Source organism: Balaenoptera acutorostrata, unplaced genomic scaffold (assembly GCF_949987535.1).
Source record: "Balaenoptera acutorostrata unplaced genomic scaffold, mBalAcu1.1 scaffold_132, whole genome shotgun sequence".
In the NCBI taxonomy this organism is placed as follows: Eukaryota; Metazoa; Chordata; class Mammalia; order Artiodactyla; family Balaenopteridae; genus Balaenoptera; species Balaenoptera acutorostrata.
The window spans coordinates 357,519-428,073 of NW_026646529.1; positions in this window are offsets into that span (position 1 = coordinate 357,519).

A 70,555-nucleotide genomic window follows, 5' to 3' on the forward strand; every position below is an offset into this window, starting at 1 on the left:
CTTTCATAGCCTGGGTGGGCGCTCCTCCTGAGACGCTCTAGAGCTAAAAGGAAACTTGACGTGCGTCCTTTCCTCAAGGTAAAGCCTTGAATAGCCTGCCGAAGCGGAAGCTTGGAGCAGAGTCCTTGAGGCCTTCCTTTAGGTCTGCTTTCTTTTAACGTTAGTAAGCTTTTCAGGTCACCAGGACCTCTTGTGGGCACCCTATTCCCTGCAAGAACATCGAGTACCGGCAGGCTGCCCTGGGCTGCTAAGAAACATCCAGGCCCGGAAACCTTTCCCAGTCACTCTGTGTATGCTGAGGGTAGGGCAACACGCTGCACTCTTCCTTGGGAGACCTAGGTTTCCTCAGCACTCCAACAGCTCCAGGAAATCTGTTCTCTTACATCCTACATGTTTTGCAAATCTGCCTCATTGCCCTAGGCGGAGCGGCACTGAGAAACCAAAACTGCTTCGCATTCCTTCTACAGAGTCATACCTTAAGACCCCATACTTACAGGAGAAAGGCGGCTTGCGTTCCTGCTTGTACCAAAGCACAGTTCTTCCTCTTACACTGAAGGGTTTTACAAGAGGCTAAGCCCCGATAGCGTACCTCGAGCGCTCCTTGGGGGAGGCCGTTGGCTACACGCAGAACTCCGTGCCAACAACTTTAATCAAGGAAGGGACCCGTGTGTAGCTAGAGTGTATATTTACCTGGTAGAAATCACAAGGAGGTAGGCTGCGTGTTCGCTGGAAACGGGGCCTGATGGCACAGGCCTTGCTTTCCCATTTTGAAAGCTCCATTCCTGCTGCCTTGAAACTCCCTAAATAACAGTTTTAGGACGGGTCTCTAGTCACTGTAGGCAGGGCTGTGGGAAGGGAACGAGTGTTCTCTACATCAACAGGGTGCTTTCATAGCCTGGGTGGGAGCTCCTCCTGAGACGCTCTAGAGCTAAAAGGAAACTTGACGTGAGTCCTTTCCTCAAGGTAACGCTTTGAATAGCCTACCGAAGCGGAAACTTGGAGCAGAGTCCCTGAGGCCTACCTTTAGGTCTGCTTTCTTTTAACGTTAGTAAGCTTTTAGGTCACCAGGACCTCGCGTGGGCACCCTATTCCCTGCAAGAACACCGAGTACCGGCAGGCTGCCCTGGGCTGCTAAGAAACATCCAGTCCCGGAAACCTTTCCCAGTCACTCTGTGTATGCTGAGGGTAGGGCAACACGCTGCACTCTTCCTTGGGAGACCTAGGTTTCCTCAGCACTCCAACAGCTCCAGGAAATCTGTTCTCTTACATCCTACATGTTTTGCAAATCTGCCTCATTGCCCTAGGCTGAGCGGCACTGAGAAACCAAAGCTGCTTCCCATTCCTTCTACAGAGTCATACCTTAAGACCCCATACTTACAGGAGAAAGGCGGCTTGCGTTCCTGCTTGTACCAAAGCACAGTTCTTCCTCTTACACTGAAGGGTTTTACAAGAGGCTAAGCCCCGATAGCGTACCTCGAGCGCTCTTTGGGGGAGGCCGTTGGCTACACGCAGAACTCCGTGCGAAACAACTTTATTCAAGGAAGGGACCCGTGTGTAGCTAGAGTGTATATTTACCTGGTAGAAATCACAAGGAGGTAGGCTGCGTGTTCGCAGGAAACGGGGCCTAATGGCACAGGCCTTGCTTTCCCATTTGAAAGCTCCATTCCTGTTGCCTTGAAACTCCCTAAATAACAGTTTTAGGACGGGTCTCTAGTCACTGTAGGCAGGGCTGTGGGAAGGGAACGAGTGTTCTCTACATCAACAGGGTGCTTTCATAGCCTGGGTGGGAGCTCCTCCTGAGACGCTCTAGAGCTAAAAGGAAACTTGACGTGAGTCCTTTCCTCAAGGTAAAGCCTTGAATAGCCTACCGAAGCGGAAACTTGGAGCAGAGTCCCTGAGGCCTACCTTTAGGTCTGCTTTCTTTTAACGTTAGTAAGCTTTTAGGTCACCAGGACCTCGCGTGGGCACCCTATTCCCTGCAAGAACACCGAGTACCGGCAGGCTGCCCTGGGCTGCTAAGAAACATCCAGGCCCGGAAACCTTTGCCAGTCACTCTGTGTATGCTGAGGGTAGGGCAACACGCTGCACTATTCCTTGGGAGACCTAGGTTTCCTCAGCACTCCAACAGCTCCAGGAAATCTGTTCTCTTACATCCTACATGTTTTGCAAATCTGCCTCATTGCCCTAGGCGGAGCGGCACTGAACAACCAAATTCCTTCACATTCCTTCTACAGAGTCATAGCTTAAGACCCCATACTTACAGGAGAAAGGCGGCTTGCGTTCCTGCTGGTACCAAAGCACAGTTCTTCCCCTTACACTGAATGGTTTTACAAGAGGCTAAGCCCCGATAGCGTACCTCGAGCGCTCCTTGGGGGAGGCCGTTGGCTACACGCAGAACTCCGTGCCAAACAACTTTATTCAAGGAAGGGACCCGTGTGTAGCTAGAGTGTATATTTACCTGGTAGAAATCACAAGGAGGTAGGCTGCGTGTTCGCAGGAAACGGGGCCTAATGGCAGAGGCCTTGCTTTCCCATTTTGAAAGCTCCATTCTGCTGCCTTGAAACTCCCTAAATAGTTTTAGGACGGGTCTCTAGTCACTGTAGGCAGGGCTGTGGGAAGGGAACGAGTGTTCTCTACATCAACAGGGTGCTTTCATAGCCTTGGTGGGAGCTCCTCCTGAGACGCTCTAGAGCTAAAAGGAAACTTGACGTGAGTCCTTTCCTCAAGGTAAAGCCTTGAATAGCCTACCGAAGCGGAAACTTGGAGCAGAGTCCCTGAGGCCTACCTTTAGGTCTGCTTTCTTTTAACGTTAGTAAGCTTTTAGGTCACCAGGACCTCGCGTGGGCACCCTATTCCCTGCAAGAACACCGAGTACCGGCAGGCTGCCCTGGGCTGCTAAGAAACATCCAGACCCGGAAACCTTTGCCAGTCACTCTGTGTATGCTGAGGGTAGGGCAACACGCTGCACTCTTCCTTGGGAGACCTAGGTTTCCTCAGCACTCCAACAGCTCCAGGAAAACTGTTCTCTTACATCCTACATGTTTTGCAAATCTGCCTCATTGCCCTAGGCGGAGCCTACCGAAGCGGAAGCTTGGAGCAGAGTCCTTGAGGCCTTCCTTTAGGTCTGCTTTCTTTTAACGTTAGTAAGCTTTTCAGGTCACCAGGACCTCGCGTGGGCACCCTATTCCCTGCAAGAACACCGAGTACCGGCAGGCTGCCCTGGGCTGCTAAGAAACATCCAGGCCCGGAAACCTTTGCCAGTCACTCTGTGTATGCTGAGGGTAGGGCAACACGCTGCACTCTTCCTTGGGAGACCTAGGTTTCCTCAGCACTCCAACAGCTCCAGGAAATCTGTTCTCTTATATCCTACATGTTTTGCAAATCTGCCTCATTGCCCTAGGCGGAGCGGCACTGAACAACCAAATTCCTTCACATTCCTTCTACAGAGTCATAGCTTAAGACCCCATACTTACAGGAGAAAGGCGGCTTGCGTTCCTGCTGGTACCAAAGCACAGTTCTTCCCCTTACACTGAATGGTTTTACAAGAGGCTAAGCCCCGATAGCGTACCTCGAGCGCTCCTTGGGGGAGGCCGTTGGCTACACGCAGAACTCCGTGCCAAACAACTTTATTCAAGGAAGGGACCAGTGTGTAGCTAGAGTGTATATTTACCTGGTAGAAATCACAAGGAGGTAGGCTGCGTGTTCGCAGGAAACGGGGCCTAATGGCAGAGGCCTTGCTTTCCCATTTTGAAAGCTCCATTCCTGCTGCCTTGAAACTCCCTAAATAGTTTTAGGACGGGTCTCTAGTCACTGTAGGCAGGGCTGTGGGAAGGGAACGAGTGTTCTCTACATCAACAGGGTGCTTTCATAGCCTTGGTGGGAGCTCCTCCTGAGACGCTCTAGAGCTAAAAGGAAACTTGACGTGAGTCCTTTCCTCAAGGTAAAGCCTTGAATAGCCTACCGAAGCGGAAACTTGGAGCAGAGTCCCTGAGGCCTACCTTTAGGTCTGCTTTCTTTTAACGTTAGTAAGCTTTTAGGTCACCAGGACCTCGCGTGGGCACCCTATTCCCTGCAAGAACACCGAGTACCGGCAGGCTGCCCTGGGCTGCTAAGAAACATCCAGGCCCGGAAACCTTTGCCAGTCACTCTGTGTATGCTGAGGGTAGGGCAACACGCTGCACTCTTCCTTGGGAGACCTAGGTTTCCTCAGCACTCCAACAGCTCCAGGAAATCTGTTCTCTTACATCCTACATGTTTTGCAAATCTGCCTCATTGCCCTAGGCGGAGCGGCACTGAGAAACCAAAACTGCTTCGCATTCCTTCTACAGAGTCATACCTTAAGACCCCATACTTACAGGAGAAAGGCGGCTTGCGTTCCTGCTTGTACCAAAGCACAGTTCTTCCTCTTACACTGAAGGGTTTTACAAGAGGCTAAGCCCCGATAGCGTACCTCGAGCGCTCCTTGGGGGAGGCCGTTGGCTACACGCAGAACTCCGTGCGAAACAACTTTATTCAAGGAAGGGACCCGTGTGTAGCTAGAGTGTATATTTACCTGGTAGAAATCACAAGGAGGTAGGCTGCGTGTTCGCTGGAAACGGGGCCTGATGGCACAGGCCTTGCTTTCCCATTTTGAAAGCTCCATTCCTGCTGCCTTGAAACTCCCTAAATAACAGTTTTAGGACGGGTCTCTAGTCACTGTAGGCAGGACTCTGGGAAGGGAACGAGTGTTCTCTACATCAACAGGGTCCTTTCATAGCCTGGGTGGGCGCTCCTCCTGAGACGCTCTAGAGCTAAAAGGAAACTTGACGTGCGTCCTTTCCTCAAGGTAAAGCCTTGAATAGCCTGCCGAAGCGGAAGCTTGGAGCAGAGTCCTTGAGGCCTTCCTTTAGGTCTGCTTTCTTTTAACGTTAGTAAGCTTTTCAGGTCACCAGGACCTCTTGTGGGCACCCTATTCCCTGCAAGAACATCGAGTACCGGCAGGCTGCCCTGGGCTGCTAAGAAACATCCAGGCCCGGAAACCTTTCCCAGTCACTCTGTGTATGCTGAGGGTAGGGCAACACGCTGCACTCTTCCTTGGGAGACCTAGGTTTCCTCAGCACTCCAACAGCTCCAGGAAATCTGTTCTCTTACATCCTACATGTTTTGCAAATCTGCCTCATTGCCCTAGGCGGAGCGGCACTGAGAAACCAAAACTGCTTCGCATTCCTTCTACAGAGTCATACCTTAAGACCCCATACTTACAGGAGAAAGGCGGCTTGCGTTCCTGCTTGTACCAAAGCACAGTTCTTCCTCTTACACTGAAGGGTTTTACAAGAGGCTAAGCCCCGATAGCGTACCTCGAGCGCTCCTTGGGGGAGGCCGTTGGCTACACGCAGAACTCCGTGCCAACAACTTTAATCAAGGAAGGGACCCGTGTGTAGCTAGAGTGTATATTTACCTGGTAGAAATCACAAGGAGGTAGGCTGCGTGTTCGCTGGAAACGGGGCCTGATGGCACAGGCCTTGCTTTCCCATTTTGAAAGCTCCATTCCTGCTGCCTTGAAACTCCCTAAATAACAGTTTTAGGACGGGTCTCTAGTCACTGTAGGCAGGGCTGTGGGAAGGGAACGAGTGTTCTCTACATCAACAGGGTGCTTTCATAGCCTGGGTGGGAGCTCCTCCTGAGACGCTCTAGAGCTAAAAGGAAACTTGACGTGAGTCCTTTCCTCAAGGTAACGCTTTGAATAGCCTACCGAAGCGGAAACTTGGAGCAGAGTCCCTGAGGCCTACCTTTAGGTCTGCTTTCTTTTAACGTTAGTAAGCTTTTAGGTCACCAGGACCTCGCGTGGGCACCCTATTCCCTGCAAGAACACCGAGTACCGGCAGGCTGCCCTGGGCTGCTAAGAAACATCCAGTCCCGGAAACCTTTCCCAGTCACTCTGTGTATGCTGAGGGTAGGGCAACACGCTGCACTCTTCCTTGGGAGACCTAGGTTTCCTCAGCACTCCAACAGCTCCAGGAAATCTGTTCTCTTACATCCTACATGTTTTGCAAATCTGCCTCATTGCCCTAGGCTGAGCGGCACTGAGAAACCAAAGCTGCTTCCCATTCCTTCTACAGAGTCATACCTTAAGACCCCATACTTACAGGAGAAAGGCGGCTTGCGTTCCTGCTTGTACCAAAGCACAGTTCTTCCTCTTACACTGAAGGGTTTTACAAGAGGCTAAGCCCCGATAGCGTACCTCGAGCGCTCTTTGGGGGAGGCCGTTGGCTACACGCAGAACTCCGTGCGAAACAACTTTATTCAAGGAAGGGACCCGTGTGTAGCTAGAGTGTATATTTACCTGGTAGAAATCACAAGGAGGTAGGCTGCGTGTTCGCAGGAAACGGGGCCTAATGGCACAGGCCTTGCTTTCCCATTTGAAAGCTCCATTCCTGTTGCCTTGAAACTCCCTAAATAACAGTTTTAGGACGGGTCTCTAGTCACTGTAGGCAGGGCTGTGGGAAGGGAACGAGTGTTCTCTACATCAACAGGGTGCTTTCATAGCCTGGGTGGGAGCTCCTCCTGAGACGCTCTAGAGCTAAAAGGAAACTTGACGTGAGTCCTTTCCTCAAGGTAAAGCCTTGAATAGCCTACCGAAGCGGAAACTTGGAGCAGAGTCCCTGAGGCCTACCTTTAGGTCTGCTTTCTTTTAACGTTAGTAAGCTTTTAGGTCACCAGGACCTCGCGTGGGCACCCTATTCCCTGCAAGAACACCGAGTACCGGCAGGCTGCCCTGGGCTGCTAAGAAACATCCAGGCCCGGAAACCTTTGCCAGTCACTCTGTGTATGCTGAGGGTAGGGCAACACGCTGCACTATTCCTTGGGAGACCTAGGTTTCCTCAGCACTCCAACAGCTCCAGGAAATCTGTTCTCTTACATCCTACATGTTTTGCAAATCTGCCTCATTGCCCTAGGCGGAGCGGCACTGAACAACCAAATTCCTTCACATTCCTTCTACAGAGTCATAGCTTAAGACCCCATACTTACAGGAGAAAGGCGGCTTGCGTTCCTGCTGGTACCAAAGCACAGTTCTTCCCCTTACACTGAATGGTTTTACAAGAGGCTAAGCCCCGATAGCGTACCTCGAGCGCTCCTTGGGGGAGGCCGTTGGCTACACGCAGAACTCCGTGCCAAACAACTTTATTCAAGGAAGGGACCCGTGTGTAGCTAGAGTGTATATTTACCTGGTAGAAATCACAAGGAGGTAGGCTGCGTGTTCGCAGGAAACGGGGCCTAATGGCAGAGGCCTTGCTTTCCCATTTTGAAAGCTCCATTCTGCTGCCTTGAAACTCCCTAAATAGTTTTAGGACGGGTCTCTAGTCACTGTAGGCAGGGCTGTGGGAAGGGAACGAGTGTTCTCTACATCAACAGGGTGCTTTCATAGCCTTGGTGGGAGCTCCTCCTGAGACGCTCTAGAGCTTAAAGGAAACTTGACGTGAGTCCTTTCCTCAAGGTAAAGCCTTGAATAGCCTACCGAAGCGGAAACTTGGAGCAGAGTCCCTGAGGCCTACCTTTAGGTCTGCTTTCTTTTAACGTTAGTAACCTTTCAGGTCACCAGGACCTCGCGTGGGCACCCTATTCCCTGCAAGAACACCGAGTACCGGCAGGCTGCCCTGGGCTGCTAAGAAACATCCAGGCCCGGAAACCTTTGCCAGTCACTCTGTGTATGCTGAGGGTAGGGCAACACGCTGCACTCTTCCTTGGGAGACCTAGGTTTCCTCAGCACTCCAACAGCTCCAGGAAATCTGTTCTCTTACATCCTACATGTTTTGCAAATCTGCCTCATTGCCCTAGGCGGAGCGGCACTGAGAAACCAAAACTGCTTCGCATTCCTTCTACAGAGTCATACCTTAAGACCCCATACTTACAGGAGAAAGGCGGCTTGCGTTCCTGCTTGTACCAAAGCACAGTTCTTCCTCTTACACTGAAGGGTTTTACAAGAGGCTAAGCCCCGATAGCGTACCTCGAGCGCTCCTTGGGGGAGGCCGTTGGCTACACGCAGAACTCCGTGCGAAACAACTTTATTCAAGGAAGGGACCCGTGTGTAGCTAGAGTGTATATTTACCTGGTAGAAATCACAAGGAGGTAGGCTGCGTGTTCGCTGGAAACGGGGCCTGATGGCACAGGCCTTGCTTTCCCATTTTGAAAGCTCCATTCCTGCTGCCTTGAAACTCCCTAAATAACAGTTTTAGGACGGGTCTCTAGTCACTGTAGGCAGGACTCTGGGAAGGGAACGAGTGTTCTCTACATCAACAGGGTCCTTTCATAGCCTGGGTGGGCGCTCCTCCTGAGACGCTCTAGAGCTAAAAGGAAACTTGACGTGCGTCCTTTCCTCAAGGTAAAGCCTTGAATAGCCTGCCGAAGCGGAAGCTTGGAGCAGAGTCCTTGAGGCCTTCCTTTAGGTCTGCTTTCTTTTAACGTTAGTAAGCTTTTCAGGTCACCAGGACCTCTTGTGGGCACCCTATTCCCTGCAAGAACATCGAGTACCGGCAGGCTGCCCTGGGCTGCTATGAAACATCCAGGCCCGGAAACCTTTGCCAGTCACTCTGTGTATGCTGAGGGTAGGGCAACACGCTGCACTCTTCCTTGGGAGACCTAGGTTTCCTCAGCACTCCAACAGCTCCAGGAAAACTGTTCTCTTACATCCTACATGTTTTGCAAGTCTGCCTCATTGCCCTAGGCGGAGCCTGCCGCAGCGGAAGCTTGGAGCAGAGTCCTTGAGGCCTTCCTTTAGGTCTGCTTTCTTTTAACGTTAGTAAGCTTTTCAGGTCACCAGGACCTCGCGTGGGCACCCTATTCCCTGCAAGAACACCGAGTACCGGCAGGCTGCCCTGGGCTGCTAAGAAACATCCAGGCCCGGAAACCTTTGCCAGTCACTCTGTGTATGCTGAGGGTAGGGCAACACGCTGCACTCTTCCTTGGGAGACCTAGGTTTCCTCAGCACTCCAACAGCTCCAGGAAATCTGTTCTCTTACATCCTACATGTTTTGCAAATCTGCCTCATTGCCCTAGGCTGAGCGGCACTGAGAAACCAAAGCTGCTTCCCATTCCTTCTACAGAGTCATACCTTAAGACCCCATACTTACAGGAGAATGGCGGCTTGCGTTCCTGCTTGTACCAAAGCACAGTTCTTCCTCTTACACTGAAGGGTTTTACAAGAGGCTAAGCCCCGATAGCGTACCTCGAGCGCTCCTTGGGGGAGGCCGTTGGCTACACGCAGAACTCCGTGCGAAACAACTTTATTCAAGGAAGGGACCCGTGTGTAGCTAGAGTGTATATTTACCTGGTAGAAATCACAAGGAGGTAGGCTGCGTGTTCGCAGGAAACGTGGCCTAATGGCACAGGCCTTGCTTTCCCATTTTGAAAGCTCCATTCCTGCTGCCTTGAAACTCCCTAAATAACAGTTTTAGGACGGGTCTCTAGTCACTGTAGGCAGGACTCTGGGAAGGGAACGAGTGTTCTCTACATCAACAGGGTCCTTTCATAGCCTGGTTGGGCGCTCCTCCTGAGACGCTCTAGAGCTAAAAGGAAACTTGACGTGCGTCCTTTCCTCAAGGTAAAGCCTTGAATAGCCTGCCGAAGCGGAAGCTTGGAGCAGAGTCCTTGAGGCCTTCTTTTAGGTCTGCTTTCTTTTAACGTTAGTAAGCTTTTCAGGTCACCAGGACCTCTTGTGGGCACCCTATTCCCTGCAAGAACATCGAGTACCGGCAGGCTGCCCTGGGCTGCTAAGAAACATCCAGGCCCGGAAACCTTTCCCAGTCTCTCTGTGTATGCTGAGGGTAGGGCAACACGCTGCACTGTTCCTTGGGAGACCTAGGTTTCCTCAGCACTCCAACAGCTCCAGGAAATCTGTTCTCTTACATCCTACATGTTTTGCAAATCTGCCTCATTGCCCTAGGCGGAGCGGCACTGAGAAACGAAAGCTGCTTCCCATTCCTTCGACAGAGTCATACCTTAAGACCCCATACTTACAGGAGAAAGGCGGCTTGCGTTCCTGCTTGTACCAAAGCACAGTTCTTCCTCTTACACTGAAGGGTTTTACAAGAGGCTAAGCCCCGATAGCGTACCTCGAGCGCTCCTTGGGGGAGGCCGTTGGCTACACGCAGAACTCCGTGCCAACAACTTTAATCAAGGAAGGGACCCGTGTGTAGCTAGAGTGTATATTTACCTGGTAGAAATCACAAGGAGGTAGGCTGCGTGTTCGCTGGAAACGGGGCCTGATGGCACAGGCCTTGCTTTCCCATTTTGAAAGCTCCATTCCTGCTGCCTTGAAACTCCCTAAATAACAGTTTTAGGACGGGTCTCTAGTCACTGTAGGCAGGGCTGTGGGAAGGGAACGAGTGTTCTCTACATCAACAGGGTGCTTTCATAGCCTGGGTGGGAGCTCCTCCTGAGACGCTCTAGAGCTAAAAGGAAACTTGACGTGAGTCCTTTCCTCAAGGTAACGCTTTGAATAGCCTACCGAAGCGGAAACTTGGAGCAGAGTCCCTGAGGCCTACCTTTAGGTCTGCTTTCTTTTAACGTTAGTAAGCTTTTAGGTCACCAGGACCTCGCGTGGGCACCCTATTCCCTGCAAGAACACCGAGTACCGGCAGGCTGCCCTGGGCTGCTAAGAAACATCCAGGCCCGGAAACCTTTGCCAGTCACTCTGTGTATGCTGAGGGTAGGGCAACACGCTGCACTCTTCCTTGGGAGACCTAGGTTTCCTCAGCACTCCAACAGCTCCAGGAAATCTGTTCTCTTATATCCTACATGTTTTGCAAATCTGCCTCATTGCCCTAGGCGGAGCGGCACTGAGAAAACAAAGCTGCTTCCCATTCCTTCTACAGAGTCATACCTTAAGACCCCATACTTACAGGAGAATGGCGGCTTGCGTTCCTGCTTGTACCAAAGCACAGTTCTTCCTCTTACACTGAAGGGTTTTACAAGAGGCTAAGCCCCGATAGCGTACCTCGAGCGCTCTTTGGGGGAGGCCGTTGGCTACACGCAGAACTCCGTGCGAAACAACTTTATTCAAGGAAGGGACCCGTGTGTAGCTAGAGTGTATATTTACCTGGTAGAAATCACAAGGAGGTAGGCTGCGTGTTCGCAGGAAACGGGGCCTAATGGCACAGGCCTTGCTTTCCCATTTGAAAGCTCCATTCCTGTTGCCTTGAAACTCCCTAAATAACAGTTTTAGGACGGGTCTCTAGTCACTGTAGGCAGGGCTGTGGGAAGGGAACGAGTGTTCTCTACATCAACAGGGTGCTTTCATAGCCTGGGTGGGAGCTCCTCCTGAGACGCTCTAGAGCTAAAAGGAAACTTGACGTGAGTCCTTTCCTCAAGGTAAAGCCTTGAATAGCCTACCGAAGCGGAAACTTGGAGCAGAGTCCCTGAGGCCTACCTTTAGGTCTGCTTTCTTTTAACGTTAGTAAGCTTTTAGGTCACCAGGACCTCGCGTGGGCACCCTATTCCCTGCAAGAACACCGAGTACCGGCAGGCTGCCCTGGGCTGCTAAGAAACATCCAGGCCCGGAAACCTTTGCCAGTCACTCTGTGTATGCTGAGGGTAGGGCAACACGCTGCACTCTTCCTTGGGAGACCTAGGTTTCCTCAGCACTCCAACAGCTCCAGGAAATCTGTTCTCTTACATCCTACATGTTTTGCAAATCTGCCTCATTGCCCTAGGCGGAGCGGCACTGAACAACCAAATTCCTTCACATTCCTTCTACAGAGTCATAGCTTAAGACCCCATACTTACAGGAGAAAGGCGGCTTGCGTTCCTGCTGGTACCAAAGCACAGTTCTTCCCCTTACACTGAATGGTTTTACAAGAGGCTAAGCCCCGATAGCGTACCTCGAGCGCTCCTTGGGGGAGGCCGTTGGCTACACGCAGAACTCCGTGCCAAACAACTTTATTCAAGGAAGGGACCCGTGTGTAGCTAGAGTGTATATTTACCTGGTAGAAATCACAAGGAGGTAGGCTGCGTGTTCGCAGGAAACGGGGCCTAATGGCAGAGGCCTTGCTTTCCCATTTTGAAAGCTCCATTCTGCTGCCTTGAAACTCCCTAAATAGTTTTAGGACGGGTCTCTAGTCACTGTAGGCAGGGCTGTGGGAAGGGAACGAGTGTTCTCTACATCAACAGGGTGCTTTCATAGCCTTGGTGGGAGCTCCTCCTGAGACGCTCTAGAGCTAAAAGGAAACTTGACGTGAGTCCTTTCCTCAAGGTAAAGCCTTGAATAGCCTACCGAAGCGGAAACTTGGAGCAGAGTCCCTGAGGCCTACCTTTAGGTCTGCTTTCTTTTAACGTTAGTAAGCTTTTAGGTCACCAGGACCTCGCGTGGGCACCCTATTCCCTGCAAGAACACCGAGTACCGGCAGGCTGCCCTGGGCTGCTAAGAAACATCCAGGCCCGGAAACCTTTGCCAGTCACTCTGTGTATGCTGAGGGTAGGGCAACACGCTGCACTCTTCCTTGGGAGACCTAGGTTTCCTCAGCACTCCAACAGCTCCAGGAAATCTGTTCTCTTACATCCTACATGTTTTGCAAATCTGCCTCATTGCCCTAGGCGGAGCGGCACTGAGAAACCAAAACTGCTTCGCATTCCTTCTACAGAGTCATACCTTAAGACCCCATACTTACAGGAGAAAGGCGGCTTGCGTTCCTGCTTGTACCAAAGCACAGTTCTTCCTCTTACACTGAAGGGTTTTACAAGAGGCTAAGCCCCGATAGCGTACCTCGAGCGCTCCTTGGGGGAGGCCGTTGGCTACACGCAGAACTCCGTGCCAACAACTTTAATCAAGGAAGGGACCCGTGTGTAGCTAGAGTGTATATTTACCTGGTAGAAATCACAAGGAGGTAGGCTGCGTGTTCGCTGGAAACGGGGCCTGATGGCACAGGCCTTGCTTTCCCATTTTGAAAGCTCCATTCCTGCTGCCTTGAATCTCCCTAAATAACAGTTTTAGGACGGGTCTCTAGTCACTGTAGGCAGGGCTGTGGGAAGGGAACGAGTGTTCTCTACATCAACAGGGTGCTTTCATAGCCTGGGTGGGAGCTCCTCCTGAGACGCTCTAGAGCTAAAAGGAAACTTGACGTGAGTCCTTTCCTCAAGGTAACGCTTTGAATAGCCTACCGAAGCGGAAACTTGGAGCAGAGTCCCTGAGGCCTACCTTTAGGTCTGCTTTCTTTTAACGTTAGTAAGCTTTTAGGTCACCAGGACCTCGCGTGGGCACCCTATTCCCTGCAAGAACACCGAGTACCGGCAGGCTGCCCTGGGCTGCTAAGAAACATCCAGTCCCGGAAACCTTTCCCAGTCACTCTCTGTATGCTGAGGGTAGGGCAACACGCTGCACTCTTCCTTGGGAGACCTAGGTTTCCTCAGCACTCCAACAGCTCCAGGAAATCTGTTCTCTTACATCCTACATGTTTTGCAAATCTGCCTCATTGCCCTAGGCTGAGCGGCACTGAGAAACCAAAGCTGCTTCCCATTCCTTCTACAGAGTCATACCTTAAGACCCCATACTTACAGGAGAATGGCGGCTTGCGTTCCTGCTTGTACCAAAGCACAGTTCTTCCTCTTACACTGAAGGGTTTTACAAGAGGCTAAGCCCCGATAGCGTACCTCGAGCGCTCTTTGGGGGAGGCCGTTGGCTACACGCAGAACTCCGTGCGAAACAACTTTATTCAAGGAAGGGACCCGTGTGTAGCTAGAGTGTATATTTACCTGGTAGAAATCACAAGGAGGTAGGCTGCGTGTTCGCAGGAAACGGGGCCTAATGGCACAGGCCTTGCTTTCCCATTTGAAAGCTCCATTCCTGTTGCCTTGAAACTCCCTAAATAACAGTTTTAGGACGGGTCTCTAGTCACTGTAGGCAGGGCTGTGGGAAGGGAACGAGTGTTCTCTACATCAACAGGGTGCTTTCATAGCCTGGGTGGGAGCTCCTCCTGAGACGCTCTAGAGCTAAAAGGAAACTTGACGTGAGTCCTTTCCTCAAGGTAAAGCCTTGAATAGCCTACCGAAGCGGAAACTTGGAGCAGAGTCCCTGAGGCCTACCTTTAGGTCTGCTTTCTTTTAACGTTAGTAAGCTTTTAGGTCACCAGGACCTCGCGTGGGCACCCTATTCCCTGCAAGAACACCGAGTACCGGCAGGCTGCCCTGGGCTGCTAAGAAACATCCAGGCCCGGAAACCTTTGCCAGTCACTCTGTGTATGCTGAGGGTAGGGCAACACGCTGCACTCTTCCTTGGGAGACCTAGGTTTCCTCAGCACTCCAACAGCTCCAGGAAATCTGTTCTCTTACATCCTACATGTTTTGCAAATCTGCCTCATTGCCCTAGGCGGAGCGGCACTGAGAAACCAAAACTGCTTCGCATTCCTTCTACAGAGTCATACCTTAAGACCCCATACTTACAGGAGAAAGGCGGCTTGCGTTCCTGCTTGTACCAAAGCACAGTTCTTCCTCTTACACTGAAGGGTTTTACAAGAGGCTAAGCCCCGATAGCGTACCTCGAGCGCTCCTTGGGGGAGGCCGTTGGCTACACGCAGAACTCCGTGCGAAACAACTTTATTCAAGGAAGGGACCCGTGTGTAGCTAGAGTGTATATTTACCTGGTAGAAATCACAAGGAGGTAGGCTGCGTGTTCGCTGGAAACGGGGCCTGATGGCACAGGCCTTGCTTTCCCATTTTGAAAGCTCCATTCCTGCTGCCTTGAAACTCCCTAAATAACAGTTTTAGGACGGGTCTCTAGTCACTGTAGGCAGGACTCTGGGAAGGGAACGAGTGTTCTCTACATCAACAGGGTCTTTTCATAGCCTGGGTGGGCGCTCCTCCTGAGACGCTCTAGAGCTAAAAGGAAACTTGACGTGCGTCCTTTCCTCAAGGTAAAGCCTTGAATAGCCTGCCGAAGCGGAAGCTTGGAGCAGAGTCCTTGAGGCCTTCCTTTAGGTCTGCTTTCTTTTAACGTTAGTAAGCTTTTCAGGTCACCAGGACCTCTTGTGGGCACCCTATTCCCTGCAAGAACATCGAGTACCGGCAGGCTGCCCTGGGCTGCTATGAAACATCCAGGCCCGGAAACCTTTGCCAGTCACTCTGTGTATGCTGAGGGTAGGGCAACACGCTGCACTCTTCCTTGGGAGACCTAGGTTTCCTCAGCACTCCAACAGCTCCAGGAAAACTGTTCTCTTACATCCTACATGTTTTGCAAGTCTGCCTCATTGCCCTAGGCGGAGCCTGCCGCAGCGGAAGCTTGGAGCAGAGTCCTTGAGGCCTTCCTTTAGGTCTGCTTTCTTTTAACGTTAGTAAGCTTTTCAGGTCACCAGGACCTCGCGTGGGCACCCTATTCCCTGCAAGAACACCGAGTACCGGCAGGCTGCCCTGGGCTGCTAAGAAACATCCAGGCCCGGAAACCTTTGCCAGTCACTCTGTGTATGCTGAGGGTAGGGCAACACGCTGCACTCTTCCTTGGGAGACCTAGGTTTCCTCAGCACTCCAACAGCTCCAGGAAATCTGTTCTCTTACATCCTACATGTTTTGCAAATCTGCCTCATTGCCCTAGGCTGAGCGGCACTGAGAAACCAAAGCTGCTTCCCATTCCTTCTACAGAGTCATACCTTAAGACCCCATACTTACAGGAGAATGGCGGCTTGCGTTCCTGCTTGTACCAAAGCACAGTTCTTCCTCTTACACTGAAGGGTTTTACAAGAGGCTAAGCCCCGATAGCGTACCTCGAGCGCTCCTTGGGGGAGGCCGTTGGCTACACGCAGAACTCCGTGCGAAACAACTTTATTCAAGGAAGGGACCCGTGTGTAGCTAGAGTGTATATTTACCTGGTAGAAATCACAAGGAGGTAGGCTGCGTGTTCGCAGGAAACGTGGCCTAATGGCACAGGCCTTGCTTTCCCATTTTGAAAGCTCCATTCCTGCTGCCTTGAAACTCCCTAAATAACAGTTTTAGGACGGGTCTCTAGTCACTGTAGGCAGGACTCTGGGAAGGGAACGAGTGTTCTCTACATCAACAGGGTCCTTTCATAGCCTGGTTGGGCGCTCCTCCTGAGACGCTCTAGAGCTAAAAGGAAACTTGACGTGCGTCCTTTCCTCAAGGTAAAGCCTTGAATAGCCTGCCGAAGCGGAAGCTTGGAGCAGAGTCCTTGAGGCCTTCCTTTAGGTCTGCTTTCTTTTAACGTTAGTAAGCTTTTCAGGTCACCAGGACCTCTTGTGGGCACCCTATTCCCTGCAAGAACATCGAGTACCGGCAGGCTGCCCTGGGCTGCTAAGAAACATCCAGGCCCGGAAACCTTTCCCAGTCTCTCTGTGTATGCTGAGGGTAGGGCAACACGCTGCACTGTTCCTTGGGAGACCTAGGTTTCCTCAGCACTCCAACAGCTCCAGGAAATCTGTTCTCTTACATCCTACATGTTTTGCAAATCTGCCTCATTGCCCTAGGCGGAGCGGCACTGAGAAACGAAAGCTGCTTCCCATTCCTTCGACAGAGTCATACCTTAAGACCCCATACTTACAGGAGAAAGGCGGCTTGCGTTCCTGCTTGTACCAAAGCACAGTTCTTCCTCTTACACTGAAGGGTTTTACAAGAGGCTAAGCCCCGATAGCGTACCTCGAGCGCTCCTTGGGGGAGGCCGTTGGCTACACGCAGAACTCCGTGCCAACAACTTTAATCAAGGAAGGGACCCGTGTGTAGCTAGAGTGTATATTTACCTGGTAGAAATCACAAGGAGGTAGGCTGCGTGTTCGCTGGAAACGGGGCCTGATGGCACAGGCCTTGCTTTCCCATTTTGAAAGCTCCATTCCTGCTGCCTTGAAACTCCCTAAATAACAGTTTTAGGACGGGTCTCTAGTCACTGTAGGCAGGGCTGTGGGAAGGGAACGAGTGTTCTCTACATCAACAGGGTGCTTTCATAGCCTGGGTGGGAGCTCCTCCTGAGACGCTCTAGAGCTAAAAGGAAACTTGACGTGAGTCCTTTCCTCAAGGTAACGCTTTGAATAGCCTACCGAAGCGGAAACTTGGAGCAGAGTCCCTGAGGCCTACCTTTAGGTCTGCTTTCTTTTAACGTTAGTAAGCTTTTAGGTCACCAGGACCTCGCGTGGGCACCCTATTCCCTGCAAGAACACCGAGTACCGGCAGGCTGCCCTGGGCTGCTAAGAAACATCCAGTCCCGGAAACCTTTCCCAGTCACTCTGTGTATGCTGAGGGTAGGGCAACACGCTGCACTCTTCCTTGGGAGACCTAGGTTTCCTCAGCACTCCAACAGCTCCAGGAAATCTGTTCTCTTACATCCTACATGTTTTGCAAATCTGCCTCATTGCCCTAGGCTGAGCGGCACTGAGAAACCAAAGCTGCTTCCCATTCCTTCTACAGAGTCATACCTTAAGACCCCATACTTACAGGAGAAAGGCGGCTTGCGTTCCTGCTTGTACCAAAGCACAGTTCTTCCTCTTACACTGAAGGGTTTTACAAGAGGCTAAGCCCCGATAGCGTACCTCGAGCGCTCTTTGGGGGAGGCCGTTGGCTACACGCAGAACTCCGTGCGAAACAACTTTATTCAAGGAAGGGACCCGTGTGTAGCTAGAGTGTATATTTACCTGGTAGAAATCACAAGGAGGTAGGCTGCGTGTTCGCAGGAAACGGGGCCTAATGGCACAGGCCTTGCTTTCCCATTTGAAAGCTCCATTCCTGTTGCCTTGAAACTCCCTAAATAACAGCTTTAGGACGGGTCTCTAGTCACTGTAGGCAGGGCTGTGGGAAGGGAACGAGTGTTCTCTACATCAACAGGGTCCTTTCATAGCCTGGTTGGGCGCTCCTCCTGAGACGCTCTAGAGCTAAAAGGAAACTTGACGTGCGTCCTTTCCTCAATGTAAAGCCTTGAATAGCCTGCCGAAGCGGAAGCTAGGAGCAGAGTCCTTGAGGCCTTCCTTTAGGTCTGCTTTCTTTTAACGTTAGTAAGCTTTTCAGGTCACCAGGACCTCTTGTGGGCACCCTATTCCCTGCAAGAACACCGAGTACCGGCAGGCTGCCCTGGGCTGCTAAGAAACATCCAGGCCCGGAAACCTTTCCCAGTCACTCTGTGTATGCTGAGGGTAGGGCAACACGCTGCACTCTTCCTTGGGAGACCTAGGTTTCCTCAGCACTCCAACAGCTCCAGGAAAACTGTTCTCTTACATCCTACATGTTTTGCAAATCTGCCTCATTGCCCTAGGCGGAGCCTGCCGAAGCGGAAGCTTGGAGCAGAGTCCTTGAGGCCTTCCTTTAGGTCTGCTTTCTTTTAACGTTAGTAAGCTTTTCAGGTCACCAGGACCTCGCGTGGGCACCCTATTCCCTGCAAGAACACCGAGTACCGGCAGGCTGCCCTGGGCTGCTAAGAAACATCCAGGCCCGGAAACCTTTGCCAGTCACTCTGTGTATGCTGAGGGTAGGGCAACACGCTGCACTCTTCCTTGGGAGACCTAGGTTTCCTCAGCACTCCAACAGCTCCAGGAAATCTGTTCTCTTATATCCTACATGTTTTGCAAATCTGCCTCATTGCCCTAGGCGGAGCGGCACTGAGAAACCAAAGCTGCTTCCCATTCCTTCTACAGAGTCATACCTTAAGACCCCATACTTACAGGAGAATGGCGGCTTGCGTTCCTGCTTGTACCAAAGCACAGTTCTTCCTCTTACACTGAAGGGTTTTACAAGAGGCTAAGCCCCGATAGCGTACCTCGAGCGCTCCTTGGGGTAGGCCGTTGGGCACACGCAGAACTCCGTGCCAAAAACTTTATTCAAGGAAGGGACCCGTGTGTAGCTAGAGTGTATATTTACCTGGTAGAAATCACAAGGAGGTAGGCTGCGTGTTCGCTGGAAACGGGGCCTGATGGCACAGGCCTTGCTTTCCCATTTTGAAAGCTCCATTCCTGCTGCCTTGAAACTCCCTAAATAACAGTTTTAGGACGGGTCTCTAGTCACTGTAGGCAGGACTCTGGGAAGGGAACGAGTGTTCTCTACATCAACAGGGTGCTTTCATAGCCTTGGTGGGAGCTCCTCCTGAGACGCTCTAGAGCTAAAAGGAAACTTGACGTGCGTCCTTTCCTCAAGGTAAAGCCTTGAATAGCCTGCCGAAGCGGAAGCTTGGAGCAGAGTCCTTGAGGCCTTCCTTTAGGTCTGCTTTCTTTTAACGTTAGTAAGCTTTTCAGGTCACCAGGACCTCTTGTGGGCACCCTATTCCCTGCAAGAACATCGAGTACCGGCAGGCTGCCCTGGGCTGCTAAGAAACATCCAGGCCCGGAAACCTTTCCCAGTCTCTCTGTGTATGCTGAGGGTAGGGCAACACGCTGCACTGTTCCTTGGGAGACCTAGGTTTCCTCAGCACTCCAACAGCTCCAGGAAATCTGTTCTCTTACATCCTACATGTTTTGCAAATCTGCCTCATTGCCCTAGGCGGAGCGGCACTGAGAAACGAAAGCTGCTTCCCATTCCTTCGACAGAGTCATACCTTAAGACCCCATACTTACAGGAGAAAGGCGGCTTGCGTTCCTGCTTGTACCAAAGCACAGTTCTTCCTCTTACACTGAAGGGTTTTACAAGAGGCTAAGCCCCGATAGCGTACCTCGAGCGCTCCTTGGGGGAGGCCGTTGGCTACACGCAGAACTCCGTGCCAACAACTTTAATCAAGGAAGGGACCCGTGTGTAGCTAGAGTGTATATTTACCTGGTAGAAATCACAAGGAGGTAGGCTGCGTGTTCGCTGGAAACGGGGCCTGATGGCACAGGCCTTGCTTTCCCATTTTGAAAGCTCCATTCCTGCTGCCTTGAAACTCCCTAAATAACAGTTTTAGGACGGGTCTCTAGTCACTGTAGGCAGGGCTGTGGGAAGGGAACGAGTGTTCTCTACATCAACAGGGTGCTTTCATAGCCTGGGTGGGAGCTCCTCCTGAGACGCTCTAGAGCTAAAAGGAAACTTGACGTGAGTCCTTTCCTCAAGGTAACGCTTTGAATAGCCTACCGAAGCGGAAACTTGGAGCAGAGTCCCTGAGGCCTACCTTTAGGTCTGCTTTCTTTTAACGTTAGTAAGCTTTTAGGTCACCAGGACCTCGCGTGGGCACCCTATTCCCTGCAAGAACACCGAGTACCGGCAGGCTGCCCTGGGCTGCTAAGAAACATCCAGTCCCGGAAACCTTTCCCAGTCACTCTGTGTATGCTGAGGGTAGGGCAACACGCTGCACTCTTCCTTGGGAGACCTAGGTTTCCTCAGCACTCCAACAGCTCCAGGAAATCTGTTCTCTTACATCCTACATGTTTTGCAAATCTGCCTCATTGCCCTAGGCTGAGCGGCACTGAGAAACCAAAGCTGCTTCCCATTCCTTCTACAGAGTCATACCTTAAGACCCCATACTTACAGGAGAAAGGCGGCTTGCGTTCCTGCTTGTACCAAAGCACAGTTCTTCCTCTTACACTGAAGGGTTTTACAAGAGGCTAAGCCCCGATAGCGTACCTCGAGCGCTCTTTGGGGGAGGCCGTTGGCTACACCCAGAACTCCGTGCGAAACAACTTTATTCAAGGAAGGGACCCGTGTGTAGCTAGAGTGTATATTTACCTGGTAGAAATCACAAGGAGGTAGGCTGCGTGTTCGCAGGAAACGGGGCCTAATGGCACAGGCCTTGCTTTCCCATTTGAAAGCTCCATTCCTGTTGCTTTGAAACTCCCTAAATAACAGCTTTAGGACGGGTCTCTAGTCACTGTAGGCAGGGCTGTGGGAAGGGAACGAGTGTTCTCTACATCAACAGGGTCCTTTCATAGCCTGGTTGGGCGCTCCTCCTGAGACGCTCTAGAGCTAAAAGGAAACTTGACGTGCGTCCTTTCCTCAATGTAAAGCCTTGAATAGCCTGCCGAAGCGGAAGCTAGGAGCAGAGTCCTTGAGGCCTTCCTTTAGGTCTGCTTTCTTTTAACGTTAGTAAGCTTTTCAGGTCACCAGGACCTCTTGTGGGCACCCTATTCCCTGCAAGAACACCGAGTACCGGCAGGCTGCCCTGGGCTGCTAAGAAACATCCAGGCCCGGAAACCTTTCCCAGTCACTCTGTGTATGCTGAGGGTAGGGCAACACGCTGCACTCTTCCTTGGGAGACCTAGGTTTCCTCAGCACTCCAACAGCTCCAGGAAAACTGTTCTCTTACATCCTACATGTTTTGCAAATCTGCCTCATTGCCCTAGGCGGAGCCTGCCGAAGCGGAAGCTTGGAGCAGAGTCCTTGAGGCCTTCCTTTAGGTCTGCTTTCTTTTAACGTTAGTAAGCTTTTCAGGTCACCAGGACCTCGCGTGGGCACCCTATTCCCTGCAAGAACACCGAGTACCGGCAGGCTGCCCTGGGCTGCTAAGAAACATCCAGGCCCGGAAACCTTTGCCAGTCACTCTGTGTATGCTGAGGGTAGGGCAACACGCTGCACTCTTCCTTGGGAGACCTAGGTTTCCTCAGCACTCCAACAGCTCCAGGAAATCTGTTCTCTTATATCCTACATGTTTTGCAAATCTGCCTCATTGCCCTAGGCGGAGCGGCACTGAGAAACCAAAGCTGCTTCCCATTCCTTCTACAGAGTCATACCTTAAGACCCCATACTTACAGGAGAATGGCGGCTTGCGTTCCTGCTTGTACCAAAGCACAGTTCTTCCTCTTACACTGAAGGGTTTTACAAGAGGCTAAGCCCCGATAGCGTACCTCGAGCGCTCCTTGGGGTAGGCCGTTGGGCACACGCAGAACTCCGTGCCAAAAACTTTATTCAAGGAAGGGACCCGTGTGTAGCTAGAGTGTATATTTACCTGGTAGAAATCACAAGGAGGTAGGCTGCGTGTTCGCTGGAAACGGGGCCTGATGGCACAGGCCTTGCTTTCCCATTTTGAAAGCTCCATTCCTGCTGCCTTGAAACTCCCTAAATAACAGTTTTAGGACGGGTCTCTAGTCACTGTAGGCAGGGCTGTGGGAAGGGAACGAGTGTTCTCTACATCAACAGGGTGCTTTCATAGCCTTGGTGGGAGCTCCTCCTGAGACGCTCTAGAGCTAAAAGGAAACTTGACGTGAGTCCTTTCCTCAAGGTAAAGCCTTGAATAGCCTACCGAAGCGGAAACTTGGAGCAGAGTCCCTGAGGCCTACCTTTAGGTCTGCTTTCTTTTAACGTTAGTAAGCTTTTAGGTCACCAGGACCTCGCGTGGGCACCCTATTCCCTGCAAGAACACCGAGTACCGGCAGGCTGCCCTGGGCTGCTAAGAAACATCCAGGCCCGGAAACCTTTGCCAGTCACTCTGTGTATGCTGAGGGTAGGGCAACACGCTGCACTCTTCCTTGGGAGACCTAGGTTTCCTCAGCACTCCAACAGCTCCAGGAAAACTGTTCTCTTACATCCTACATGTTTTGCAAATCTGCCTCATTGCCCTAGGCGGAGCCTACCGAAGCGGAAGCTTGGAGCAGAGTCCTTGAGGCCTTCCTTTAGGTCTGCTTTCTTTTAACGTTAGTAAGCTTTTCAGGTCACCAGGACCTCGCGTGGGCACCCTATTCCCTGCAAGAACACCGAGTACCGGCAGGCTGCCCTGGGCTGCTAAGAAACATCCAGGCCCGGAAACCTTTGCCAGTCACTCTGTGTATGCTGAGGGTAGGGCAACACGCTGCACTCTTCCTTGGGAGACCTAGGTTTCCTCAGCACTCCAACAGCTCCAGGAAATCTGTTCTCTTACATCCTACATGTTTTGCAAATCTGCCTCATTGCCCTAGGCTGAGCGGCACTGAGAAACCAAAGCTGCTTCCCATTCCTTCTACAGAGTCATACCTTAAGACCCCATACTTACAGGAGAAAGGCGGCTTGCGTTCCTGCTTGTACCAAAGCACAGTTCTTCCTCTTACACTGAAGGGTTTTACAAGAGGCTAAGCCCCGATAGCGTACCTCGAGCGCTCCTTGGGGGAGGCCGTTGGGTACACGCAGAACTCCGTGCCAAAAACTTTATTCAAGGAAGGGACCCGTGTGTAGCTAGAGTGTATATTTACCTGGTAGAAATCACAAGGAGGTAGGCTGCGTGTTCGCTGGAAACGGGGCCTGATGGCACAGGCCTTGCTTTCCCATTTTGAAAGCTCCATTCCTGCTGCCTTGAAACTCCCTAAATAACAGTTTTAGGACGGGTCTCTAGTCACTGTAGGCAGGGCTGTGGGAAGGGAACGAGTGTTCTCTACATCAACAGGGTGCTTTCATAGCCTTGGTGGGAGCTCCTCCTGAGACGCTCTAGAGCTAAAAGGAAACTTGACGTGAGTCCTTTCCTCAAGGTAAAGCCTTGAATAGCCTACCGAAGCGGAAACTTGGAGCAGAGTCCCTGAGGCCTACCTTTAGGTCTGCTTTCTTTTAACGTTAGTAAGCTTTTAGGTCACCAGGACCTCGCGTGGGCACCCTATTCCCTGCAAGAACACCGAGTACCGGCAGGCTGCCCTGGGCTGCTAAGAAACATCCAGGCCCGGAAACCTTTGCCAGTCACTCTGTGTATGCTGAGGGTAGGGCAACACGCTGCACTCTTCCTTGGGAGACCTAGGTTTCCTCAGCACTCCAACAGCTCCAGGAAATCTGTTCTCTTACATCCTACATGTTTTGCAAATCTGCCTCATTGCCCTAGGCGGAGCGGCACTGAGAAACCAAAACTGCTTCGCATTCCTTCTACAGAGTCATACCTTAAGACCCCATACTTACAGGAGAAAGGCGGCTTGCGTTCCTGCTTGTACCAAAGCACAGTTCTTCCTCTTACACTGAAGGGTTTTACAAGAGGCTAAGCCCCGATAGCGTACCTCGAGCGCTCCTTGGGGGAGGCCGTTGGCTACACGCAGAACTCCGTGCGAAACAACTTTATTCAAGGAAGGGACCCGTGTGTAGCTAGAGTGTATATTTACCTGGTAGAAATCACAAGGAGGTAGGCTGCGTGTTCGCTGGAAACGGGGCCTGATGGCACAGGCCTTGCTTTCCCATTTTGAAAGCTCCATTCCTGCTGCCTTGAAACTCCCTAAATAACAGTTTTAGGACGGGTCTCTAGTCACTGTAGGCAGGACTCTGGGAAGGGAACGAGTGTTCTCTACATCAACAGGGTCCTTTCATAGCCTTGGTGGGAGCTCCTCCTGAGACGCTCTAGAGCTAAAAGGAAACTTGACGTGCGTCCTTTCCTCAAGGTAAAGCCTTGAATAGCCTGCCGAAGCGGAAGCTTGGAGCAGAGTCCTTGAGGCCTTCCTTTAGGTCTGCTTTCTTTTAACGTTAGTAAGCTTTTCAGGTCACCAGGACCTCTTGTGGGCACCCTATTCCCTGCAAGAACATCGAGTACCGGCAGGCTGCCCTGGGCTGCTAAGAAACATCCAGGCCCGGAAACCTTTCCCAGTCTCTCTGTGTATGCTGAGGGTAGGGCAACACGCTGCACTGTTCCTTGGGAGACCTAGGTTTCCTCAGCACTCCAACAGCTCCAGGAAATCTGTTCTCTTACATCCTACATGTTTTGCAAATCTGCCTCATTGCCCTAGGCGGAGCAGCACTGAGAAACGAAAGCTGCTTCCCATTCCTTCGACAGAGTCATACCTTAAGACCCCATACTTACAGGAGAAAGGCGGCTTGTGTTCCTGCTTGTACCAAAGCACAGTTCTTCCTCTTACACTGAAGGGTTTTACAAGAGGCTAAGCCCCGATAGCGTACCTCGAGCGCTCCTTGGGGGAGGCCGTTGGCTACACGCAGAACTCCGTGCCAACAACTTTAATCAAGGAAGGGACCCGTGTGTAGCTAGAGTGTATATTTACCTGGTAGAAATCACAAGGAGGTAGGCTGCGTGTTCGCTGGAAACGGGGCCTGATGGCACAGGCCTTGCTTTCCCATTTTGAAAGCTCCATTCCTGCTGCCTTGAAACTCCCTAAATAACAGTTTTAGGACGGGTCTCTAGTCACTGTAGGCAGGGCTGTGGGAAGGGAACGAGTGTTCTCTACATCAACAGGGTGCTTTCATAGCCTGGGTGGGAGCTCCTCCTGAGACGCTCTAGAGCTAAAAGGAAACTTGACGTGAGTCCTTTCCTCAAGGTAACGCTTTGAATAGCCTACCGAAGCGGAAACTTGGAGCAGAGTCCCTGAGGCCTACCTTTAGGTCTGCTTTCTTTTAACGTTAGTAAGCTTTTAGGTCACCAGGACCTCGCGTGGGCACCCTATTCCCTGCAAGAACACCGAGTACCGGCAGGCTGCCCTGGGCTGCTAAGAAACATCCAGTCCCGGAAACCTTTCCCAGTCACTCTGTGTATGCTGAGGGTAGGGCAACACGCTGCACTCTTCCTTGGGAGACCTAGGTTTCCTCAGCACTCCAACAGCTCCAGGAAATCTGTTCTCTTACATCCTACATGTTTTGCAAATCTGCCTCATTGCCCTAGGCTGAGCGGCACTGAGAAACCAAAGCTGCTTCCCATTCCTTCTACAGAGTCATACCTTAAGACCCCATACTTACAGGAGAAAGGCGGCTTGCGTTCCTGCTTGTACCAAAGCACAGTTCTTCCTCTTACACTGAAGGGTTTTACAAGAGGCTAAGCCCCGATAGCGTACCTCGAGCGCTCTTTGGGGGAGGCCGTTGGCTACACGCAGAACTCCGTGCGAAACAACTTTATTCAAGGAAGGGACCCGTGTGTAGCTAGAGTGTATATTTACCTGGTAGAAATCACAAGGAGGTAGGCTGCGTGTTCGCAGGAAACGGGGCCTAATGGCACAGGCCTTGCTTTCCCATTTGAAAGCTCCATTCCTGTTGCCTTGAAACTCCCTAAATAACAGCTTTAGGACGGGTCTCTAGTCACTGTAGGCAGGGCTGTGGGAAGGGAACGAGTGTTCTCTACATCAACAGGGTCCTTTCATAGCCTGGTTGGGCGCTCCTCCTGAGACGCTCTAGAGCTAAAAGGAAACTTGACGTGCGTCCTTTCCTCAATGTAAAGCCTTGAATAGCCTGCCGAAGCGGAAGCTTGGAGCAGAGTCCTTGAGGCCTTCCTTTAGGTCTGCTTTCTTTTAACGTTAGTAAGCTTTTCAGGTCACCAGGACCTCTTGTGGGCACCCTATTCCCTGCAAGAACACCGAGTACCGGCAGGCTGCCCTGGGCTGCTAAGAAACATCCAGGCCCGGAAACCTTTCCCAGTCACTCTGTGTATGCTGAGGGTAGGGCAACACGCTGCACTCTTCCTTGGGAGACCTAGGTTTCCTCAGCACTCCAACAGCTCCAGGAAAACTGTTCTCTTACATCCTACATGTTTTGCAAATCTGCCTCATTGCCCTAGGCGGAGCCTGCCGAAGCGGAAGCTTGGAGCAGAGTCCTTGAGGCCTTCCTTTAGGTCTGCTTTCTTTTAACGTTAGTAAGCTTTTCAGGTCACCAGGACCTCGCGTGGGCACCCTATTCCCTGCAAGAACACCGAGTACCGGCAGGCTGCCCTGGGCTGCTAAGAAACATCCAGGCCCGGAAACCTTTGCCAGTCACTCTGTGTATGCTGAGGGTAGGGCAACACGCTGCACTCTTCCTTGGGAGACCTAGGTTTCCTCAGCACTCCAACAGCTCCAGGAAATCTGTTCTCTTATATCCTACATGTTTTGCAAATCTGCCTCATTGCCCTAGGCGGAGCGGCACTGAGAAACCAAAGCTGCTTCCCATTCCTTCTACAGAGTCATACCTTAAGACCCCATACTTACAGGAGAATGGCGGCTTGCGTTCCTGCTTGTACCAAAGCACAGTTCTTCCTCTTACACTGAAGGGTTTTACAAGAGGCTAAGCCCCGATAGCGTACCTCGAGCGCTCCTTGGGGTAGGCCGTTGGGCACACGCAGAACTCCGTGCCAAAAACTTTATTCAAGGAAGGGACCCGTGTGTAGCTAGAGTGTATATTTACCTGGTAGAAATCACAAGGAGGTAGGCTGCGTGTTCGCTGGAAACGGGGCCTGATGGCACAGGCCTTGCTTTCCCATTTTGAAAGCTCCATTCCTGCTGCCTTGAAACTCCCTAAATAACAGTTTTAGGACGGGTCTCTAGTCACTGTAGGCAGGGCTGTGGGAAGGGAACGAGTGTTCTCTACATCAACAGGGTGCTTTCATAGCCTTGGTGGGAGCTCCTCCTGAGACGCTCTAGAGCTAAAAGGAAACTTGACGTGAGTCCTTTCCTCAAGGTAAAGCCTTGAATAGCCTACCGAAGCGGAAACTTGGAGCAGAGTCCCTGAGGCCTACCTTTAGGTCTGCTTTCTTTTAACGTTAGTAAGCTTTTAGGTCACCAGGACCTCGCGTGGGCACCCTATTCCCTGCAAGAACACCGAGTACCGGCAGGCTGCCCTGGGCTGCTAAGAAACATCCAGGCCCGGAAACCTTTGCCAGTCACTCTGTGTATGCTGAGGGTAGGGCAACACGCTGCACTCTTCCTTGGGAGACCTAGGTTTCCTCAGCACTCCAACAGCTCCAGGAAATCTGTTCTCTTACATCCTACATGTTTTGCAAATCTGCCTCATTGCTCTAGGCGGAGCGGCACTGAACAACCAAATTCCTTCACATTCCTTCTACAGAGTCATAGCTTAAGACCCCATACTTACAGGAGAAAGGCGGCTTGCGTTCCTGCTTGTACCAAAGCACAGTTCTTCCCCTTACACTGAATGGTTTTACAAGAGGCTAAGCCCCGATAGCGTACCTCGAGCGCTCCTTGGGGGAGGCCGTTGGCTACACGCAGAACTCCGTGCCAAACAACTTTATTCAAGGAAGGGACCCGTGTGTAGCTAGAGTGTATATTTACCTGGTAGAAATCACAAGGAGGTAGGCTGCGTGTTCGCTGGAAACGGGGCCTAATGGCACAGGCCTTGCTTTCCCATTTGAAAGCTCCATTCCTGTTGCCTTGAAACTCCCTAAATAACAGCTTTAGGACGGGTCTCTAGTCACTGTAGGCAGGGCTGTGGGAAGGGAACGAGTGTTCTCTACATCAACAGGGTCCTTTCATAGCCTGGTTGGGCGCTCCTCCTGAGACGCTCTAGAGCTAAAAGGAAACTTGACGTGCGTCCTTTCCTCAATGTAAAGCCTTGAATAGCCTGCCGAAGCGGAAGCTTGGAGCAGAGTCCTTGAGGCCTTCCTTTAGGTCTGCTTTCTTTTAACGTTAGTAAGCTTTTCAGGTCACCAGGACCTCTTGTGGGCACCCTATTCCCTGCAAGAACACCGAGTACCGGCAGGCTGCCCTGGGCTGCTAAGAAACATCCAGGCCCGGAAACCTTTCCCAGTCACTCTGTGTATGCTGAGGGTAGGGCAACACGCTGCACTCTTCCTTGGGAGACCTAGGTTTCCTCAGCACTCCAACAGCTCCAGGAAAACTGTTCTCTTACATCCTACATGTTTTGCAAATCTGCCTCATTGCCCTAGGCGGAGCCTGCCGAAGCGGAAGCTTGGAGCAGAGTCCTTGAGGCCTTCCTTTAGGTCTGCTTTCTTTTAACGTTAGTAAGCTTTTCAGGTCACCAGGACCTCGCGTGGGCACCCTATTCCCTGCAAGAACACCGAGTACCGGCAGGCTGCCCTGGGCTGCTAAGAAACATCCAGGCCCGGAAACCTTTCCCAGTCACTCTGTGTATGCTGAGGGTAGGGCAACACGCTGCACTCTTCCTTGGGAGACCTAGGTTTCCTCAGCACTCCAACAGCTCCAGGAAATCTGTTCTCTTATATCCTACATGTTTTGCAAATCTGCCTCATTGCCCTAGGCGGAGCGGCACTGAGAAACCAAAGCTGCTTCCCATTCCTTCTACAGAGTCATACCTTAAGACCCCATACTTACAGGAGAATGGCGGCTTGCGTTCCTGCTTGTACCAAAGCACAGTTCTTCCTCTTACACTGAAGGGTTTTACAAGAGGCTAAGCCCCGATAGCGTACCTCGAGCGCTCCTTGGGGTAGGCCGTTGGGCACACGCAGAACTCCGTGCCAAAAACTTTATTCAAGGAAGGGACCCGTGTGTAGCTAGAGTGTATATTTACCTGGTAGAAATCACAAGGAGGTAGGCTGCGTGTTCGCTGGAAACGGGGCCTGATGGCACAGGCCTTGCTTTCCCATTTTGAAAGCTCCATTCCTGCTGCCTTGAAACTCCCTAAATAACAGTTTTAGGACGGGTCTCTACTCACTGTAGGCAGGGCTGTGGGAAGGGAACGAGTGTTCTCTACATCAACAGGGTGCTTTCATAGCCTTGGTGGGAGCTCCTCCTGAGACGCTCTAGAGCTAAAAGGAAACTTGACGTGAGTCCTTTCCTCAAGGTAAAGCCTTGAATAGCCTACCGAAGCGGAAACTTGGAGCAGAGTCCCTGAGGCCTACCTTTAGGTCTGCTTTCTTTTAACGTTAGTAAGCTTTTAGGTCACCAGGACCTCGCGTGGGCACCCTATTCCCTGCAAGAACACCGAGTACCGGCAGGCTGCCCTGGGCTGCTAAGAAACATCCAGGCCCGGAAACCTTTGCCAGTCACTCTGTGTATGCTGAGGGTAGGGCAACACGCTGCACTCTTCCTTGGGAGACCTAGGTTTCCTCAGCACTCCAACAGCTCCAGGAAAACTGTTCTCTTACATCCTACATGTTTTGCAAATCTGCCTCATTGCCCTAGGCGGAGCCTACCGAAGCGGAAGCTTGGAGCAGAGTCCTTGAGGCCTTCCTTTAGGTCTGCTTTCTTTTAACGTTAGTAAGCTTTTCAGGTCACCAGGACCTCGCGTGGGCACCCTATTCCCTGCAAGAACACCGAGTACCGGCAGGCTGCCCTGGGCTGCTAAGAAACATCCAGGCCCGGAAACCTTTGCCAGTCACTCTGTGTATGCTGAGGGTAGGGCAACACGCTGCACTCTTCCTTGGGAGACCTAGGTTTCCTCAGCACTCCAACAGCTCCAGGAAAACTGTTCTCTTACATCCTACATGTTTTGCAAATCTGCCTCATTGCCCTAGGCGGAGCCTACCGAAGCGGAAGCTTGGAGCAGAGTCCTTGAGGCCTTCCTTTAGGTCTGCTTTCTTTTAACGTTAGTAAGCTTTTCAGGTCACCAGGACCTCGCGTGGGCACCCTATTCCCTGCAAGAACACCGAGTACCGGCAGGCTGCCCTGGGCTGCTAAGAAACATCCAGGCCCGGAAACCTTTGCCAGTCACTCTGTGTATGCTGAGGGTAGGGCAACACGCTGCACTCTTCCTTGGGAGACCTAGGTTTCCTCAGCACTCCAACAGCTCCAGGAAATCTGTTCTCTTACATCCTACATGTTTTGCAAATCTGCCTCATTGCCCTAGGCTGAGCGGCACTGAGAAACCAAAGCTGCTTCCCATTCCTTCTACAGAGTCATACCTTAAGACCCCATACTTACAGGAGAAAGGCGGCTTGCGTTCCTGCTTGTACCAAAGCACAGTTCTTCCTCTTACACTGAAGGGTTTTACAAGAGGCTAAGCCCCGATAGCGTACCTCGAGCGCTCCTTGGGGGAGGCCGTTGGGTACACGCAGAACTCCGTGCCAAAAACTTTATTCAAGGAAGGGACCCGTGTGTAGCTAGAGTGTATATTTACCTGGTAGAAATCACAAGGAGGTAGGCTGCGTGTTCGCTGGAAACGGGGCCTGATGGCACAGGCCTTGCTTTCCCATTTTGAAAGCTCCATTCCTGCTGCCTTGAAACTCCCTAAATAACAGTTTTAGGACGGGTCTCTAGTCACTGTAGGCAGGGCTGTGGGAAGGGAACGAGTGTTCTCTACATCAACAGGGTGCTTTCATAGCCTTGGTGGGAGCTCCTCCTGAGACGCTCTAGAGCTAAAAGGAAACTTGACGTGAGTCCTTTCCTCAAGGTAAAGCCTTGAATAGCCTACCGAAGCGGAAACTTGGAGCAGAGTCCCTGAGGCCTACCTTTAGGTCTGCTTTCTTTTAACGTTAGTAAGCTTTTAGGTCACCAGGACCTCGCGTGGGCACCCTATTCCCTGCAAGAACACCGAGTACCGGCAGGCTGCCCTGGGCTGCTAAGAAACATCCAGGCCCGGAAACCTTTGCCAGTCACTCTGTGTATGCTGAGGGTAGGGCAACACGCTGCACTCTTCCTTGGGAGACCTAGGTTTCCTCAGCACTCCAACAGCTCCAGGAAATCTGTTCTCTTACATCCTACATGTTTTGCAAATCTGCCTCATTGCCCTAGGCGGAGCGGCACTGAGAAACCAAAACTGCTTCGCATTCCTTCTACAGAGTCAAACCTTAAGACCCCATACTTACAGGAGAAAGGCGGCTTGCGTTCCTGCTTGTACCAAAGCACAGTTCTTCCTCTTACACTGAAGGGTTTTACAAGAGGCTAAGCCCCGATAGCGTACCTCGAGCGCTCCTTGGGGGAGGCCGTTGGCTACACGCAGAACTCCGTGCGAAACAACTTTATTCAAGGAAGGGACCCGTGTGTAGCTAGAGTGTATATTTACCTGGTAGAAATCACAAGGAGGTAGGCTGCGTGTTCGCTGGAAACGGGGCCTGATGGCACAGGCCTTGCTTTCCCATTTTGAAAGCTCCATTCCTGCTGCCTTGAAACTCCCTAAATAACAGTTTTAGGACGGGTCTCTAGTCACTGTAGGCAGGACTCTGGGAAGGGAACGAGTGTTCTCTACATCAACAGGGTGCTTTCATAGCCTTGGTGGGAGCTCCTCCTGAGACGCTCTAGAGCTAAAAGGAAACTTGACGTGAGTCCTTTCCTCAAGGTAAAGCCTTGAATAGCCTACCGAAGCGGAAACTTGGAGCAGAGTCCCTGAGGCCTACCTTTAGGTCTGCTTTCTTTTAACGTTAGTAAGCTTTTAGGTCACCAGGACCTCGCGTGGGCACCCTATTCCCTGCAAGAACACCGAGTACCGGCAGGCTGCCCTGGGCTGCTAAGAAACATCCAGGCCCGGAAACCTTTGCCAGTCACTCTGTGTATGCTGAGGGTAGGGCAACACGCTGCACTCTTCCTTGGGAGACCTAGGTTTCCTCAGCACTCCAACAGCTCCAGGAAAACTGTTCTCTTACATCCTACATGTTTTGCAAATCTGCCTCATTGCCCTAGGCGGAGCCTGCCGCAGCGGAAGCTTGGAGCAGAGTCCTTGAGGCCTTCCTTTAGGTCTGCTTTCTTTTAACGTTAGTAAGCTTTTCAGGTCACCAGGACCTCGCGTGGGCACCCTATTCCCTGCAAGAACACCGAGTACCGGCAGGCTGCCCTGGGCTGCTAAGAAACCTCCAGGCCCGGAAACCTTTGCCAGTCACTCTGTGTATGCTGAGGGTAGGGCAACACGCTGCACTCTTCCTTGGGAGACCTAGGTTTCCTCAGCACTCCAACAGCTCCAGGAAATCTGTTCTCTTACATCCTACATGTTTTGCAAATCTGCCTCATTGCCCTAGGCTGAGCGGCACTGAGAAACCAAAGCTGCTTCCCATTCCTTCTACAGAGTCATACCTTAAGACCCCATACTTACAGGAGAATGGCGGCTTGCGTTCCTGCTTGTACCAAAGCACAGTTCTTCCTCTTACACTGAAGGGTTTTACAAGAGGCTAAGCCCCGATAGCGTACCTCGAGCGCTCCTTGGGGGAGGCCGTTGGCTACACGCAGAACTCCGTGCGAAACAACTTTATTCAAGGAAGGGACCCGTGTGTAGCTAGAGTGTATATTTACCTGGTAGAAATCACAAGGAGGTAGGCTGCGTGTTCGCAGGAAACGGGGCCTAATGGCACAGGCCTTGCTTTCCCATTTTGAAAGCTCCATTCCTGCTGCCTTGAAACTCCCTAAATAACAGTTTTAGGACGGGTCTCTAGTCACTGTAGGCAGGGCTGTGGGAAGGGAACGAGTGTTCTCTACATCAACAGGGTGCTTTCATAGCCTGGGTGGGAGCTCCTCCTGAGACGCTCTAGAGCTAAAAGGAAACTTGACGTGAGTCCTTTCCTCAAGGTAACGCTTTGAATAGCCTACCGAAGCGGAAACTTGGAGCAGAGTCCCTGAGGCCTACCTTTAGGTCTGCTTTCTTTTAACGTTAGTAAGCTTTTAGGTCACCAGGACCTCGCGTGGGCACCCTATTCCCTGCAAGAACACCGAGTACCGGCAGGCTGCCCTGGGCTGCTAAGAAACATCCAGTCCCGGAAACCTTTCCCAGTCACTCTGTGTATGCTGAGGGTAGGGCAACACGCTGCACTCTTCCTTGGGAGACCTAGGTTTCCTCAGCACTCCAACAGCTCCAGGAAATCTGTTCTCTTACATCCTACATGTTTTGCAAATCTGCCTCATTGCCCTAGGCTGAGCGGCACTGAGAAACCAAAGCTGCTTCCCATTCCTTCTACAGAGTCATACCTTAAGACCCCATACTTACAGGAGAAAGGCGGCTTGCGTTCCTGCTTGTACCAAAGCACAGTTCTTCCTCTTACACTGAAGGGTATTACAAGAGGCTAAGCCCCGATAGCGTACCTCGAGCGCTCCTTGGGGGAGGCCGTTGGCTACACGCAGAACTCCGTGCGAAACAACTTTATTCAAGGAAGGGACCCGTGTGTAGCTAGAGTGTATATTTACCTGGTAGAAATCACAAGGAGGTAGGCTGCGTGTTCGCAGGAAACGGGGCCTAATGGCACAGGCCTTGCTTTCCCATTTTGAAAGCTCCATTCCTGCTACCTTGAAACTCCCTAAATAACAGTTTTAGGACGGGTCTCTAGTCACTGTAGGCAGGACTCTGGGAAGGGAACGAGTGTTCTCTACATCAACAGGGTCCTTTCATAGCCTGGTTGGGCGCTCCTCCTGAGACGCTCTAGAGCTAAAAGGAAACTTGACGTGCGTCCTTTCCTCAAGGTAAAGCCTTGAATAGCCTGCCGAAGCGGAAGCTTGGAGCAGAGTCCTTGAGGCCTTCCTTTAGGTCTGCTTTCTTTTAACGTTAGTAAGCTTTTCAGGTCACCAGGACCTCGCGTGGGCACCCTATTCCCTGCAAGAACACCGAGTACCGGCAGGCTGCCCTGGGCTGCTAAGAAACATCCAGGCCCGGAAACCTTTGCCAGTCACTCTGTGTATGCTGAGGGTAGGGCAACACGCTGCACTCTTCCTTGGGAGACCTAGGTTTCCTCAGCACTCCAACAGCTCCAGGAAATCTGTTCTCTTATATCCTACATGTTTTGCAAATCTGCCTCATTGCCCTAGGCGGAGCGGCACTGAGAAACCAAAGCTGCTTCCCATTCCTTCTACAGAGTCATACCTTAAGACCCCATACTTACAGGAGAATGGCGGCTTGCGTTCCTGCTTGTACCAAAGCACAGTTCTTCCTCTTACACTGAAGGGTTTTACAAGAGGCTAAGCCCCGATAGCGTACCTCGAGCGCTCCTTGGGGTAGGCCGTTGGGCACACGCAGAACTCCGTGCCAAAAACTTTATTCAAGGAAGGGACCCGTGTGTAGCTAGAGTGTATATTTACCTGGTAGAAATCACAAGGAGGTAGGCTGCGTGTTCGCTGGAAACGGGGCCTGATGGCACAGGCCTTGCTTTCCCATTTTGAAAGCTCCATTCCTGCTGCCTTGAAACTCCCTAAATAACAGTTTTAGGACGGGTCTCTAGTCACTGTAGGCAGGGCTGTGGGAAGGGAACGAGTGTTCTCTACATCAACAGGGTGCTTTCATAGCCTTGGTGGGAGCTCCTCCTGAGACGCTCTAGAGCTAAAAGGAAACTTGACGTGAGTCCTTTCCTCAAGGTAAAGCCTTGAATAGCCTACCGAAGCGGAAACTTGGAGCAGAGTCCCTGAGGCCTACCTTTAGGTCTGCTTTCTTTTAACGTTAGTAAGCTTTTAGGTCACCAGGACCTCGCGTGGGCACCCTATTCCCTGCAAGAACACCGAGTACCGGCAGGCTGCCCTGGGCTGCTAAGAAACATCCAGACCCGGAAACCTTTGCCAGTCACTCTGTGTATGCTGAGGGTAGGGCAACACGCTGCACTCTTCCTTGGGAGACCTAGGTTTCCTCAGCACTCCAACAGCTCCAGGAAAACTGTTCTCTTACATCCTACATGTTTTGCAAATCTGCCTCATTGCCCTAGGCGGAGCCTACCGAAGCGGAAGCTTGGAGCAGAGTCCTTGAGGCCTTCCTTTAGGTCTGCTTTCTTTTAACGTTAGTAAGCTTTTCAGGTCACCAGGACCTCGCGTGGGCACCCTATTCCCTGCAAGAACACCGAGTACCGGCAGGCTGCCCTGGGCTGCTAAGAAACATCCAGGCCCGGAAACCTTTGCCAGTCACTCTGTGTATGCTGAGGGTAGGGCAACACGCTGCACTCTTCCTTGGGAGACCTAGGTTTCCTCAGCACTCCAACAGCTCCAGGAAATCTGTTCTCTTATATCCTACATGTTTTGCAAATCTGCCTCATTGCCCTAGGCGGAGCGGCACTGAACAACCAAATTCCTTCACATTCCTTCTACAGAGTCATAGCTTAAGACCCCATACTTACAGGAGAAAGGCGGCTTGCGTTCCTGCTGGTACCAAAGCACAGTTCTTCCCCTTACACTGAATGGTTTTACAAGAGGCTAAGCCCCGATAGCGTACCTCGAGCGCTCCTTGGGGGAGGCCGTTGGCTACACGCAGAACTCCGTGCCAAACAACTTTATTCAAGGAAGGGACCAGTGTGTAGCTAGAGTGTATATTTACCTGGTAGAAATCACAAGGAGGTAGGCTGCGTGTTCGCAGGAAACGGGGCCTAATGGCAGAGGCCTTGCTTTCCCATTTTGAAAGCTCCATTCCTGCTGCCTTGAAACTCCCTAAATAGTTTTAGGACGGGTCTCTAGTCACTGTAGGCAGGGCTGTGGGAAGGGAACGAGTGTTCTCTACATCAACAGGGTGCTTTCATAGCCTTGGTGGGAGCTCCTCCTGAGACGCTCTAGAGCTAAAAGGAAACTTGACGTGAGTCCTTTCCTCAAGGTAAAGCCTTGAATAGCCTACCGAAGCGGAAACTTGGAGCAGAGTCCCTGAGGCCTACCTTTAGGTCTGCTTTCTTTTAACGTTAGTAAGCTTTTAGGTCACCAGGACCTCGCGTGGGCACCCTATTCCCTGCAAGAACACCGAGTACCGGCAGGCTGCCCTGGGCTGCTAAGAAACATCCAGGCCCGGAAACCTTTGCCAGTCACTCTGTGTATGCTGAGGGTAGGGCAACACGCTGCACTCTTCCTTGGGAGACCTAGGTTTCCTCAGCACTCCAACAGCTCCAGGAAATCTGTTCTCTTACATCCTACATGTTTTGCAAATCTGCCTCATTGCCCTAGGCGGAGCGGCACTGAGAAACCAAAACTGCTTCGCATTCCTTCTACAGAGTCATACCTTAAGACCCCATACTTACAGGAGAAAGGCGGCTTGCGTTCCTGCTTGTACCAAAGCACAGTTCTTCCTCTTACACTGAAGGGTTTTACAAGAGGCTAAGCCCCGATAGCGTACCTCGAGCGCTCCTTGGGGGAGGCCGTTGGCTACACGCAGAACTCCGTGCGAAACAACTTTATTCAAGGAAGGGACCCGTGTGTAGCTAGAGTGTATATTTACCTGGTAGAAATCACAAGGAGGTAGGCTGCGTGTTCGCTGGAAACGGGGCCTGATGGCACAGGCCTTGCTTTCCCATTTTGAAAGCTCCATTCCTGCTGCCTTGAAACTCCCTAAATAACAGTTTTAGGACGGGTCTCTAGTCACTGTAGGCAGGACTCTGGGAAGGGAACGAGTGTTCTCTACATCAACAGGGTGCTTTCATAGCCTTGGTGGGAGCTCCTCCTGAGACGCTCTAGAGCTAAAAGGAAACTTGACGTGAGTCCTTTCCTCAAGGTAAAGCCTTGAATAGCCTACCGAAGCGGAAACTTGGAGCAGAGTCCCTGAGGCCTACCTTTAGGTCTGCTTTCTTTTAACGTTAGTAAGCTTTTAGGTCACCAGGACCTCGCGTGGGCACCCTATTCCCTGCAAGAACACCGAGTACCGGCAGGCTGCCCTGGGCTGCTAAGAAACATCCAGGCCCGGAAACCTTTGCCAGTCACTCTGTGTATGCTGAGGGTAGGGCAACACGCTGCACTCTTCCTTGGGAGACCTAGGTTTCCTCAGCACTCCAACAGCTCCAGGAAAACTGTTCTCTTACATCCTACATGTTTTGCAAGTCTGCCTCATTGCCCTAGGCGGAGCCTGCCGCAGCGGAAGCTTGGAGCAGAGTCCTTGAGGCCTTCCTTTAGGTCTGCTTTCTTTTAACGTTAGTAAGCTTTTCAGGTCACCAGGACCTCGCGTGGGCACCCTATTCCCTGCAAGAACACCGAGTACCGGCAGGCTGCCCTGGGCTGCTAAGAAACATCCAGGCCCGGAAACCTTTGCCAGTCACTCTGTGTATGCTGAGGGTAGGGCAACACGCTGCACTCTTCCTTGGGAGACCTAGGTTTCCTCAGCACTCCAACAGCTCCAGGAAATCTGTTCTCTTACATCCTACATGTTTTGCAAATCTGCCTCATTGCCCTAGGCGGAGCGGCACTGAACAACCAAATTCCTTCACATTCCTTCTACAGAGTCATAGCTTAAGACCCCATACTTACAGGAGAAAGGCGGCTTGCGTTCCTGCTGGTACCAAAGCACAGTTCTTCCCCTTACACTGAATGGTTTTACAAGAGGCTAAGCCCCGATAGCGTACCTCGAGCGCTCCTTGGGGGAGGCCGTTGGCTACACGCAGAACTCCGTGCCAAACAACTTTATTCAAGGAAGGGACCCGTGTGTAGCTAGAGTGTATATTTACCTGGTAGAAATCACAAGGAGGTAGGCTGCGTGTTCGCAGGAAACGGGGCCTAATGGCAGAGGCCTTGCTTTCCCATTTTGAAAGCTCCATTCTGCTGCCTTGAAACTCCCTAAATAGTTTTAGGACGGGTCTCTAGTCACTGTAGGCAGGGCTGTGGGAAGGGAACGAGTGTTCTCTACATCAACAGGGTGCTTTCATAGCCTTGGTGGGAGCTCCTCCTGAGACGCTCTAGAGCTAAAAGGAAACTTGACGTGAGTCCTTTCCTCAAGGTAAAGCCTTGAATAGCCTACCGAAGCGGAAACTTGGAGCAGAGTCCCTGAGGCCTACCTTTAGGTCTGCTTTCTTTTAACGTTAGTAAGCTTTTAGGTCACCAGGACCTCGCGTGGGCACCCTATTCCCTGCAAGAACACCGAGTACCGGCAGGCTGCCCTGGGCTGCTAAGAAACATCCAGGCCCGGAAACCTTTGCCAGTCACTCTGTGTATGCTGAGGGTAGGGCAACACGCTGCACTCTTCCTTGGGAGACCTAGGTTTCCTCAGCACTCCAACAGCTCCAGGAAATCTGTTCTCTTACATCCTACATGTTTTGCAAATCTGCCTCATTGCCCTAGGCGGAGCGGCACTGAGAAACCAAAACTGCTTCGCATTCCTTCTACAGAGTCATACCTTAAGACCCCATACTTACAGGAGAAAGGCGGCTTGCGTTCCTGCTTGTACCAAAGCACAGTTCTTCCTCTTACACTGAAGGGTTTTACAAGAGGCTAAGCCCCGATAGCGTACCTCGAGCGCTCCTTGGGGGAGGCCGTTGGCTACACGCAGAACTCCGTGCCAACAACTTTAATCAAGGAAGGGACCCGTGTGTAGCTAGAGTGTATATTTACCTGGTAGAAATCACAAGGAGGTAGGCTGCGTGTTCGCTGGAAACGGGGCCTGATGGCACAGGCCTTGCTTTCCCATTTTGAAAGCTCCATTCCTGCTGCCTTGAAACTCCCTAAATAACAGTTTTAGGACGGGTCTCTAGTCACTGTAGGCAGGGCTGTGGGAAGGGAACGAGTGTTCTCTACATCAACAGGGTGCTTTCATAGCCTGGGTGGGAGCTCCTCCTGAGACGCTCTAGAGCTAAAAGGAAACTTGACGTGAGTCCTTTCCTCAAGGTAACGCTTTGAATAGCCTACCGAAGCGGAAACTTGGAGCAGAGTCCCTGAGGCCTACCTTTAGGTCTGCTTTCTTTTAACGTTAGTAAGCTTTTAGGTCACCAGGACCTCGCGTGGGCACCCTATTCCCTGCAAGAACACCGAGTACCGGCAGGCTGCCCTGGGCTGCTAAGAAACATCCAGTCCCGGAAACCTTTCCCAGTCACTCTGTGTATGCTGAGGGTAGGGCAACACGCTGCACTCTTCCTTGGGAGACCTAGGTTTCCTCAGCACTCCAACAGCTCCAGGAAATCTGTTCTCTTACATCCTACATGTTTTGCAAATCTGCCTCATTGCCCTAGGCTGAGCGGCACTGAGAAACCAAAGCTGCTTCCCATTCCTTCTACAGAGTCATACCTTAAGACCCCATACTTACAGGAGAAAGGCGGCTTGCGTTCCTGCTTGTACCAAAGCACAGTTCTTCCTCTTACACTGAAGGGTTTTACAAGAGGCTAAGCCCCGATAGCGTACCTCGAGCGCTCTTTGGGGGAGGCCGTTGGCTACACGCAGAACTCCGTGCGAAACAACTTTATTCAAGGAAGGGACCCGTGTGTAGCTAGAGTGTATATTTACCTGGTAGAAATCACAAGGAGGTAGGCTGCGTGTTCGCAGGAAACGGGGCCTAATGGCACAGGCCTTGCTTTCCCATTTGAAAGCTCCATTCCTGTTGCCTTGAAACTCCCTAAATAACAGTTTTAGGACGGGTCTCTAGTCACTGTAGGCAGGGCTGTGGGAAGGGAACGAGTGTTCTCTACATCAACAGGGTGCTTTCATAGCCTGGGTGGGAGCTCCTCCTGAGACGCTCTAGAGCTAAAAGGAAACTTGACGTGAGTCCTTTCCTCAAGGTAAAGCCTTGAATAGCCTACCGAAGCGGAAACTTGGAGCAGAGTCCCTGAGGCCTACCTTTAGGTCTGCTTTCTTTTAACGTTAGTAAGCTTTTAGGTCACCAGGACCTCGCGTGGGCACCCTATTCCCTGCAAGAACACCGAGTACCGGCAGGCTGCCCTGGGCTGCTAAGAAACATCCAGGCCCGGAAACCTTTGCCAGTCACTCTGTGTATGCTGAGGGTAGGGCAACACGCTGCACTATTCCTTGGGAGACCTAGGTTTCCTCAGCACTCCAACAGCTCCAGGAAATCTGTTCTCTTACATCCTACATGTTTTGCAAATCTGCCTCATTGCCCTAGGCGGAGCGGCACTGAACAACCAAATTCCTTCACATTCCTTCTACAGAGTCATAGCTTAAGACCCCATACTTACAGGAGAAAGGCGGCTTGCGTTCCTGCTGGTACCAAAGCACAGTTCTTCCCCTTACACTGAATGGTTTTACAAGAGGCTAAGCCCCGATAGCGTACCTCGAGCGCTCCTTGGGGGAGGCCGTTGGCTACACGCAGAACTCCGTGCCAAACAACTTTAATCAAGGAAGGGACCCGTGTGTAGCTAGAGTGTATATTTACCTGGTAGAAATCACAAGGAGGTAGGCTGCGTGTTCGCTGGAAACGGGGCCTGATGGCACAGGCCTTGCTTTCCCATTTTGAAAGCTCCATTCCTGCTGCCTTGAAACTCCCTAAATAACAGTTTTAGGACGGGTCTCTAGTCACTGTAGGCAGGGCTGTGGGAAGGGAACGAGTGTTCTCTACATCAACAGGGTGCTTTCATAGCCTGGGTGGGAGCTCCTCCTGAGACGCTCTAGAGCTAAAAGGAAACTTGACGTGAGTCCTTTCCTCAAGGTAACGCTTTGAATAGCCTACCGAAGCGGAAACTTGGAGCAGAGTCCCTGAGGCCTACCTTTAGGTCTGCTTTCTTTTAACGTTAGTAAGCTTTTAGGTCACCAGGACCTCGCGTGGGCACCCTATTCCCTGCAAAAACACCGAGTACCGGCAGGCTGCCCTGGGCTGCTAAGAAACATCCAGTCCCGGAAACCTTTCCCAGTCACTCTGTGTATGCTGAGGGTAGGGCAACACGCTGCACTCTTCCTTGGGAGACCTAGGTTTCCTCAGCACTCCAACAGCTCCAGGAAATCTGTTCTCTTACATCCTACATGTTTTGCAAATCTGCCTCATTGCCCTAGGCTGAGCGGCACTGAGAAACCAAAGCTGCTTCCCATTCCTTCTACAGAGTCATACCTTAAGACCCCATACTTACAGGAGAAAGGCGGCTTGCGTTCCTGCTTGTACCAAAGCACAGTTCTTCCTCTTACACTGAAGGGTTTTACAAGAGGCTAAGCCCCGATAGCGTACCTCGAGCGCTCTTTGGGGGAGGCCGTTGGCTACACGCAGAACTCCGTGCGAAACATCTTTATTCAAGGAAGGGACCCGTGTGTAGCTAGAGTGTATATTTACCTGGTAGAAATCACAAGGAGGTAGGCTGCGTGTTCGCAGGAAACGGGGCCTAATGGCACAGGCCTTGCTTTCCCATTTGAAAGCTCCATTCCTGTTGCCTTGAAACTCCCTAAATAACAGCTTTAGGACGGGTCTCTAGTCACTGTAGGCAGGGCTGTGGGAAGGGAACGAGTGTTCTCTACATCAACAGGGTCCTTTCATAGCCTGGTTGGGCGCTCCTCCTGAGACGCTCTAGAGCTAAAAGGAAACTTGACGTGCGTCCTTTCCTCAAGGTAAAGCCTTGAATAGCCTGCCGAAGCGGAAGCTTGGAGCAGAGTCCTTGAGGCCTTCCTTTAGGTCTGCTTTCTTTTAACGTTAGTAAGCTTTTCAGGTCACCAGGACCTCTTGTGGGCACCCTATTCCCTGCAAGAACACCGAGTACCGGCAGGCTGCCCTGGGCTGCTAAGAAACATCCAGGCCCGGAAACCTTTCCCAGTCACTCTGTGTATGCTGAGGGTAGGGCAACACGCTGCACTCTTCCTTGGGAGACCTAGGTTTCCTCAGCACTCCAACAGCTCCAGGAAAACTGTTCTCTTACATCCTACATGTTTTGCAAATCTGCCTCATTGCCCTAGGCGGAGCCTGCCGAAGCGGAAGCTTGGAGCAGAGTCCTTGAGGCCTTCCTTTAGGTCTGCTTTCTTTTAACGTTAGTAAGCTTTTCAGGTCACCAGGACCTCGCGTGGGCACCCTATTCCCTGCAAGAACACCGAGTACCGGCAGGCTGCCCTGGGCTGCTAAGAAACATCCAGGCCCGGAAACCTTTGCCAGTCACTCTGTGTATGCTGAGGGTAGGGCAACACGCTGCACTCTTCCTTGGGAGACCTAGGTTTCCTCAGCACTCCAACAGCTCCAGGAAATCTGTTCTCTTATATCCTACATGTTTTGCAAATCTGCCTCATTGCCCTAGGCGGAGCGGCACTGAGAAAACAAAGCTGCTTCCCATTCCTTCTACAGAGTCATACCTTAAGACCCCATACTTACAGGAGAATGGAGGCTTGCGTTCCTGCTTGTACCAAAGCACAGTTCTTCCTCTTACACTGAAGGGTTTTACAAGAGGCTAAGCCCCGATAGCGTACCTCGAGCGCTCTTTGGGGGAGGCCGTTGGCTACACGCAGAACTCCGTGCGAAACAACTTTATTCAAGGAAGGGACCCGTGTGTAGCTAGAGTGTATATTTACCTGGTAGAAATCACAAGGAGGTAGGCTGCGTGTTCGCAGGAAACGGGGCCTAATGGCACAGGCCTTGCTTTCCCATTTGAAAGCTCCATTCCTGTTGCCTTGAAACTCCCTAAATAACAGTTTTAGGACGGGTCTCTAGTCACTGTAGGCAGGGCTGTGGGAAGGGAACGAGTGTTCTCTACATCAACAGGGTGCTTTCATAGCCTGGGTGGGAGCTCCTCCTGAGACGCTCTAGAGCTAAAAGGAAACTTGACGTGAGTCCTTTCCTCAAGGTAAAGCCTTGAATAGCCTACCGAAGCGGAAACTTGGAGCAGAGTCCCTGAGGCCTACCTTTAGGTCTGCTTTCTTTTAACGTTAGTAAGCTTTTAGGTCACCAGGACCTCGCGTGGGCACCCTATTCCCTGCAAGAACACCGAGTACCGGCAGGCTGCCCTGGGCTGCTAAGAAACATCCAGGCCCGGAAACCTTTGCCAGTCACTCTGTGTATGCTGAGGGTAGGGCAACACGCTGCACTCTTCCTTGGGAGACCTAGGTTTCCTCAGCACTCCAACAGCTCCAGGAAATCTGTTCTCTTACATCCTACATGTTTTGCAAATCTGCCTCATTGCCCTAGGCGGAGCGGCACTGAACAACCAAATTCCTTCACATTCCTTCTACAGAGTCATAGCTTAAGACCCCATACTTACAGGAGAAAGGCGGCTTGCGTTCCTGCTGGTACCAAAGCACAGTTCTTCCCCTTACACTGAATGGTTTTACAAGAGGCTAAGCCCCGATAGCGTACCTCGAGCGCTCCTTGGGGGAGGCCGTTGGCTACACGCAGAACTCCGTGCCAAACAACTTTATTCAAGGAAGGGACCCGTGTGTAGCTAGGGTGTATATTTACCTGGTAGAAATCACAAGGAGGTAGGCTGCGTGTTCGCAGGAAACGGGGCCTAATGGCAGAGGCCTTGCTTTCCCATTTTGAAAGCTCCATTCTGCTGCCTTGAAACTCCCTAAATAGTTTTAGGACGGGTCTCTAGTCACTGTAGGCAGGGCTGTGGGAAGGGAACGAGTGTTCTCTACATCAACAGGGTGCTTTCATAGCCTTGGTGGGAGCTCCTCCTGAGACGCTCTAGAGCTAAAAGGAAACTTGACGTGAGTCCTTTCCTCAAGGTAAAGCCTTGAATAGCCTACCGAAGCGGAAACTTGGAGCAGAGTCCCTGAGGCCTACCTTTAGGTCTGCTTTCTTTTAACGTTAGTAAGCTTTTAGGTCACCAGGACCTCGCGTGGGCACCCTATTCCCTGCAAGAACACCGAGTACCGGCAGGCTGCCCTGGGCTGCTAAGAAACATCCAGGCCCGGAAACCTTTGCCAGTCACTCTGTGTATGCTGAGGGTAGGGCAACACGCTGCACTCTTCCTTGGGAGACCTAGGTTTCCTCAGCACTCCAACAGCTCCAGGAAATCTGTTCTCTTACATCCTACATGTTTTGCAAATCTGCCTCATTGCCCTAGGCGGAGCGGCACTGAGAAACCAAAACTGCTTCGCATTCCTTCTACAGAGTCATACCTTAAGACCCCATACTTACAGGAGAAAGGCGGCTTGCGTTCCTGCTTGTACCAAAGCACAGTTCTTCCTCTTACACTGAAGGGTTTTACAAGAGGCTAAGCCCCGATAGCGTACCTCGAGCGCTCCTTGGGGGAGGCCGTTGGCTACACGCAGAACTCCGTGCCAACAACTTTAATCAAGGAAGGGACCCGTGTGTAGCTAGAGTGTATATTTACCTGGTAGAAATCACAAGGAGGTAGGCTGCGTGTTCGCTGGAAACGGGGCCTGATGGCACAGGCCTTGCTTTCCCATTTTGAAAGCTCCATTCCTGCTGCCTTGAAACTCCCTAAATAACAGTTTTAGGACGGGTCTCTAGTCACTGTAGGCAGGGCTGTGGGAAGGGAACGAGTGTTCTCTACATCAACAGGGTGCTTTCATAGCCTGGGTGGGAGCTCCTCCTGAGACGCTCTAGAGCTAAAAGGAAACTTGACGTGAGTCCTTTCCTCAAGGTAACGCTTTGAATAGCCTACCGAAGCGGAAACTTGGAGCAGAGTCCCTGAGGCCTACCTTTAGGTCTGCTTTCTTTTAACGTTAGTAAGCTTTTAGGTCACCAGGACCTCGCGTGGGCACCCTATTCCCTGCAAGAACACCGAGTACCGGCAGGCTGCCCTGGGCTGCTAAGAAACATCCAGTCCCGGAAACCTTTCCCAGTCACTCTCTGTATGCTGAGGGTAGGGCAACACGCTGCACTCTTCCTTGGGAGACCTAGGTTTCCTCAGCACTCCAACAGCTCCAGGAAATCTGTTCTCTTACATCCTACATGTTTTGCAAATCTGCCTCATTGCCCTAGGCTGAGCGGCACTGAGAAACCAAAGCTGCTTCCCATTCCTTCTACAGAGTCATACCTTAAGACCCCATACTTACAGGAGAATGGCGGCTTGCGTTCCTGCTTGTACCAAAGCACAGTTCTTCCTCTTACACTGAAGGGTTTTACAAGAGGCTAAGCCCCGATAGCGTACCTCGAGCGCTCTTTGGGGGAGGCCGTTGGCTACACGCAGAACTCCGTGCGAAACAACTTTATTCAAGGAAGGGACCCGTGTGTAGCTAGAGTGTATATTTACCTGGTAGAAATCACAAGGAGGTAGGCTGCGTGTTCGCAGGAAACGGGGCCTAATGGCACAGGCCTTGCTTTCCCATTTGAAAGCTCCATTCCTGTTGCCTTGAAACTCCCTAAATAACAGTTTTAGGACGGGTCTCTAGTCACTGTAGGCAGGGCTGTGGGAAGGGAACGAGTGTTCTCTACATCAACAGGGTGCTTTCATAGCCTGGGTGGGAGCTCCTCCTGAGACGCTCTAGAGCTAAAAGGAAACTTGACGTGAGTCCTTTCCTCAAGGTAAAGCCTTGAATAGCCTACCGAAGCGGAAACTTGGAGCAGAGTCCCTGAGGCCTACCTTTAGGTCTGCTTTCTTTTAACGTTAGTAAGCTTTTAGGTCACCAGGACCTCGCGTGGGCACCCTATTGCCTGCAAGAACACCGAGTACCGGCAGGCTGCCCTGGGCTGCTAAGAAACATCCAGGCCCGGAAACCTTTGCCAGTCACTCTGTGTATGCTGAGGGTAGGGCAACACGCTGCACTATTCCTTGGGAGACCTAGGTTTCCTCAGCACTCCAACAGCTCCAGGAAATCTGTTCTCTTACATCCTACATGTTTTGCAAATCTGCCTCATTGCCCTAGGCGGAGCGGCACTGAGAAACCAAAACTGCTTCGCATTCCTTCTACAGAGTCATACCTTAAGACCCCATACTTACAGGAGAAAGGCGGCTTGCGTTCCTGCTTGTACCAAAGCACAGTTCTTCCTCTTACACTGAAGGGTTTTACAAGAGGCTAAGCCCCGATAGCGTACCTCGAGCGCTCCTTGGGGGAGGCCGTTGGCTACACGCAGAACTCCGTGCGAAACAACTTTATTCAAGGAAGGGACCCGTGTGTAGCTAGAGTGTATATTTACCTGGTAGAAATCACAAGGAGGTAGGCTGCGTGTTCGCTGGAAACGGGGCCTGATGGCACAGGCCTTGCTTTCCCATTTTGAAAGCTCCATTCCTGCTGCCTTGAAACTCCCTAAATAACAGTTTTAGGACGGGTCTCTAGTCACTGTAGGCAGGACTCTGGGAAGGGAACGAGTGTTCTCTACATCAACAGGGTCCTTTCATAGCCTGGGTGGGCGCTCCTCCTGAGACGCTCTAGAGCTAAAAGGAAACTTGACGTGCGTCCTTTCCTCAAGGTAAAGCCTTGAATAGCCTGCCGAAGCGGAAGCTTGGAGCAGAGTCCTTGAGGCCTTCCTTTAGGTCTGCTTTCTTTTAACGTTAGTAAGCTTTTCAGGTCACCAGGACCTCTTGTGGGCACCCTATTCCCTGCAAGAACATCGAGTACCGGCAGGCTGCCCTGGGCTGCTATGAAACATCCAGGCCCGGAAACCTTTGCCAGTCACTCTGTGTATGCTGAGGGTAGGGCAACACGCTGCACTCTTCCTTGGGAGACCTAGGTTTCCTCAGCACTCCAACAGCTCCAGGAAAACTGTTCTCTTACATCCTACATGTTTTGCAAGTCTGCCTCATTGCCCTAGGCGGAGCCTGCCGCAGCGGAAGCTTGGAGCAGAGTCCTTGAGGCCTTCCTTTAGGTCTGCTTTCTTTTAACGTTAGTAAGCTTTTCAGGTCACCAGGACCTCGCGTGGGCACCCTATTCCCTGCAAGAACACCGAGTACCGGCAGGCTGCCCTGGGCTGCTAAGAAACATCCAGGCCCGGAAACCTTTGCCAGTCACTCTGTGTATGCTGAGGGTAGGGCAACACGCTGCACTCTTCCTTGGGAGACCTAGGTTTCCTCAGCACTCCAACAGCTCCAGGAAATCTGTTCTCTTACATCCTACATGTTTTGCAAATCTGCCTCATTGCCCTAGGCTGAGCGGCACTGAGAAACCAAAGCTGCTTCCCATTCCTTCTACAGAGTCATACCTTAAGACCCCATACTTACAGGAGAATGGCGGCTTGCGTTCCTGCTTGTACCAAAGCACAGTTCTTCCTCTTACACTGAAGGGTTTTACAAGAGGCTAAGCCCCGATAGCGTACCTCGAGCGCTCCTTGGGGGAGGCCGTTGGCTACACGCAGAACTCCGTGCGAAACAACTTTATTCAAGGAAGGGACCCGTGTGTAGCTAGAGTGTATATTTACCTGGTAGAAATCACAAGGAGGTAGGCTGCGTGTTCGCAGGAAACGTGGCCTAATGGCACAGGCCTTGCTTTCCCATTTTGAAAGCTCCATTCCTGCTGCCTTGAAACTCCCTAAATAACAGTTTTAGGACGGGTCTCTAGTCACTGTAGGCAGGACTCTGGGAAGGGAACGAGTGTTCTCTACATCAACAGGGTCCTTTCATAGCCTGGTTGGGCGCTCCTCCTGAGACGCTCTAGAGCTAAAAGGAAACTTGACGTGCGTCCTTTCCTCAAGGTAAAGCCTTGAATAGCCTGCCGAAGCGGAAGCTTGGAGCAGAGTCCTTGAGGCCTTCCTTTAGGTCTGCTTTCTTTTAACGTTAGTAAGCTTTTCAGGTCACCAGGACCTCTTGTGGGCACCCTATTCCCTGCAAGAACATCGAGTACCGGCAGGCTGCCCTGGGCTGCTAAGAAACATCCAGGCCCGGAAACCTTTCCCAGTCTCTCTGTGTATGCTGAGGGTAGGGCAACACGCTGCACTGTTCCTTGGGAGACCTAGGTTTCCTCAGCACTCCAACAGCTCCAGGAAATCTGTTCTCTTACATCCTACATGTTTTGCAAATCTGCCTCATTGCCCTAGGCGGAGCGGCACTGAGAAACGAAAGCTGCTTCCCATTCCTTCGACAGAGTCATACCTTAAGACCCCATACTTACAGGAGAAAGGCGGCTTGCGTTCCTGCTTGTACCAAAGCACAGTTCTTCCTCTTACACTGAAGGGTTTTACAAGAGGCTAAGCCCCGATAGCGTACCTCGAGCGCTCCTTGGGGGAGGCCGTTGGCTACACGCAGAACTCCGTGCCAACAACTTTAATCAAGGAAGGGACCCGTGTGTAGCTAGAGTGTATATTTACCTGGTAGAAATCACAAGGAGGTAGGCTGCGTGTTCGCTGGAAACGGGGCCTGATGGCACAGGCCTTGCTTTCCCATTTTGAAAGCTCCATTCCTGCTGCCTTGAAACTCCCTAAATAACAGTTTTAGGACGGGTCTCTAGTCACTGTAGGCAGGGCTGTGGGAAGGGAACGAGTGTTCTCTACATCAACAGGGTGCTTTCATAGCCTGGGTGGGAGCTCCTCCTGAGACGCTCTAGAGCTAAAAGGAAACTTGACGTGAGTCCTTTCCTCAAGGTAACGCTTTGAATAGCCTACCGAAGCGGAAACTTGGAGCAGAGTCCCTGAGGCCTACCTTTAGGTCTGCTTTCTTTTAACGTTAGTAAGCTTTTAGGTCACCAGGACCTCGCGTGGGCACCCTATTCCCTGCAAGAACACCGAGTACCGGCAGGCTGCCCTGGGCTGCTAAGAAACATCCAGGCCCGGAAACCTTTCCCAGTCACTCTCTGTATGCTGAGGGTAGGGCAACACGCTGCACTCTTCCTTGGGAGACCTAGGTTTCCTCAGCACTCCAACAGCTCCAGGAAATCTGTTCTCTTACATCCTACATGTTTTGCAAATCTGCCTCATTGCCCTAGGCTGAGCGGCACTGAGAAACCAAAGCTGCTTCCCATTCCTTCTACAGAGTCATACCTTAAGACCCCATACTTACAGGAGAAAGGCGGCTTGCGTTCCTGCTTGTACCAAAGCACAGTTCTTCCTCTTACACTGAAGGGTTTTACAAGAGGCTAAGCCCCGATAGCGTACCTCGAGCGCTCTTTGGGGGAGGCCGTTGGCTACACGCAGAACTCCGTGCGAAACAACTTTATTCAAGGAAGGGACCCGTGTGTAGCTAGAGTGTATATTTACCTGGTAGAAATCACAAGGAGGTAGGCTGCGTGTTCGCAGGAAACGGGGCCTAATGGCACAGGCCTTGCTTTCCCATTTGAAAGCTCCATTCCTGTTGCCTTGAAACTCCCTAAATAACAGCTTTAGGACGGGTCTCTAGTCACTGTAGGCAGGGCTGTGGGAAGGGAACGAGTGTTCTCTACATCAACAGGGTCCTTTCATAGCCTGGTTGGGCGCTCCTCCTGAGACGCTCTAGAGCTAAAAGGAAACTTGACGTGCGTCCTTTCCTCAATGTAAAGCCTTGAATAGCCTGCCGAAGCGGAAGCTAGGAGCAGAGTCCTTGAGGCCTTCCTTTAGGTCTGCTTTCTTTTAACGTTAGTAAGCTTTTCAGGTCACCAGGACCTCTTGTGGGCACCCTATTCCCTGCAAGAACACCGAGTACCGGCAGGCTGCCCTGGGCTGCTAAGAAACATCCAGGCCCGGAAACCTTTCCCAGTCACTCTGTGTATGCTGAGGGTAGGGCAACACGCTGCACTCTTCCTTGGGAGACCTAGGTTTCCTCAGCACTCCAACAGCTCCAGGAAAACTGTTCTCTTACATCCTACATGTTTTGCAAATCTGCCTCATTGCCCTAGGCGGAGCCTGCCGAAGCGGAAGCTTGGAGCAGAGTCCTTGAGGCCTTCCTTTAGGTCTGCTTTCTTTTAACGTTAGTAAGCTTTTCAGGTCACCAGGACCTCGCGTGGGCACCCTATTCCCTGCAAGAACACCGAGTACCGGCAGGCTGCCCTGGGCTGCTAAGAAACATCCAGGCCCGGAAACCTTTGCCAGTCACTCTGTGTATGCTGAGGGTAGGGCAACACGCTGCACTCTTCCTTGGGAGACCTAGGTTTCCTCAGCACTCCAACAGCTCCAGGAAATCTGTTCTCTTATATCCTACATGTTTTGCAAATCTGCCTCATTGCCCTAGGCGGAGCGGCACTGAGAAACCAAAGCTGCTTCCCATTCCTTCTACAGAGTCATACCTTAAGACCCCATACTTACAGGAGAATGGCGGCTTGCGTTCCTGCTTGTACCAAAGCACAGTTCTTCCTCTTACACTGAAGGGTTTTACAAGAGGCTAAGCCCCGATAGCGTACCTCGAGCGCTCCTTGGGGTAGGCCGTTGGGCACACGCAGAACTCCGTGCCAAAAACTTTATTCAAGGAAGGGACCCGTGTGTAGCTAGAGTGTATATTTACCTGGTAGAAATCACAAGGAGGTAGGCTGCGTGTTCGCTGGAAACGGGGCCTGATGGCACAGGCCTTGCTTTCCCATTTTGAAAGCTCCATTCCTGCTGCCTTGAAACTCCCTAAATAACAGTTTTAGGACGGGTCTCTAGTCACTGTAGGCAGGGCTGTGGGAAGGGAACGAGTGTTCTCTACATCAACAGGGTGCTTTCATAGCCTTGGTGGGAGCTCCTCCTGAGACGCTCTAGAGCTAAAAGGAAACTTGACGTGAGTCCTTTCCTCAAGGTAAAGCCTTGAATAGCCTACCGAAGCGGAAACTTGGAGCAGAGTCCCTGAGGCCTACCTTTAGGTCTGCTTTCTTTTAACGTTAGTAAGCTTTTAGGTCACCAGGACCTCGCGTGGGCACCCTATTCCCTGCAAGAACACCGAGTACCGGCAGGCTGCCCTGGGCTGCTAAGAAACATCCAGGCCCGGAAACCTTTGCCAGTCACTCTGTGTATGCTGAGGGTAGGGCAACACGCTGCACTCTTCCTTGGGAGACCTAGGTTTCCTCAGCACTCCAACAGCTCCAGGAAATCTGTTCTCTTACATCCTACATGTTTTGCAAATCTGCCTCATTGCTCTAGGCGGAGCGGCACTGAACAACCAAATTCCTTCACATTCCTTCTACAGAGTCATAGCTTAAGACCCCATACTTACAGGAGAAAGGCGGCTTGCGTTCCTGCTTGTACCAAAGCACAGTTCTTCCCCTTACACTGAATGGTTTTACAAGAGGCTAAGCCCCGATAGCGTACCTCGAGCGCTCCTTGGGGGAGGCCGTTGGCTACACGCAGAACTCCGTGCCAAACAACTTTATTCAAGGAAGGGACCCGTGTGTAGCTAGAGTGTATATTTACCTGGTAGAAATCACAAGGAGGTAGGCTGCGTGTTCGCTGGAAACGGGGCCTAATGGCACAGGCCTTGCTTTCCCATTTGAAAGCTCCATTCCTGTTGCCTTGAAACTCCCTAAATAACAGCTTTAGGACGGGTCTCTAGTCACTGTAGGCAGGGCTGTGGGAAGGGAACGAGTGTTCTCTACATCAACAGGGTCCTTTCATAGCCTGGTTGGGCGCTCCTCCTGAGACGCTCTAGAGCTAAAAGGAAACTTGACGTGCGTCCTTTCCTCAAGGTAAAGCCTTGAATAGCCTGCCGAAGCGGAAGCTTGGAGCAGAGTCCTTGAGGCCTTCCTTTAGGTCTGCTTTCTTTTAACGTTAGTAAGCTTTTCAGGTCACCAGGACCTCGCGTGGGCACCCTATTCCCTGCAAGAACACCGAGTACCGGCAGGCTGCCCTGGGCTGCTAAGAAACATCCAGGCCCGGAAACCTTTCCCAGTCACTCTGTGTATGCTGAGGGTAGGGCAACACGCTGCACTCTTCCTTGGGAGACCTAGGTTTCCTCAGCACTCCAACAGCTCCAGGAAAACTGTTCTCTTACATCCTACATGTTTTGCAAATCTGCCTCATTGCCCTAGGCGGAGCCTGCCGAAGCGGAAGCTTGGAGCAGAGTCCTTGAGGCCTTCCTTTAGGTCTGCTTTCTTTTAACGTTAGTAAGCTTTTCAGGTCACCAGGACCTCGCGTGGGCACCCTATTCCCTGCAAGAACACCGAGTACCGGCAGGCTGCCCTGGGCTGCTAAGAAACATCCAGGCCCGGAAACCTTTCCCAGTCACTCTGTGTATGCTGAGGGTAGGGCAACACGCTGCACTCTTCCTTGGGAGACCTAGGTTTCCTCAGCACTCCAACAGCTCCAGGAAATCTGTTCTCTTATATCCTACATGTTTTGCAAATCTGCCTCATTGCCCTAGGCGGAGCGGCACTGAGAAACCAAAGCTGCTTCCCATTCCTTCTACAGAGTCATACCTTAAGACCCCATACTTACAGGAGAATGGCGGCTTGCGTTCCTGCTTGTACCAAAGCACAGTTCTTCCTCTTACACTGAAGGGTTTTACAAGAGGCTAAGCCCCGATAGCGTACCTCGAGCGCTCCTTGGGGTAGGCCGTTGGGCACACGCAGAACTCCGTGCCAAAAACTTTATTCAAGGAAGGGACCCGTGTGTAGCTAGAGTGTATATTTACCTGGTAGAAATCACAAGGAGGTAGGCTGCGTGTTCGCTGGAAACGGGGCCTGATGGCACAGGCCTTGCTTTCCCATTTTGAAAGCTCCATTCCTGCTGCCTTGAAACTCCCTAAATAACAGTTTTAGGACGGGTCTCTAGTCACTGTAGGCAGGGCTGTGGGAAGGGAACGAGTGTTCTCTACATCAACAGGGTGCTTTCATAGCCTTGGTGGGAGCTCCTCCTGAGACGCTCTAGAGCTAAAAGGAAACTTGACGTGAGTCCTTTCCTCAAGGTAAAGCCTTGAATAGCCTACCGAAGCGGAAACTTGGAGCAGAGTCCCTGAGGCCTACCTTTAGGTCTGCTTTCTTTTAACGTTAGTAAGCTTTTAGGTCACCAGGACCTCGCGAGGGCACCCTATTCCCTGCAAGAACACCGAGTACCGGCAGGCTGCCCTGGGCTGCTAAGAAACATCCAGGCCCGGAAACCTTTGCCAGTCACTCTGTGTATGCTGAGGGTAGGGCAACACGCTGCACTCTTCCTTGGGAGACCTAGGTTTCCTCAGCACTCCAACAGCTCCAGGAAAACTGTTCTCTTACATCCTACATGTTTTGCAAATCTGCCTCATTGCCCTAGGCGGAGCCTACCGAACCGGAAGCTTGGAGCAGAGTCCTTGAGGCCTTCCTTTAGGTCTGCTTTCTTTTAACGTTAGTAAGCTTTTCAGGTCACCAGGACCTCGCGTGGGCACCCTATTCCCTGCAAGAACACCGAGTACCGGCAGGCTGCCCTGGGCTGCTAAGAAACATCCAGTCCCGGAAACCTTTCCCAGTCACTCTGTGTATGCTGAGGGTAGGGCAACACGCTGCACTCTTCCTTGGGAGACCTAGGTTTCCTCAGCACTCCAACAGCTCCAGGAAATCTGTTCTCTTACATCCTACATGTTTTGCAAATCTGCCTCATTGCCCTAGGCTGAGCGGCACTGAGAAACCAAAGCTGCTTCCCATTCCTTCTACAGAGTCATACCTTAAGACCCCATACTTACAGGAGAAAGGCGGCTTGCGTTCCTGCTTGTACCAAAGCACAGTTCTTCCTCTTACACTGAAGGGTTTTACAAGAGGCTAAGCCCCGATAGCGTACCTCGAGCGCTCCTTGGGGGAGGCCTTTGGGTACACGCAGAACTCCGTGCCAAAAACTTTATTCAAGGAAGGGACCCGTGTGTAGCTAGAGTGTATATTTACCTGGTAGAAATCACAAGGAGGTAGGCTGCGTGTTCGCTGGAATCGGGGCCTGATGGCACAGGCCTTGCTTTCCCATTTTGAAAGCTCCATTCCTGCTGCCTTGAAACTCCCTAAATAACAGTTTTAGGACGGGTCTCTAGTCACTGTAGGCAGGGCTGTGGGAAGGGAACGAGTGTTCTCTACATCAACAGGGTGCTTTCATAGCCTTGGTGGGAGCTCCTCCTGAGACGCTCTAGAGCTAAAAGGAAACTTGACGTGAGTCCTTTCCTCAAGGTAAAGCCTTGAATAGCCTACCGAAGCGGAAACTTGGAGCAGAGTCCCTGAGGCCTACCTTTAGGTCTGCTTTCTTTTAACGTTAGTAAGCTTTTAGGTCACCAGGACCTCGCGTGGGCACCCTATTCCCTGCAAGAACACCGAGTACCGGCAGGCTGCCCTGGGCTGCTAAGAAACATCCAGGCCCGGAAACCTTTGCCAGTCACTCTGTGTATGCTGAGGGTAGGGCAACACGCTGCACTCTTCCTTGGGAGACCTAGGTTTCCTCAGCACTCCAACAGCTCCAGGAAAACTGTTCTCTTACATCCTACATGTTTTGCAAATCTGCCTCATTGCCCTAGGCGGAGCCTGCCGCAGCGGAAGCTTGGAGCAGAGTCCTTGAGGCCTTCCTTTAGGTCTGCTTTCTTTTAACGTTAGTAAGCTTTTCAGGTCACCAGGACCTCGCGTGGGCACCCTATTCCCTGCAAGAACACCGAGTACCGGCAGGCTGCCCTGGGCTGCTAAGAAACCTCCAGGCCCGGAAACCTTTGCCAGTCACTCTGTGTATGCTGAGGGTAGGGCAACACGCTGCACTCTTCCTTGGGAGACCTAGGTTTCCTCAGCACTCCAACAGCTCCAGGAAATCTGTTCTCTTACATCCTACATGTTTTGCAAATCTGCCTCATTGCCCTAGGCTGAGCGGCACTGAGAAACCAAAGCTGCTTCCCATTCCTTCTACAGAGTCATACCTTAAGACCCCATACTTACAGGAGAATGGCGGCTTGCGTTCCTGCTTGTACCAAAGCACAGTTCTTCCTCTTACACTGAAGGGTTTTACAAGAGGCTAAGCCCCGATAGCGTACCTCGAGCGCTCCTTGGGGGAGGCCGTTGGCTACACGCAGAACTCCGTGCGAAACAACTTTATTCAAGGAAGGGACCCGTGTGTAGCTAGAGTGTATATTTACCTGGTAGAAATCACAAGGAGGTAGGCTGCGTGTTCGCAGGAAACGGGGCCTAATGGCACAGGCCTTGCTTTCCCATTTTGAAAGCTCCATTCCTGCTGCCTTGAAACTCCCTAAATAACAGTTTTAGGACGGGTCTCTAGTCACTGTAGGCAGGGCTGTGGGAAGGGAACGAGTGTTCTCTACATCAACAGGGTGCTTTCATAGCCTGGGTGGGAGCTCCTCCTGAGACGCTCTAGAGCTAAAAGGAAACTTGACGTGAGTCCTTTCCTCAAGGTAACGCTTTGAATAGCCTACCGAAGCGGAAACTTGGAGCAGAGTCCCTGAGGCCTACCTTTAGGTCTGCTTTCTTTTAACGTTAGTAAGCTTTTAGGTCACCAGGACCTCGCGTGGGCACCCTATTCCCTGCAAGAACACCGAGTACCGGCAGGCTGCCCTGGGCTGCTAAGAAACATCCAGTCCCGGAAACCTTTCCCAGTCACTCTGTGTATGCTGAGGGTAGGGCAACACGCTGCACTCTTCCTTGGGAGACCTAGGTTTCCTCAGCACTCCAACAGCTCCAGGAAATCTGTTCTCTTACATCCTACATGTTTTGCAAATCTGCCTCATTGCCCTAGGCTGAGCGGCACTGAGAAACCAAAGCTGCTTCCCATTCCTTCTACAGAGTCATACCTTAAGACCCCATACTTACAGGAGAATGGCGGCTTGCGTTCCTGCTTGTACCAAAGCACAGTTCTTCCTCTTACACTGAAGGGTTTTACAAGAGGCTAAGCCCCGATAGCGTACCTCGAGCGCTCCTTGGGGGAGGCCGTTGGCTACACGCAGAACTCCGTGCGAAACAACTTTATTCAAGGAAGGGACCCGTGTGTAGCTAGAGTGTATATTTACCTGGTAGAAATCACAAGGAGGTAGGCTGCGTGTTCGCAGGAAACGGGGCCTAATGGCACAGGCCTTGCTTTCCCATTTTGAAAGCTCCATTCCTGCTGCCTTGAAACTCCCTAAATAACAGTTTTAGGACGGGTCTCTAGTCACTGTAGGCAGGGCTGTGGGAAGGGAACGAGTGTTCTCTACATCAACAGGGTGCTTTCATAGCCTGGGTGGGAGCTCCTCCTGAGACGCTCTAGAGCTAAAAGGAAACTTGACGTGAGTCCTTTCCTCAAGGTAAAGCCTTGAATAGCCTACCGAAGCGGAAACTTGGAGCAGAGTCCCTGAGGCCTACCTTTAGGTCTGCTTTCTTTTAACGTTAGTAAGCTTTTAGGTCACCAGGACCTCGCGTGGGCACCCTATTCCCTGCAAGAACACCGAGTACCGGCAGGCTGCCCTGGGCTGCTAAGAAACATCCAGACCCGGAAACCTTTGCCAGTCACTCTGTGTATGCTGAGGGTAGGGCAACACGCTGCACTCTTCCTTGGGAGACCTAGGTTTCCTCAGCACTCCAACAGCTCCAGGAAAACTGTTCTCTTACATCCTACATGTTTTGCAAATCTGCCTCATTGCCCTAGGCGGAGCCTACCGAAGCGGAAGCTTGGAGCAGAGTCCTTGAGGCCTTCCTTTAGGTCTGCTTTCTTTTAACGTTAGTAAGCTTTTCAGGTCACCAGGACCTCGCGTGGGCACCCTATTCCCTGCAAGAACACCGAGTACCGGCAGGCTGCCCTGGGCTGCTAAGAAACATCCAGGCCCGGAAACCTTTGCCAGTCACTCTGTGTATGCTGAGGGTAGGGCAACACGCTGCACTCTTCCTTGGGAGACCTAGGTTTCCTCAGCACTCCAACAGCTCCAGGAAATCTGTTCTCTTATATCCTACATGTTTTGCAAATCTGCCTCATTGCCCTAGGCGGAGCGGCACTGAACAACCAAATTCCTTCACATTCCTTCTACAGAGTCATAGCTTAAGACCCCATACTTACAGGAGAAAGGCGGCTTGCGTTCCTGCTGGTACCAAAGCACAGTTCTTCCCCTTACACTGAATGGTTTTACAAGAGGCTAAGCCCCGATAGCGTACCTCGAGCGCTCCTTGGGGGAGGCCGTTGGCTACACGCAGAACTCCGTGCCAAACAACTTTATTCAAGGAAGGGACCAGTGTGTAGCTAGAGTGTATATTTACCTGGTAGAAATCACAAGGAGGTAGGCTGCGTGTTCGCAGGAAACGGGGCCTAATGGCAGAGGCCTTGCTTTCCCATTTTGAAAGCTCCATTCCTGCTGCCTTGAAACTCCCTAAATAGTTTTAGGACGGGTCTCTAGTCACTGTAGGCAGGGCTGTGGGAAGGGAACGAGTGTTCTCTACATCAACAGGGTGCTTTCATAGCCTTGGTGGGAGCTCCTCCTGAGACGCTCTAGAGCTAAAAGGAAACTTGACGTGAGTCCTTTCCTCAAGGTAAAGCCTTGAATAGCCTACCGAAGCGGAAACTTGGAGCAGAGTCCCTGAGGCCTACCTTTAGGTCTGCTTTCTTTTAACGTTAGTAAGCTTTTAGGTCACCAGGACCTCGCGTGGGCACCCTATTCCCTGCAAGAACACCGAGTACCGGCAGGCTGCCCTGGGCTGCTAAGAAACATCCAGGCCCGGAAACCTTTGCCAGTCACTCTGTGTATGCTGAGGGTAGGGCAACACGCTGCACTCTTCCTTGGGAGACCTAGGTTTCCTCAGCACTCCAACAGCTCCAGGAAATCTGTTCTCTTACATCCTACATGTTTTGCAAATCTGCCTCATTGCCCTAGGCGGAGCGGCACTGAGAAACCAAAACTGCTTCGCATTCCTTCTACAGAGTCATACCTTAAGACCCCATACTTACAGGAGAAAGGCGGCTTGCGTTCCTGCTTGTACCAAAGCACAGTTCTTCCTCTTACACTGAAGGGTTTTACAAGAGGCTAAGCCCCGATAGCGTACCTCGAGCGCTCCTTGGGGGAGGCCGTTGGCTACACGCAGAACTCCGTGCGAAACAACTTTATTCAAGGAAGGGACCCGTGTGTAGCTAGAGTGTATATTTACCTGGTAGAAATCACAAGGAGGTAGGCTGCGTGTTCGCTGGAAACGGGGCCTGATGGCACAGGCCTTGCTTTCCCATTTTGAAAGCTCCATTCCTGCTGCCTTGAAACTCCCTAAATAACAGTTTTAGGACGGGTCTCTAGTCACTGTAGGCAGGACTCTGGGAAGGGAACGAGTGTTCTCTACATCAACAGGGTCCTTTCATAGCCTGGGTGGGCGCTCCTCCTGAGACGCTCTAGAGCTAAAAGGAAACTTGACGTGCGTCCTTTCCTCAAGGTAAAGCCTTGAATAGCCTGCCGAAGCGGAAGCTTGGAGCAGAGTCCTTGAGGCCTTCCTTTAGGTCTGCTTTCTTTTAACGTTAGTAAGCTTTTCAGGTCACCAGGACCTCTTGTGGGCACCCTATTCCCTGCAAGAACATCGAGTACCGGCAGGCTGCCCTGGGCTGCTAAGAAACATCCAGGCCCGGAAACCTTTCCCAGTCACTCTGTGTATGCTGAGGGTAGGGCAACACGCTGCACTCTTCCTTGGGAGACCTAGGTTTCCTCAGCACTCCAACAGCTCCAGGAAATCTGTTCTCTTACATCCTACATGTTTTGCAAATCTGCCTCATTGCCCTAGGCGGAGCGGCACTGAGAAACCAAAACTGCTTCGCATTCCTTCTACAGAGTCATACCTTAAGACCCCATACTTACAGGAGAAAGGCGGCTTGCGTTCCTGCTTGTACCAAAGCACAGTTCTTCCTCTTACACTGAAGGGTTTTACAAGAGGCTAAGCCCCGATAGCGTACCTCGAGCGCTCCTTGGGGGAGGCCGTTGGCTACACGCAGAACTCCGTGCCAACAACTTTAATCAAGGAAGGGACCCGTGTGTAGCTAGAGTGTATATTTACCTGGTAGAAATCACAAGGAGGTAGGCTGCGTGTTCGCTGGAAACGGGGCCTGATGGCACAGGCCTTGCTTTCCCATTTTGAAAGCTCCATTCCTGCTGCCTTGAAACTCCCTAAATAACAGTTTTAGGACGGGTCTCTAGTCACTGTAGGCAGGGCTGTGGGAAGGGAACGAGTGTTCTCTACATCAACAGGGTGCTTTCATAGCCTGGGTGGGAGCTCCTCCTGAGACGCTCTAGAGCTAAAAGGAAACTTGACGTGAGTCCTTTCCTCAAGGTAACGCTTTGAATAGCCTACCGAAGCGGAAACTTGGAGCAGAGTCCCTGAGGCCTACCTTTAGGTCTGCTTTCTTTTAACGTTAGTAAGCTTTTAGGTCACCAGGACCTCGCGTGGGCACCCTATTCCCTGCAAGAACACCGAGTACCGGCAGGCTGCCCTGGGCTGCTAAGAAACATCCAGTCCCGGAAACCTTTCCCAGTCACTCTGTGTATGCTGAGGGTAGGGCAACACGCTGCACTCTTCCTTGGGAGACCTAGGTTTCCTCAGCACTCCAACAGCTCCAGGAAATCTGTTCTCTTACATCCTACATGTTTTGCAAATCTGCCTCATTGCCCTAGGCTGAGCGGCACTGAGAAACCAAAGCTGCTTCCCATTCCTTCTACAGAGTCATACCTTAAGACCCCATACTTACAGGAGAAAGGCGGCTTGCGTTCCTGCTTGTACCAAAGCACAGTTCTTCCTCTTACACTGAAGGGTTTTACAAGAGGCTAAGCCCCGATAGCGTACCTCGAGCGCTCTTTGGGGGAGGCCGTTGGCTACACGCAGAACTCCGTGCGAAACAACTTTATTCAAGGAAGGGACCCGTGTGTAGCTAGAGTGTATATTTACCTGGTAGAAATCACAAGGAGGTAGGCTGCGTGTTCGCAGGAAACGGGGCCTAATGGCACAGGCCTTGCTTTCCCATTTGAAAGCTCCATTCCTGTTGCCTTGAAACTCCCTAAATAACAGTTTTAGGACGGGTCTCTAGTCACTGTAGGCAGGGCTGTGGGAAGGGAACGAGTGTTCTCTACATCAACAGGGTGCTTTCATAGCCTGGGTGGGAGCTCCTCCTGAGACGCTCTAGAGCTAAAAGGAAACTTGACGTGAGTCCTTTCCTCAAGGTAAAGCCTTGAATAGCCTACCGAAGCGGAAACTTGGAGCAGAGTCCCTGAGGCCTACCTTTAGGTCTGCTTTCTTTTAACGTTAGTAAGCTTTTAGGTCACCAGGACCTCGCGTGGGCACCCTATTCCCTGCAAGAACACCGAGTACCGGCAGGCTGCCCTGGGCTGCTAAGAAACATCCAGGCCCGGAAACCTTTGCCAGTCACTCTGTGTATGCTGAGGGTAGGGCAACACGCTGCACTATTCCTTGGGAGACCTAGGTTTCCTCAGCACTCCAACAGCTCCAGGAAATCTGTTCTCTTACATCCTACATGTTTTGCAAATCTGCCTCATTGCCCTAGGCGGAGCGGCACTGAACAACCAAATTCCTTCACATTCCTTCTACAGAGTCATAGCTTAAGACCCCATACTTACAGGAGAAAGGCGGCTTGCGTTCCTGCTGGTACCAAAGCACAGTTCTTCCCCTTACACTGAATGGTTTTACAAGAGGCTAAGCCCCGATAGCGTACCTCGAGCGCTCCTTGGGGGAGGCCGTTGGCTACACGCAGAACTCCGTGCCAAACAACTTTATTCAAGGAAGGGACCCGTGTGTAGCTAGAGTGTATATTTACCTGGTAGAAATCACAAGGAGGTAGGCTGCGTGTTCGCAGGAAACGGGGCCTAATGGCAGAGGCCTTGCTTTCCCATTTTGAAAGCTCCATTCTGCTGCCTTGAAACTCCCTAAATAGTTTTAGGACGGGTCTCTAGTCACTGTAGGCAGGGCTGTGGGAAGGGAACGAGTGTTCTCTACATCAACAGGGTGCTTTCATAGCCTTGGTGGGAGCTCCTCCTGAGACGCTCTAGAGCTAAAAGGAAACTTGACGTGAGTCCTTTCCTCAAGGTAAAGCCTTGAATAGCCTACCGAAGCGGAAACTTGGAGCAGAGTCCCTGAGGCCTACCTTTAGGTCTGCTTTCTTTTATCGTTAGTAAGCTTTTAGGTCACCAGGACCTCGCGTGGGCACCCTATTCCCTGCAAGAACACCGAGTACCGGCAGGCTGCCCTGGGCTGCTAAGAAACATCCAGACCCGGAAACCTTTGCCAGTCACTCTGTGTATGCTGAGGGTAGGGCAACACGCTGCACTCTTCCTTGGGAGACCTAGGTTTCCTCAGCACTCCAACAGCTCCAGGAAAACTGTTCTCTTACATCCTACATGTTTTGCAAATCTGCCTCATTGCCCTAGGCGGAGCCTACCGAAGCGGAAGCTTGGAGCAGAGTCCTTGAGGCCTTCCTTTAGGTCTGCTTTCTTTTAACGTTAGTAAGCTTTTCAGGTCACCAGGACCTCGCGTGGGCACCCTATTCCCTGCAAGAACACCGAGTACCGGCAGGCTGCCCTGGGCTGCTAAGAAACATCCAGGCCCGGAAACCTTTGCCAGTCACTCTGTGTATGCTGAGGGTAGGGCAACACGCTGCACTCTTCCTTGGGAGACCTAGGTTTCCTCAGCACTCCAACAGCTCCAGGAAATCTGTTCTCTTATATCCTACATGTTTTGCAAATCTGCCTCATTGCCCTAGGCGGAGCGGCACTGAACAACCAAATTCCTTCACATTCCTTCTACAGAGTCATAGCTTAAGACCCCATACTTACAGGAGAAAGGCGGCTTGCGTTCCTGCTGGTACCAAAGCACAGTTCTTCCCCTTACACTGAATGGTTTTACAAGAGGCTAAGCCCCGATAGCGTACCTCGAGCGCTCCTTGGGGGAGGCCGTTGGCTACACGCAGAACTCCGTGCCAAACAACTTTATTCAAGGAAGGGACCAGTGTGTAGCTAGAGTGTATATTTACCTGGTAGAAATCACAAGGAGGTAGGCTGCGTGTTCGCAGGAAACGGGGTCTAATGGCAGAGGCCTTGCTTTCCCATTTTGAAAGCTCCATTCCTGCTGCCTTGAAACTCCCTAAATAGTTTTAGGACGGGTCTCTAGTCACTGTAGGCAGGGCTGTGGGAAGGGAACGAGTGTTCTCTACATCAACAGGGTGCTTTCATAGCCTTGGTGGGAGCTCCTCCTGAGACGCTCTAGAGCTAAAAGGAAACTTGACGTGAGTCCTTTCCTCAAGGTAAAGCCTTGAATAGCCTACCGAAGCGGAAACTTGGAGCAGAGTCCCTGAGGCCTACCTTTAGGTCTGCTTTCTTTTAACGTTAGTAAGCTTTTAGGTCACCAGGACCTCGCGTGGGCACCCTATTCCCTGCAAGAACACCGAGTACCGGCAGGCTGCCCTGGGCTGCTAAGAAACATCCAGGCCCGGAAACCTTTGCCAGTCACTCTGTGTATGCTGAGGGTAGGGCAACACGCTGCACTCTTCCTTGGGAGACCTAGGTTTCCTCAGCACTCCAACAGCTCCAGGAAATCTGTTCTCTTACATCCTACATGTTTTGCAAATCTGCCTCATTGCCCTAGGCGGAGCGGCACTGAGAAACCAAAACTGCTTCGCATTCCTTCTACAGAGTCATACCTTAAGACCCCATACTTACAGGAGAAAGGCGGCTTGCGTTCCTGCTTGTACCAAAGCACAGTTCTTCCTCTTACACTGAAGGGTTTTACAAGAGGCTAAGCCCCGATAGCGTACCTCGAGCGCTCCTTGGGGGAGGCCGTTGGCTACACGCAGAACTCCGTGCGAAACAACTTTATTCAAGGAAGGGACCCGTGTGTAGCTAGAGTGTATATTTACCTGGTAGAAATCACAAGGAGGTAGGCTGCGTGTTCGCTGGAAACGGGGCCTGATGGCACAGGCCTTGCTTTCCCATTTTGAAAGCTCCATTCCTGCTGCCTTGAAACTCCCTAAATAACAGTTTTAGGACGGGTCTCTAGTCACTGTAGGCAGGACTCTGGGAAGGGAACGAGTGTTCTCTACATCAACAGGGTCCTTTCATAGCCTGGGTGGGCGCTCCTCCTGAGACGCTCTAGAGCTAAAAGGAAACTTGACGTGCGTCCTTTCCTCAAGGTAAAGCCTTGAATAGCCTGCCGAAGCGGAAGCTTGGAGCAGAGTCCTTGAGGCCTTCCTTTAGGTCTGCTTTCTTTTAACGTTAGTAAGCTTTTCAGGTCACCAGGACCTCTTGTGGGCACCCTATTCCCTGCAAGAACATCGAGTACCGGCAGGCTGCCCTGGGCTGCTAAGAAACATCCAGGCCCGGAAACCTTTCCCAGTCACTCTGTGTATGCTGAGGGTAGGGCAACACGCTGCACTCTTCCTTGGGAGACCTAGGTTTCCTCAGCACTCCAACAGCTCCAGGAAATCTGTTCTCTTACATCCTACATGTTTTGCAAATCTGCCTCATTGCCCTAGGCGGAGCGGCACTGAGAAACCAAAACTGCTTCGCATTCCTTCTACAGAGTCATACCTTAAGACCCCATACTTACAGGAGAAAGGCGGCTTGCGTTCCTGCTTGTACCAAAGCACAGTTCTTCCTCTTACACTGAAGGGTTTTACAAGAGGCTAAGCCCCGATAGCGTACCTCGAGCGCTCCTTGGGGGAGGCCGTTGGCTACACGCAGAACTCCGTGCCAACAACTTTAATCAAGGAAGGGACCCGTGTGTAGCTAGAGTGTATATTTACCTGGTAGAAATCACAAGGAGGTAGGCTGCGTGTTCGCTGGAAACGGGGCCTGATGGCACAGGCCTTGCTTTCCCATTTTGAAAGCTCCATTCCTGCTGCCTTGAAACTCCCTAAATAACAGTTTTAGGACGGGTCTCTAGTCACTGTAGGCAGGGCTGTGGGAAGGGAACGAGTGTTCTCTACATCAACAGGGTGCTTTCATAGCCTGGGTGGGAGCTCCTCCTGAGACGCTCTAGAGCTAAAAGGAAACTTGACGTGAGTCCTTTCCTCAAGGTAACGCTTTGAATAGCCTACCGAAGCGGAAACTTGGAGCAGAGTCCCTGAGGCCTACCTTTAGGTCTGCTTTCTTTTAACGTTAGTAAGCTTTTAGGTCACCAGGACCTCGCGTGGGCACCCTATTCCCTGCAAGAACACCGAGTACCGGCAGGCTGCCCTGGGCTGCTAAGAAACATCCAGTCCCGGAAACCTTTCCCAGTCACTCTGTGTATGCTGAGGGTAGGGCAACACGCTGCACTCTTCCTTGGGAGACCTAGGTTTCCTCAGCACTCCAACAGCTCCAGGAAATCTGTTCTCTTACATCCTACATGTTTTGCAAATCTGCCTCATTGCCCTAGGCTGAGCGGCACTGAGAAACCAAAGCTGCTTCCCATTCCTTCTACAGAGTCATACCTTAAGACCCCATACTTACAGGAGAAAGGCGGCTTGCGTTCCTGCTTGTACCAAAGCACAGTTCTTCCTCTTACACTGAAGGGTTTTACAAGAGGCTAAGCCCCGATAGCGTACCTCGAGCGCTCTTTGGGGGAGGCCGTTGGCTACACGCAGAACTCCGTGCGAAACAACTTTATTCAAGGAAGGGACCCGTGTGTAGCTAGAGTGTATATTTACCTGGTAGAAATCACAAGGAGGTAGGCTGCGTGTTCGCAGGAAACGGGGCCTAATGGCACAGGCCTTGCTTTCCCATTTGAAAGCTCCATTCCTGTTGCCTTGAAACTCCCTAAATAACAGTTTTAGGACGGGTCTCTAGTCACTGTAGGCAGGGCTGTGGGAAGGGAACGAGTGTTCTCTACATCAACAGGGTGCTTTCATAGCCTGGGTGGGAGCTCCTCCTGAGACGCTCTAGAGCTAAAAGGAAACTTGACGTGAGTCCTTTCCTCAAGGTAAAGCCTTGAATAGCCTACCGAAGCGGAAACTTGGAGCAGAGTCCCTGAGGCCTACCTTTAGGTCTGCTTTCTTTTAACGTTAGTAAGCTTTTAGGTCACCAGGACCTCGCGTGGGCACCCTATTCCCTGCAAGAACACCGAGTACCGGCAGGCTGCCCTGGGCTGCTAAGAAACATCCAGGCCCGGAAACCTTTGCCAGTCACTCTGTGTATGCTGAGGGTAGGGCAACACGCTGCACTCTTCCTTGGGAGACCTAGGTTTCCTCAGCACTCCAACAGCTCCAGGAAATCTGTTCTCTTACATCCTACATGTTTTGCAAATCTGCCTCATTGCCCTAGGCGGAGCGGCACTGAGAAACCAAAACTGCTTCGCATTCCTTCTACAGAGTCATACCTTAAGACCCCATACTTACAGGAGAAAGGCGGCTTGCGTTCCTGCTTGTACCAAAGCACAGTTCTTCCTCTTACACTGAAGGGTTTTACAAGAGGCTAAGCCCCGATAGCGTACCTCGAGCGCTCCTTGGGGGAGGCCGTTGGCTACACGCAGAACTCCGTGCGAAACAACTTTATTCAAGGAAGGGACCCGTGTGTAGCTAGAGTGTATATTTACCTGGTAGAAATCACAAGGAGGTAGGCTGCGTGTTCGCTGGAAACGGGGCCTGATGGCACAGGCCTTGCTTTCCCATTTTGAAAGCTCCATTCCTGCTGCCTTGAAACTCCCTAAATAACAGTTTTAGGACGGGTCTCTAGTCACTGTAGGCAGGACTCTGGGAAGGGAACGAGTGTTCTCTACATCAACAGGGTCCTTTCATAGCCTGGGTGGGCGCTCCTCCTGAGACGCTCTAGAGCTAAAAGGAAACTTGACGTGCGTCCTTTCCTCAAGGTAAAGCCTTGAATAGCCTGCCGAAGCGGAAGCTTGGAGCAGAGTCCTTGAGGCCTTCCTTTAGGTCTGCTTTCTTTTAACGTTAGTAAGCTTTTCAGGTCACCAGGACCTCTTGTGGGCACCCTATTCCCTGCAAGAACATCGAGTACCGGCAGGCTGCCCTGGGCTGCTATGAAACATCCAGGCCCGGAAACCTTTGCCAGTCACTCTGTGTATGCTGAGGGTAGGGCAACACGCTGCACTCTTCCTTGGGAGACCTAGGTTTCCTCAGCACTCCAACAGCTCCAGGAAAACTGTTCTCTTACATCCTACATGTTTTGCAAGTCTGCCTCATTGCCCTAGGCGGAGCCTGCCGCAGCGGAAGCTTGGAGCAGAGTCCTTGAGGCCTTCCTTTAGGTCTGCTTTCTTTTAACGTTAGTAAGCTTTTCAGGTCACCAGGACCTCGCGTGGGCACCCTATTCCCTGCAAGAACACCGAGTACCGGCAGGCTGCCCTGGGCTGCTAAGAAACATCCAGGCCCGGAAACCTTTGCCAGTCACTCTGTGTATGCTGAGGGTAGGGCAACACGCTGCACTCTTCCTTGGGAGACCTAGGTTTCCTCAGCACTCCAACAGCTCCAGGAAATCTGTTCTCTTACATCCTACATGTTTTGCAAATCTGCCTCATTGCCCTAGGCTGAGCGGCACTGAGAAACCAAAGCTGCTTCCCATTCCTTCTACAGAGTCATACCTTAAGACCCCATACTTACAGGAGAATGGCGGCTTGCGTTCCTGCTTGTACCAAAGCACAGTTCTTCCTCTTACACTGAAGGGTTTTACAAGAGGCTAAGCCCCGATAGCGTACCTCGAGCGCTCCTTGGGGGAGGCCGTTGGCTACACGCAGAACTCCGTGCGAAACAACTTTATTCAAGGAAGGGACCCGTGTGTAGCTAGAGTGTATATTTACCTGGTAGAAATCACAAGGAGGTAGGCTGCGTGTTCGCAGGAAACGTGGCCTAATGGCACAGGCCTTGCTTTCCCATTTTGAAAGCTCCATTCCTGCTGCCTTGAAACTCCCTAAATAACAGTTTTAGGACGGGTCTCTAGTCACTGTAGGCAGGACTCTGGGAAGGGAACGAGTGTTCTCTACATCAACAGGGTCCTTTCATAGCCTGGTTGGGCGCTCCTCCTGAGACGCTCTAGAGCTAAAAGGAAACTTGACGTGCGTCCTTTCCTCAAGGTAAAGCCTTGAATAGCCTGCCGAAGCGGAAGCTTGGAGCAGAGTCCTTGAGGCCTTCCTTTAGGTCTGCTTTCTTTTAACGTTAGTAAGCTTTTCAGGTCACCAGGACCTCTTGTGGGCACCCTATTCCCTGCAAGAACATCGAGTACCGGCAGGCTGCCCTGGGCTGCTAAGAAACATCCAGGCCCGGAAACCTTTCCCAGTCTCTCTGTGTATGCTGAGGGTAGGGCAACACGCTGCACTGTTCCTTGGGAGACCTAGGTTTCCTCAGCACTCCAACAGCTCCAGGAAATCTGTTCTCTTACATCCTACATGTTTTGCAAATCTGCCTCATTGCCCTAGGCGGAGCGGCACTGAGAAACGAAAGCTGCTTCCCATTCCTTCGACAGAGTCATACCTTAAGACCCCATACTTACAGGAGAAAGGCGGCTTGCGTTCCTGCTTGTACCAAAGCACAGTTCTTCCTCTTACACTGAAGGGTTTTACAAGAGGCTAAGCCCCGATAGCGTACCTCGAGCGCTCCTTGGGGGAGGCCGTTGGCTACACGCAGAACTCCGTGCCAACAACTTTAATCAAGGAAGGGACCCGTGTGTAGCTAGAGTGTATATTTACCTGGTAGAAATCACAAGGAGGTAGGCTGCGTGTTCGCTGGAAACGGGGCCTGATGGCACAGGCCTTGCTTTCCCATTTTGAAAGCTCCATTCCTGCTGCCTTGAAACTCCCTAAATAACAGTTTTAGGACGGGTCTCTAGTCACTGTAGGCAGGGCTGTGGGAAGGGAACGAGTGTTCTCTACATCAACAGGGTGCTTTCATAGCCTGGGTGGGAGCTCCTCCTGAGACGCTCTAGAGCTAAAAGGAAACTTGACGTGAGTCCTTTCCTCAAGGTAACGCTTTGAATAGCCTACCGAAGCGGAAACTTGGAGCAGAGTCCCTGAGGCCTACCTTTAGGTCTGCTTTCTTTTAACGTTAGTAAGCTTTTAGGTCACCAGGACCTCGCGTGGGCACCCTATTCCCTGCAAGAACACCGAGTACCGGCAGGCTGCCCTGGGCTGCTAAGAAACATCCAGTCCCGGAAACCTTTCCCAGTCACTCTGTGTATGCTGAGGGTAGGGCAACACGCTGCACTCTTCCTTGGGAGACCTAGGTTTCCTCAGCACTCCAACAGCTCCAGGAAATCTGTTCTCTTACATCCTACATGTTTTGCAAATCTGCCTCATTGCCCTAGGCGGAGCCTACCGAAGCGGAAGCTTGGAGCAGAGTCCTTGAGGCCTTCCTTTAGGTCTGCTTTCTTTTAACGTTAGTAAGCTTTTCAGGTCACCAGGACCTCGCGTGGGCACCCTATTCCCTGCAAGAACACCGAGTACCGGCAGGCTGCCCTGGGCTGCTAAGAAACATCCAGGCCCGGAAACCTTTGCCAGTCACTCTGTGTATGCTGAGGGTAGGGCAACACGCTGCACTCTTCCTTGGGAGACCTAGGTTTCCTCAGCACTCCAACAGCTCCAGGAAAACTGTTCTCTTACATCCTACATGTTTTGCAAATCTGCCTCATTGCCCTAGGCGGAGCCTACCGAAGCGGAAGCTTGGAGCAGAGTCCTTGAGGCCTTCCTTTAGGTCTGCTTTCTTTTAACGTTAGTAAGCTTTTCAGGTCACCAGGACCTCGCGTGGGCACCCTATTCCCTGCAAGAACACCGAGTACCGGCAGGCTGCCCTGGGCTGCTAAGAAACATCCAGGCCCGGAAACCTTTGCCAGTCACTCTGTGTATGCTGAGGGTAGGGCAACACGCTGCACTCTTCCTTGGGAGACCTAGGTTTCCTCAGCACTCCAACAGCTCCAGGAAATCTGTTCTCTTACATCCTACATGTTTTGCAAATCTGCCTCATTGCCCTAGGCTGAGCGGCACTGAGAAACCAAAGCTGCTTCCCATTCCTTCTACAGAGTCATACCTTAAGACCCCATACTTACAGGAGAAAGGCGGCTTGCGTTCCTGCTTGTACCAAAGCACAGTTCTTCCTCTTACACTGAAGGGTTTTACAAGAGGCTAAGCCCCGATAGCGTACCTCGAGCGCTCCTTGGGGGAGGCCGTTGGGTACACGCAGAACTCCGTGCCAAAAACTTTATTCAAGGAAGGGACCCGTGTGTAGCTAGAGTGTATATTTACCTGGTAGAAATCACAAGGAGGTAGGCTGCGTGTTCGCTGGAAACGGGGCCTGATGGCACAGGCCTTGCTTTCCCATTTTGAAAGCTCCATTCCTGCTGCCTTGAAACTCCCTAAATAACAGTTTTAGGACGGGTCTCTAGTCACTGTAGGCAGGGCTGTGGGAAGGGAACGAGTGTTCTCTACATCAACAGGGTGCTTTCATAGCCTTGGTGGGAGCTCCTCCTGAGACGCTCTAGAGCTAAAAGGAAACTTGACGTGAGTCCTTTCCTCAAGGTAAAGCCTTGAATAGCCTACCGAAGCGGAAACTTGGAGCAGAGTCCCTGAGGCCTACCTTTAGGTCTGCTTTCTTTTAACGTTAGTAAGCTTTTAGGTCACCAGGACCTCGCGTGGGCACCCTATTCCCTGCAAGAACACCGAGTACCGGCAGGCTGCCCTGGGCTGCTAAGAAACATCCAGGCCCGGAAACCTTTGCCAGTCACTCTGTGTATGCTGAGGGTAGGGCAACACGCTGCACTCTTCCTTGGGAGACCTAGGTTTCCTCAGCACTCCAACAGCTCCAGGAAATCTGTTCTCTTACATCCTACATGTTTTGCAAATCTGCCTCATTGCCCTAGGCGGAGCGGCACTGAGAAACCAAAACTGCTTCGCATTCCTTCTACAGAGTCATACCTTAAGACCCCATACTTACAGGAGAAAGGCGGCTTGCGTTCCTGCTTGTACCAAAGCACAGTTCTTCCTCTTACACTGAAGGGTTTTACAAGAGGCTAAGCCCCGATAGCGTACCTCGAGCGCTCCTTGGGGGAGGCCGTTGGCTACACGCAGAACTCCGTGCGAAACAACTTTATTCAAGGAAGGGACCCGTGTGTAGCTAGAGTGTATATTTACCTGGTAGAAATCACAAGGAGGTAGGCTGCGTGTTCGCTGGAAACGGGGCCTGATGGCACAGGCCTTGCTTTCCCATTTTGAAAGCTCCATTCCTGCTGCCTTGAAACTCCCTAAATAACAGTTTTAGGACGGGTCTCTAGTCACTGTAGGCAGGACTCTGGGAAGGGAACGAGTGTTCTCTACATCAACAGGGTGCTTTCATAGCCTGGGTGGGAGCTCCTCCTGAGACGCTCTAGAGCTAAAAGGAAACTTGACGTGAGTCCTTTCCTCAAGGTAACGCTTTGAATAGCCTACCGAAGCGGAAACTTGGAGCAGAGTCCCTGAGGCCTACCTTTAGGTCTGCTTTCTTTTAACGTTAGTAAGCTTTTAGGTCACCAGGACCTCGCGTGGGCACCCTATTCCCTGCAAGAACACCGAGTACCGGCAGGCTGCCCTGGGCTGCTAAGAAACATCCAGTCCCGGAAACCTTTCCCAGTCACTCTGTGTATGCTGAGGGTAGGGCAACACGCTGCACTCTTCCTTGGGAGACCTAGGTTTCCTCAGCACTCCAACAGCTCCAGGAAATCTGTTCTCTTACATCCTACATGTTTTGCAAATCTGCCTCATTGCCCTAGGCGGAGCCTACCGAAGCGGAAGCTTGGAGCAGAGTCCTTGAGGCCTTCCTTTAGGTCTGCTTTCTTTTAACGTTAGTAAGCTTTTCAGGTCACCAGGACCTCGCGTGGGCACCCTATTCCCTGCAAGAACACCGAGTACCGGCAGGCTGCCCTGGGCTGCTAAGAAACATCCAGGCCCGGAAACCTTTGCCAGTCACTCTGTGTATGCTGAGGGTAGGGCAACACGCTGCACTCTTCCTTGGGAGACCTAGGTTTCCTCAGCACTCCAACAGCTCCAGGAAAACT